This window comes from Salvelinus fontinalis, chromosome 18, assembly GCF_029448725.1.
Source record: "Salvelinus fontinalis isolate EN_2023a chromosome 18, ASM2944872v1, whole genome shotgun sequence".
Lineage (NCBI taxonomy): Eukaryota > Metazoa > Chordata > Actinopteri > Salmoniformes > Salmonidae > Salvelinus > Salvelinus fontinalis.
Genome location: NC_074682.1, coordinates 51,533,027 through 51,585,825, shown reverse-complemented (window position 1 = coordinate 51,585,825; position 52,799 = coordinate 51,533,027). Strand labels below are relative to the sequence as shown.

General features: G+C 42.2%; 1 protein-coding gene and 1 pseudogene across 1 annotated transcript; both read left to right on the top strand.

Annotated features, from left to right (window-relative positions):
* The first annotated feature begins 6,726 nt into the window (after positions 1-6,726).
* On the top strand, positions 6,727-19,759 carry LOC129815731 (protein-glutamine gamma-glutamyltransferase 2-like). The gene is made up of 13 exons (XM_055869798.1): positions 6,727-6,736; positions 8,120-8,290; positions 9,516-9,767; positions 11,348-11,466; positions 11,924-12,052; positions 14,408-14,585; positions 14,833-14,968; positions 15,055-15,164; positions 15,344-15,586; positions 15,871-16,137; positions 16,937-17,100; positions 17,517-17,650; positions 18,567-19,759. The coding sequence occupies exons 1-13, from the start codon at positions 6,727-6,729 to the stop codon at positions 18,739-18,741; spliced, it is 2,088 nt and encodes a 695-aa protein (XP_055725773.1). The 3' UTR covers positions 18,742-19,759.
* A 19,170-nt stretch (positions 19,760-38,929) lies between these two features.
* LOC129816052 (serine/threonine-protein phosphatase 4 regulatory subunit 1-like) lies at positions 38,930-45,629 on the top strand (annotated as a pseudogene).
* The last annotated feature ends 7,170 nt before the right edge of the window (positions 45,630-52,799 follow it).

Sequence of the window (52,799 nt, the reverse complement as noted above, 5' to 3'; positions counted from 1 at the left end):
GTCCACGGTCAAACGACCACCCCTCATCACTGTCAAACGCTCCCTGAAACACTTATGCGAGCAGGCCTTTCTAATCGACCTGGCCCGGGTACCCTGGAAGGATATTGACCTCATCCCGTCAGTTGAGGATGCCTGGTCATTCTTTAAAAGTTACTTCCTCACCATATTAGACAAGCATGCTCCGTTCAAAAAATGCAGAACCAAGAACAGATATAGCCCTTGGTTCACTCCAGACCTGACTGCCCTCGACCAGCACAAAAACATCCTGTGGCGAACTGCAATAGCATCGAAGAGCCCCCGTGATATGCAACTGTTCAGGGAAGTCAGGAACCAATACACGCAGTCAGTCAGGAAAGCAAAGGCCAGCTTTTTCAAGCAGAAATTTGCATCCTGTAGCTCTAACTCCAAAATGTTCTGGGATACTGTAAAGTCCATGGAAAACAAGAGCACCTCCTCCCAGCTGCCCACTGCACTGAGGCTAGATATCAGTGGTGACCGTGTTAAGTCCGTGATAATCGAAAACTTCAACAAACATTTCTCAATGGCTGGCCATGCCTTCCACCTGGCGACTCCAACCTTGGCCAACAGCCCCGCCCCCCCCGCTGCTACTCGCCCAAGCCTCCCCAGCTTCTCCTTTGCCCATATCCAGATAGCAGATGTTCTGAAAGAGCTGGAAAACCTGGACCCATACAAATCAGCTGGGCTTGACAATCTGGGCCCCCTATTTCTGAAACTGTCCGCTGCCATTGTCGCACCCCCTATTACCAGCCTGTTCAACCTCTCCTTCGTATCATCTGAGATCCCCAAGGATTGGAAAGCTGCCGCTGTCATCCCCCTCTTCAAAGGGGGAGACACCCTGGACCCAAACTGTTACAGACCTATATCCATCCTGCCCTGCCTAGCTAAGGTCTTCGAAAGCCAAGTCAAAAAACAGACCACTGACCATCTCGAATCCCACCGTACCTTCTCCGCTGTGCAATCCGGTTTCCGAGCCGGTCACGGGTGCACCTCAGCCACGCTCAAGGTACTAAACGATATCATAACCGCCATCGATAAAAGACATTACTGTGCAGCCGTCTTCATCGACCTGGCCAAGGCTTTCGACTCTGTCAATCACCATATTCTTATCGGCAGACTCAATAGCCTCGGTTTTTCTAATGACTGCCTTGCCTGGTTCACCAACTACTTTGCAGACAGAGTTCAGTGTGTCAAATCGGAGGGCATGTTGTCCGGTCCTCTGGCAGTCTCTATGGGGGTACCACAGGGTTCAATTCTCGGGCCGACTCTTTTCTCTGTATACATCAATGATGTTGCTCTTGCTGCGGGCGATTCCCTGATCCACCTCTACGCAGACGACACCATTCTGTATACTTCCGGCCCTTCCCTGGACACTGTGCTATCTAACCTCCAAACGAGCTTCAATGCCATACAACACTCCTTCCGTGGCCTCCAACTGCTCTTAAACGCTAGTAAAACCAAATGCATGCTTTTCAACCGTTCGCTGCCTGCACCCGCACGCCCGACTAGCATCACCACCCTGGACGGTTCCGACCTAGAATATATGGACATCTATAAGTACCTAGGTGTCTGGCTAGACTGCAAACTCTCCTTCCAGACTCATATCAAACATCTCCAATCCAAAATCAAATCTAGAGTCGGCTTTCTATTCCGGAACAAAGCCTCCTTCACTCACGCCGCCAAACTTTCCCTAGTAAAACTGACTATCCTACCGATCCTCGACTTCGGCGATGTTATCTACAAAATAGCTTCCAATACTCTACTCAGCAAACTGGATGCAGTTTATCACAGTGCCATCCGTTTTGTTACTAAAGCACCTTATACGACCCACCACTGCGACCTGTATGCCCTAGTCGGCTGGCCCTCGCTACATGTTCGTCGTCAGACCCACTGGCTCCAGGTCATCTACAAGGCTATGCTAGGCAAAGTGCCGCATTATCTCAGTTCACTGGTCACGATGGCTACACCCACCCGTAGCACGCGCTCCAGCAGGTGTATCTCACTGATCATCCCTAAAGCCAAAACCTCATTTGGACGCCTTTCCTTCCAGTTCTCTGCTGCCTGCGACTGGAACGAATTGCAAAAATCTCTGAAGTTGGAGACTTTTATCTCCCTCAACAACTTTAAAAATCTGCTATCCGAGCAGCTAACCGATCGCTGCAGCTGTACATAGTCCATCTGTAAACTACCCACCCAATTTACCTACCTCACCCCCATACTGCTTTTATTTATTTACTTTTCTGCTCTTTTGCACACCAGTATCTCTTCTTGCACATGATCATCTGATGATTTATCACTCCAGTGTTAATCTGCTAAATTGTAATTATTCGATTTATTGCCTACCTCATGCCTTTTGCACACATTGTATATAGATTCTCTTTTTTCTACCATGTTATTGACTTGTCTATTGTTTACTCCATGTGTAACTCTGTGTTGTTGTCTGTTCACACTGCTATGCTTTATCTTGGCCAGGTCGCAGTTGCAAATGAGAACTTGTTCTCAACTAGCCTACCTGGTTAAATAAAGGTGAAATAAAAAAATAAAATAAAAATCTACAGTACATAGTTATTCAGACCCTTTGCTATGAGCTCAGGTGCATCCTGTTTCCATTGATCACCCTCAAATCTTTTTACAACTTGATTTGAGTCCACCTGTGGTAAATTCAATTGATTGGACATGATTGGGAAAGGCAGACACCTGTTTATATAAGGTCCCACAGTTGACAGTGCATGTCAGAGCAAAAACCAACCTATGAGGTAGAAGGAATTGTCCGTAGAACTCTGAGACAGGATTGTGTCGAGGCACAGATCTGGGAAAGGGTACCAAAACATTTCTGCATCATTGAATGTCCCCAAGAACACAGTGGCCTGCATCATTCTTAAATGGAAGATGTTTGGAACCATCAAGACTCTTCCTAGAGCTGGCCACCCGGCCAAATTGTGCAATCGGGGGAGAAGGGCCTTGGTCAGGCAGGTGACCAAGAAGCCGATGGTCACTCTGACAGAGCTCCAGAGTTCCTTTGTGGAGATGGGAGAACCTTCCAGAAGGACAACCATCTCTGCAGCCCTCCACCAATTAGGCCTTTATGGTAGAGTGGCCAGACGGAAGCCACTCCTCAGTAAAAGGCACATGACAGCCCGCTTGGAGTTTGCCAAAAGGCACCTAAAGGACTCTGACCATGACAAACAAGATTCTCTGGTCTATTGAAACCAAGATTGAACTCTTTGGCCTGAATGCCATGTGTCACATCTGGACGAAACCTGGCATCATCGCTACGGTGAAGCATGGTGGTGGCAGCATCATGCTGTGGGGATGTTTTTCAGCAGTAGGGACTGGGAGACTAGTCAGGATCGAGGCAAAGATGAACAGATTAAAGTACAGAGAACCTTGATGAAAACCTGCTTCAGAGCGCTCAGGACCTCAGACTGTTCACCTTCCAACAGGACAACATCCCTAAGCACACAGCCAAGACAACGCAGGAGTGGCTTCGAGTCTCTGAATGTCCTTGAGTGGCCCAGCCAGAGCCCGGACTTGAACCTGATCTAACATCTCTGGAGAGACCTGAAAATAGCTGTGGAGCGACGCTCCCCATCCAACTTGACAGAGCTTGAGAGGATCTGCAGAGAACAATGGGAGAAACTCCCCAAATACAGGTGTGCCAAGCTTGTAGCGTCATACCCAAGACTCAAGGCTGTAATCACTGCGAAAGGTGCTTCAACAAAGTACTGAGTAAATTGCTAAATACTTCTGTAAATGTGATATTTCAGTTTTTATTTATTTATACATTTGCCCCAAAAAATTATAACCTGTTTTTGCTTTGTCACTATGGCATTGCTTGTAGATTGATGAGGGGAAAAACGATTTAATCCATTTTAGAATAAGGCTGTAAACTAACAAAATGTGGAAAAAGTCAAGAGGTCTAAATGCTTTCCGAATGCATTGTATACAGTGGACTGAGACTAGTATTCATCTTTGATGTGTCATTTGCCCTGCGTAGAAATCAAGATGTATATAGATTTCAATGGTGTCTATTTTTGATAGTCACAATACTCTTGTATAAATATCAATATATTCTCCATGTCAATATATTCTCCATCTCAATATATTCTACATGTCAATACATTGTACTTTAAAAAATGTCTTGTGTGTTTTTATTTTATATGATGTAGTATTACTGCAACGTTGAGGAAGAGCAAGCAAGCATTTCACTGTACTGTTTACACCTGCTGTATTCTGGGCATCTGACAGATACTCTGATTGGATCTGAAATAGATGCCAATTTGGCAAATAGAAGGTCTAAATGTCCATTTGAACCAGAATAATGGAAGGGGAATGACATTAAGGTCTGAAAGGCATGAAGATTATGATCACTTGCTCAATAATGTAAAATAGCTATTTTCACCTACACACAGGGGAGGAACCAGAATGACCACACTAATGCAATTATTTGTGTTTTGGTTATCAGTAAATACAAATCCCCTCCTGTCACGTCCTGACCATAGTTCTTATGTGTTTTGCTTGTTTAGTGTTGGTCAGGATGTGAGCTGGGTGGGAATTCTATGTTGTGTGTCTAGTTTGTCTGTTTCTGTGTCCAGCCTTCGGCAGCCTTCCCTCTTGTGAAACAGGGATCGGACCAACACGCAGCGTAGCCAGTGCTCAACATGTTTAATTAAACAAAAACCAGTGAACACTTACAACGAACAAAAAATAACAAAGTGTGGCAAACCGAAACAGTCCTATCTGGTGCAGAACACAAACACAGAGACAGGAAACAACCACCCACAATCCCCAACACAAAACAAGCCACCTATATATGTTTCTCAATCAGGGACAACGATTGACAGCTGTCTCTGATTGAGAAACATATATAGGTGGCTTGTTTTGTGTTGGGGATTGTGGGTGGTTGTTTCCTGTCTCTGTGTTTGTGTTCTGCACCAGATAGGACTGTTTCGGTTTGCCACACTTTGTTATTTTTTGTTCGTTGTAAGTGTTCACTGGTTTTTGTTTAATTAAACATGTTGAGCACTGGCTACGCTGCGTGTTGGTCCGATCCCTGTTTCACAAGAGGGAAGGCTGCCGTGACACCTCCCCAATGGGGAAACCTCAAAGCAGGCTCAAATTGTGTGACTGCTCAAGTCTCTTACCCTGGGCAATAGCGTAACCCTTAATGTCAATCCCTGATGTACGATGACTGTATTAATATATGTTATGTTTTCTATCAGTGTACTGTGGGATAACCACCTTTGAACCTCAAGATGACGCTCATGATAGTAGTAGTCACTGTGCTGATTCACTGCCATGCTGATTGTCTGTGGTTAAAGTCACCACATGACAGAAAAACACATTGAACAATGTAATACAACTCAAACCATCAAGAGAGTGCTAACTACAGCAGTTCAATCTCAACGCAGCACATAAACTCACATTTCTAGTTAAATGTAGATGCTGCTGTGGTGATGACTATGTAATGACACATTTTCCTGAAAGTAAGAAAAGGGGTGTACATTTGTAACTGTGAAATTTGAGACATTCTTTTGACCTGGGTAGGGCTCCCTTTAAAAGTCCTGGCATCCTTTCATTACTTACAGTACTGCATTACTACAACAAGCAACTCAATCCGCTTACCAACACAACCACGTGAGAGACAGCTTCAATGGGTTTTGGTAAGTCAACTAACACTGCTCGTTGCAAGATTTTTCAGATGCTGAAAAATTTGGATATTGCATTGTCAAGGTAGCTTATGTCATGTTTAGTGACAGAGGGTAATATAGTACAGTGAATGGGTAATTGGGTGACTTGACTTGTATGGAACATTTTCTTGCAAAGAAAGATCATCCTTGTTGTAGTTTGTTCATCTGTTAAATTATGATTTCTGACAGCTTTTATTATTTATGAGCCATTAAAGAAAATATGCAAAGTTGGCCTGTAATGTATTGCATAGATCAGGTATTCCCAAATTGGGGTACGCCAAATAAAAATGTGATTCACATACAAAAGAAAAAAATACAAAAAATAACATTTTCAAACAGTAAATTTATGTTTTCCAAAGGTGCTATACATTTGGGTGAGATTTTTTTCTCTTGCCTGAGTACCTCGTTTCACTGCCAGAAATAACATTTCTAGTGTTCAGCGAAATAACACAATGTCAAATACAGGTAGCCTAGTCAAATAATTAACATCCAATCACATTAACTGTTACTTGCTCGCGGGAAACTTTCACTCTTGTGCAGACATTTAGAAACCAAACATGACATGCCACAGGAGTTTTTTGAGTAGTAAGACATGTATAAAAGCAACAGATATGATTAATAAGAAGAGGCTAGAAGCATCTTATATGGTGAGCTACCGAGTGGCTAGGACAGGCAAGCCCCATACTATTGTGTAGGACTTAATTCTTCCTGCTACCGCAGATATGGCTGGGACAATGCTGGGTAAAAAGCCCAAAAACTATACAGACAATCACTTTATCAAACAATACTGTTTCACAACGCATCAGTGTCATGGCTGGAGATGTTTAAAAACAATTACTGTTTCGCATACAAGCCAGTGAATTCTATGCGTTACAGCTGGATGAGTCAACAGACTGGCATATGTTCGTTACGTTTATGGGGAGGTCAATTAAGGAAGACATCCTCTTCAGCAAACCACTGGAAACCAGGACAACAGGAGAGGATATTTTTAAAGTACTGGACAGCTTTGTGACATCAAATGGACTTTGGTGGTCAAGATGTGTTGGTATCTGTACTGATGGCGTAAAAACCATGACAGGGAGACATGGTGGAGTGATAACGCACGTGCAGTCAGTTTCTCCCTACGCTACTTGCGTACACTGCAGCATCCACCGAGAGGCTCTTGCTTCCAAGGGAATGCCTGACAGCTTGAAAGACGTTTTGGACACTACAGTGAAAATGGTGAACTTTGTTAAAGCAAGGCCTCTGAACTCTTGTGTATTTTTTGCATTATGCAATGATATGGGCAGCGACCATGTAACGCTTTTACAACATACAGAAGTGCACTGGTTATCAATGGAAAAGTATTGACACATTTTTTTTAAATTGAGAGACGAGCACTGCAAGATTTCTGGATAGGGCTGCGCTCAGAGTTTCTTGCCTTGGCAAATGGTGCTGTTAAGACACTGATGCCCTTTGCAACCACGTACCTATGTGAGAGTGGATTCTCGGCCCTCACTAGCATGAAAACTAAATACAGGCACAAACCGTGTGTGGAAAATGATTTAAGACTGAGACTCTCTCCAATACAACCCAACATTGCAGAGTTATGTGCATCCTTTCAAGCACACCCTTCTCATTAACCTGTGGTGAGTTATTCACAATTTTCGATGAACAAATAAGGTTTTATATGTACGATGGCTAAATAACGAGCACAATTATTGATAATTATTATATTATTATTTGTGCACTAGTCCTATGAGAACTCTTTGTCACTTCCCATGAGCCAGTTTGTGACAAAAACTCACTCATTCTTATGTTTAATAAATGTATCATATAGTGTGTATATGGCAGGCTTACAATGATGGCAAAAAACAACATTTGAGAGTACGCTGCCCTTGGTGCTAGAGGGGGTAACAGATGGAGGTTGAATGTTTGAAATGGTACAGGACTATAAAAAAATTGGGAACCACTGGCAAAGATAACACTTAAGCAAACTAGAAAAATAGATGTTTCACTTTAATTATTGTCATAGGTTCCTCATACCATTTCATACTGGCCCAAGGCTGTCTTTTACATAGAGATCATATTTAAATTCTCATTCCTAAGTCTATGGTCTTTTGCCTATTTCTTTCTGCATATTTATTATGCATTATGCATGGTGATAGGCTACAAGTGTTTTCTCTATCCAGTGATCTAAACTAGCCTAACTGACCGTCTGTTTCTGCTATGTTGTTGTCAGGCAAAAATGTGACAAACAAACATTGGGCAAGACAACGGCAGCAAACGCAGAAACAGACACCCACACTAGAACAAAAAAAAAGTTATATTATCAGGAAAAATAGAAAATCTGGATTTTGACTAAGGGATAATTCAGTTTCAAATGATTTAAAAAAAATCTATATATGTATTAATTTCTTTTTTTCTTGAAGACGTTGGTAAAGTAGAGCTCCACTGTGAGAAGAACAACACAGCCAACAAAACCAATGACATCTCAGTGAACAGACTGATAGTCAGGAGAGGCCAGTCCTTCCTGGTCACTTTTGAACTCCATGACCCCTCCAGGCCCACAACAGACTTTCTGGAGCTGAAGGTGGAGACAGGTGAGCTATCTAGAATAGAAAATAGAATAACTTTATTTATCTCTGCTATTTATTAGGGCTGTTTGTATTTAAAGTTTCCCGGACTCAGATTATGCTAGTCCTGGACTAAAACACACTAGGATGAATCTAGGCTAGGGCAGGGAAACCGGCCCTATGTTAGTCCCCTTTGACAAGACAGACACGCGCAGTAATAAAGATATTAAAACAAATCCTTGTAAACGCTGTACATACCTGAGTTGGGGTCAATTCAATCTAATCTTAAGACTGAATTGCACCACTGACAGGATTTGAGATACCACCACTTGTAATGTATATGTACTCCTGACATCAAAGTTATGTTGTCAGAAAATATTGAATCTTATTGGACAAATACAGTTTACAAAACATTAGGAACACCTGCTCTTTCCATGACATAGACGGACCAGGTGAATCCAGGTGAAAGCTATGATCCCTTATTGATGTCTCTTGTTAAATCCACTTCAATCAGTGTAGATGAAGAGGAGGAGACAGGTTAAATAAGGATTTTTAAGCCTTGAGACAACTGAGACATGGATTGTGTATGTGTGTCATTCAGAGGGTGAATAGGCAAGACAATAGATTTAAGTGCCTTTGAACAGGGTATGGTAGTAGGTGCCAAGCGCACCGGTTTGAGTGTGTCAAGAACTGCAATGCTGCTGGGTTTTTCACACTCAACAGTTTTCCATGTGTTTCAAGAATTTTTATTTTTATTTTATTTCACCTTTATTTAACCAGGTAGGCTAGTTGAGAACAAGTTCTCATTTGCAACTGCGACCTGGCCAAGATAAAGCATAGCAGTGTGAACAGACAACACAGAGTTACACATGGAGTAAACAATAAACAAGTCAATAACATGGTAGAAAAAAGAGAATCTATATACAATGTGTGCAAAAGGCATGAGGTAGGCAATAAATCGAATAATTACAATGGTTCACCACCCAAAGGACATCCAGCTAACTTGACACAACTGTGAGAAGCATTGGCGTTAACATGGACCAGAATCCCTGAGGAACGCTTTCGACACCATGTAGTGTTCATGCCCCGACGAATTGAGTCTGTTCTGAGGGCAAGTGGGGATAACTCAATATTAGGAAGGTGTTCCTAATTTTTTGTACTCCCAGTGCATAGTACGTCACTGTTTCTGAAAGTTTTCATCAATTTCTTTTCTACTGAACACAACCCAAAACATCCTCCCTTCTCCATCCAGGGCCCCAGCCTTCGGAGGCATTGGGGACCAGGTCAGTGTTCGGGCTACCTGAGGGCTGTGGGAAGGGTTCCTCCTGGAAGGTCAAGGTTCACCAGGGCTCAGTGCTCCCGGCGGGTTCAATCACCCTGGACATCACCAGCCCAGCAGACGCCCCAGTGGGAGAGTACAGCCTGTCTGTAAAGACCAGCACCGCCACCTCAGTGCGCAGCAGCCTGGGCAAGCTCCTTCTGCTGTTTAACCCCTGGTGCCAAGGTAAACACAATTCAATTCAAAACAACTTCATTATCCCACATGGGGATTTCTGGGACAATTTATTCATATCCTGTGAATGAGATTTGAGACTATGGTAAAGCATATGTAATACATTAGATTGGAGTATTAAGCATTCATATAAATGTTCACAAGAACTGTGATAAATTAACCTTTTTAATCACACAAAGGACAACAAATGCTGCGAATGCATCAATACAGCCATTGTAACACATAGTCAATACATAATACAATACAAAGTCAATACAGTATCCAGAGGGTGTCAAATACTGCATTCCTGAATGTTCATATCAGTTTAAAAGCTGTAAATGGCTAACTTTACAGAGATTGTTGTGACCCATGTCTCTGTATGGGTAGGAAAGATGCCTCATAACTGTTTTGGGAGATAATAGACACCCAGATACAATCAATGGGCCACAACATACAGAGCCACATTATATGAATGACAGCTTGTGGTTATGAATGCTGTTCTCTAATATCAAAGTGGTGGCATTGCTGTTGAAACCATGTGATGAGTTCATTGGTAGAACAGCCTATTAGCACAGCTTGGTAGCACAGCATGGTAGCACACCCAGGTAGAACAGCTTGGCAGCACAGCCTATTAGCACGGCTTGGAAGTGCAGCCTGGTAGCACAGCTTGGTAGCACAGCCTGGTAGCACAGCTTGGTAGCACAGCCTATTAGCACGGCTTGGAAGTGCAGCGTGGTAGCACAGCATGGTAGCACAGCAAGGTAGCACAGCTTGGTAGCACAGCCTATTAGCACGGCTTGGAAGTGCAGCCTGGTAGCACAGCTTGGTAACACATCCTGATAACAGCTTGGTAGCACAGTCTGGTAGCACAGCCTGGTAGCACAGCTTGATAGCACGGCTTGGTAGCACAGCCTATTAGCACCGCTTGGTAGCACAGCCTATTAGCAAGGCTTGGCAGCCCAGCCTATTAGCAAGGCTTGGCAGCACAGCCTGGTAGCACAGCTTGATAGCACAGCCTGGTAGCACAGCTTGGTAGCATGGCCTGGTAGCACAGCCTGGTAGCAAGGCTTGGCAGCACAGCCTTGCAGCACAGCTTGGTAGCACAGCCTGGTAGCACGGCTTGGTAGCACAGCCTATTAGCAAGACTTGGTAGCACAGCCTATTAGCAAGGCTTGGCAGCACAGCCTGGTAGCACAGCTTGGTAGCACAGCCTATTAGCAAGGCTTGGTAGCACAGCCTATTAGCAAGGCTTGGCAGCACAGCCTGGTAGCACAGCTTGGTAACACATCCTGGTAACAGCTTGGTAACATTCTGGTAACACAGGCTGCTAACATCCTGGTAACATCCTGGTAACATCCTGGTAACACAGCTTGGTAACACTACATTCTAGCATGGGAGACAGTGGTCATAACACAGTAACAGCATGGCAACGTGTTAAAGTAACTCGCAATTAAAACATTGTCCAGATACCCTTTCATTTCAGTTTGTATAATAATGTATTTTTATTTATCCTTTATTTAACCAGTCAAGTCAGTGGAACAAATTCTTATAATTCATGTTTTAAAATGGCTGTATTTTGTTGTGGGCTGTAGAGGACTGGGTGCATCTACCTGAAGAGGAGGAGAGGCAGGAGTATGTGATGAGAGAACAAGGCCTGGTGTACAGAGGTTCTGAGAAATACATCAGCTCTATGGCGTGGAACTTCGGACAGGTACACAGAACAAAGCATACAGTATTGTACAGTTGAAAAGTACTAGCTAGCTGCTCATAACAAATAGGGCTTGTTTCCCGGACACAGATTAAATACATTCCTCAACTAAAAAGCAAACTCAATGGAGAATCTCCATCCAAAAGTATTTTTACTCTGGAGAAGTCCAGGACTAATCTGTTGTCCAGGAAACCGACCCCAAGTGTCACACGATATCTTAGTCTACATGATTGGCTAGAGTCCTTATTGGCTCCATTGGTAAAGCATGGCTCTTGCAACGCCAGGGTTGTGGGTTTCGATTACCGGGAGACCAATACGAACATTTATCCACTCAATACTGTAAGTCGCTCTGGATAAGAGCGTCTGTTAAGTGACTAAATTGTAAGTTAGTATAGACAAGACATTTTAGAAATTGTTGTAGGCTTGCTAGCTAACCTGCCCAAATGTATTGTTTCTCCAGTTTGAAGACGATATAGTGGACATTTGCCTGAAGCTGCTTGACGTGAATCCCAAGTGTCTGAGTGACCCCGCCAAGGACTTCTCTGCTCGTTGCAACCCCATCTATGTCAGTAGGGTGGTCAGTGCCATGGTAAGATTGGAGATGTGACTCCCACTAGTAACAGTGACAACATTATTGAACCCCACTAGTAACATTAAACAGGTTTCCATCCAACCTTTTTATGCGAGTCAAGTACATGTCAGATAAAACATTTCATGACATTTCATGAAAGTGCTGATGGAAAATGTGACGGTCAACTTTACAAATGTTGACAAAACAAAATTCGCTAGACAAGGTGGGATTTATTTGAGTCGGTAAAATTAATTATGAGAGAAATGTTGGTGGAAATGCTTTTATGCGCAAATATTGATTTAATAACCATCATATCGAAGTAAACTTGGAATCACTTAATGACATCTTGTGTGGTCGTCCCACTACGACTCATCGGGAAAGCCGTTTAACAGGCTACAGATAAATGATGAAGTTCACAGGGTGGTCAATGATCTTGATATTTATTTCTATTAAATATTGAGGGCCTTATTCTGGTAACATGATTCTCGATGCTTGGCTGCCGTTTGACAAATAAAACATCATCTCATCATGTAGGCTATAGTGCGTTCGGAAAGTATTCAGACCCCTTGACAATTTCTACATCTTGTTACATTACAGCTTTATTCTAAAATGTGACCGACAGCCTCGATCTTATGTAGCAAAATGTGATTATTATTATTTATTTTTTTACATTGGATAAAGGTAGAGACTCAGAGATGAAGGTAGAGACTCAAAATGGTATATCATACACTGCAGTTGAGGAACAATGGAGAAATAATCCCCTTTGAAAACCAACTTTTGAGAAAATAGCCTTGAATGTTTTGGTACACCTACTGGAGAGCTCTTCTTTGTCTACATCCATTCAGCATCGTTCACACGCTCATAAGCCTTAGCCCCATTCATCTCTTTAAGGATTCATATGTGAGGCCATGTGGGAAACACACGCTATATCAAATCAAATCTAAGTTAATTTGTCACATGCACCTGTGTAGGGTGCTGTCTTTCGGATGGGACGTTAAACGGGTGTCCTGACTCTCTGAGGTCATTAAAGATCCCATGGCACTTATCGTAAGAGTAGGGGTGTTAACCCCGGTGTCCTGGCTAAATTCCCAATCTGGCCCTCAAACCATCATGGTCACCTAATAATCCCCAGTTTACGATTGGCTCATTCACCCTCCTCTCCCTCTGTATTATTCCCCAGGTCGTTGCTGTAAATGAGAACGTGTTCTCAGTCAACTTACCTGGTAAAATAACGGATAAATAAAAAATAAAATCTGTTGATAGCGCCTGATAAATTCAGGACATCAATGTTGTTGAGAAAAGTAGCAAAACCGTTGTAGTTCTCAATGGATAACATTATATCTATCAAAAACGGTGCAGTAGAAATGACTGTCAACACATTCTGAACTCATGTTATAGACAGAAGCAAGCTACATGGCAGACTAATCCAAACTCAGGTCCAGCCCATACATTATCTCAACTTTTTCCATGGCTAAACCAACTAGGCTCGTAAATTAACAATTTTATTCGTATTTATGGTTGGAATACAAATTTGTAATTAAGGCACATGAAAGTTCACATGTTCTAGAAGTCATTTCTGCCAAAAAACGTATTTTTAATTTTAAAATTATGTTTACGTTGAAATGTGAAGTAGTGACGTGCGACATGCACCAAGGTTCCTGAAACGAGTCACAACGAATTTAACAGAAAAAGTTTTTTTTTTTTTTATCTCATCACACACAGCCTTTTATCTGAAAAAAAGTACATTTAATGGAAACACATCACTGGTGGGAAAAGGAGCGCATATTGTTTATATGCTTTTATGATTTTAGAATATTCGCATGAATATCTGTTGCCACTTGGATGGCGATCCTAGCCGGTGACAACATTATTGTTTTAACATTGACAACATTATTGACCCCCACTAGTAATAGTGAGATCATTATTGGCCCCCACTAGTAACAGTGACATTAATGAACCCCACTAGTAACCGTGACAACATTATTGAACCAAAGTAGTCAGTGACATCATTATTGACCCCCACTAGTAACAGTGACATTCTTTAAATCATCATCATCAGCTCATAGTTCTGTATGAACAGCACAAGAAAATACATTGGTTCATTTCTGGAACATCATCTAGCCCTGTTCACTATAAATGGGTCCAGTGACACTAATTAAGGTGTTGTTACACATATAGGACTGGTTTCCCGGACCCAGATTAAATCTAGTCCTGGACTAAAAATAACTTTCCACACTGAACATGCTTTTTAGTCCAAGGCTATGTTCAATCTAGATCCAGGAAAGCAACTACATGTTAGATAGTAGAAAAACACATTCACTCAGCCAAATGACAGTTCTGAAATCTAATTTTAACATTATTTTTCTTGCCCAGATCAACGCTAACGATGAAGGAGGTGTCCTGATGGGGCGGTGGGATGGTAAATACGATGGTGGCATGTCCCCCACTCACTGGAATGGCAGTGTGGAGGTACTAAGGAGGTGGCTCAAAAATGGTGGCAATCCAGTCAAGTATGGCCAGTGTTGGGTGTTTGCCGCTGTAATGTGCACAGGTAGGCTATCACTGTCCAATCTCTTCAATTATTATTTTATTCAATCAATCAATACAATGTTATTTAAATAGCACGGACTATTGCATGTGCTGAGACTCAGGGCTGTGATTGGTTGTTGAGAGGGATGGCAAGATTACCCACCATTTGTGTCCGATTCACCTATGACCAGATGAGAGAGGCTGGTGTCAATGCCTTTGAATGTGTTGTTTTAGTTAACCAGTATGCCTGAAATGTATTTCCATGTCAGTACTGAGGTGTTTGGGAATCCCATGTCGAGTGGTTACCAACTTCCAGTCAGCCCACGACACCGACAAAAACCTGACAATTGACGACTTCTTCTCCGACTATGGAGTCAGACCCAAACAGAGCCCTGACAGTGTATGGTAAGTGTAACATGAGGTCATTGTGGATACAGTATGAACAGTGATGCCAATAGCATGAAGTTTTGAAGACTGGTGTTTCTGCTCAGGAACTACCATGTGTGGGTGGAGGCCTGGATGAGACGGCCCGATCTCTCAGCAGACTCCTTATACGACGGCTGGCAGGTTGTGGACCCCACCCCCCAGGAGAAAAGCACTGGTACGGTCCAACTTCCATCTCATCTCACAGCATCTTACATAATAACACACTTCTGGAGGTTGTATGTACTGTATGTTGTGTTATTGTGCAGATGGTTCTGAGGTCGTGTCCTGGGTCTGGGAGACATGAAGGGAACTCCCTGTTATACGCTCAAGCTGTTTTCTCTTCCCCTCCCCCAGGTGTTTACTGCTGCGGCCCTGCTCCAGTCAAGGCCATACTGCAGGGTCACGTTGACCTCAAACACGATGTGCCCTTTGTCTTCGCCGAAGTCAACGCCGACCGTGTAACCTGGATGGTGTTCGCTGACGGCTCCAAGAAAAAGATCTCCACGGACAGTGTGTCCGTAGGCCAGAACATCAGCACCAAGGCAGTGGGCAGCGACAAGAGAGTGGACATCACGGCCAACTATAAACATGCAGAGGGTTGGTATTGAATGAACCGAGAGTCTGACTATATCAAAATTGAAATGTTATCAATTGATTTGGGAAATAATGCAGCGTTACAAGGGTTATGCCTACCATAAGGGTATAAGTGTATTTTATATATTTGAGAACTACAGTTGGTCTGGGAAATAGTTCTGTACTTTTTTAAGAGATGAGTCAGAAAGATGCTGTGGCGACCTGTCACAAGATAATTCTCCCAGGTGAGTGAGAGCAACTGCTTGAGTCACCAGATACTCATCCAAAATGTCACACATTTCAAACAGGCACGGAAAAGGAGAGGGATGTGTACAATCTAGCTGTGAAAAGAGTCAACATACCCGAAGAGGATTCAAACGTTTCCATGAAGATCGTGGAGCTGACCAAGCCGGTCAGCGGCAAAGACATCGACCTCAAGCTTGTACTGAACAGCAACGACAGTGAAACTCGGACTCTAGTGATCAATGTCAACGTTCAGGCCATGAGATACAACGGGATCCCATCCTCCCAGATACAGACCGAATTGAAAGAACAGAAGCTCCTTCCCAACCAAGGTAGAGTGAAAATGTTTCAAGCTCTTTCCATGAGTAGGCCTACAAGGTTTAACAAACACAGTGGTGCACACAGGGAGGCATTTACATCACAGAACAAAGAGAACTGAAATGCTTAACAAAACCAAGAGCATATTGCAGCTATTCACCTTTACAATTCTTTGTCAACATCCTTGGTATGACACATATATCAATCTCAATGATGGTGGTGTGTTTCAGGAGTGCATATAGTTAGAGTCTAGCTGGTCAATTTAACAAAGCTGTAAAGTCTCATGTATAGCCGCCATAGCGTTGTAGCAAATCGACTGACTAACTCTTACGGCTGTCAGGTTGCTAACGTTGTACTGAGGACGCTACAGAATGTTAGGGTTGCTAACTTGGTACTGAGGATGATACAGAATGTTAGGGTTGCTAACTTGGTACTGAGGACGCTACAGAATGTTAGGGTTGCTAACTTGGTACCGAGGATGATACAGAATGTTAGGGTTGCTAACGTTGTACTGAGGACACCACAGAATGTTAGGGTTGCTAACGTTGTACTGAGGACACAACAGAATGTTAGGGTTGCTAACGTTGTACTGAGGACACAACAGAATGTTAGGGTTGCTAACGTTGTACTGAGGACACAACAGAATGTTAGGGTTGCTAACGTTGTACTGAGGACGCTACAGAATGTTAGGGTTGCTAACGTTGTACTGAGGACACAACAGAATGTTAGGGTTGCTAACGTTGTACTGAGGACACCACAGAATGTTAGTGTTTGTGAAACCTTGATAATCAAATGCATTGTCTCTGTTGGCAGATCTGACTATACCCATCCACATCCCCTTCTCTGTGTACGGTGAGAAAATGCGGGAGAGCAACAGCATCAAGGTTTCAGCTGTGGCCACAGACAAGAACAAGAGTGGGGCAGTGTACATCACAGAGAAAGACCTTGTGCCAGAGAGCCCTTTGCTCACCATCAAAGTGAGTACTGCATTTCCCAACATTGTCATTTCACAGTCTGTCAGATCCTTAAGCCACTCCAATAACCCACTTAGAACAGCTCAACTTTCTCTGAGTGACATTCATTGGGGTCATTAGTGAACAAGCCCCGAGGGTCTTTACATACTCTTGGGTTACCATTTTAATTTATAGGTGGCAAACACACTAGTAGCGAAAATAGCAATAGGTAAGGAAAATAACTGTTGGCCTGTGAATAAACGTGTTGTGAAGATGAAAATCTAAATTGTTAGACTGTCATCTGAACAGTTGATCTATTAAATACAACGCCAATATCAGTAACAGCCATTAAACTGGAGATGGGGTTTATTCAGTGTGGTAGTTAAAATATAATATACTATTTAGCAAATGCTTTTCTTCGAATGTGTGTTCTCTTTTAGGCCATTGGATCTGAATTGCAGTATAGTGACATGACGGCAGAGGTGGTGTTTGAGAACCCTCTATCCGAAGGTCTAAGAGACTGCTTCATAACAGTGACCGGCAGTGGCTTGCTGACTGAAACAATGGAAGCCAGGTAGGCCTTTGTGACATTTCTCTGATGTCTTTACAAGCAAGGTTTCAGTTTGTCATAAAACCTGAATACATTCCACTGTGCAAAAACTGCTTGAATCAACATTGTTTCCATTTCATTTCAACCCAAAAAATCAGTGTGATGATGTTGAATCAACATGGAAAACTGATTGGATTTGCAAAAAGTAAACTTTTAACCTTTTTTGTTGAGTTCTAATTCACATTAGGTGATAACTCAACCAAATGTAAATCAGAACTAGACGTTGAACTGACGTCTGTGTCCAGTGAAATGTGTCCAGATTTGAATCCTGGATGTGGACCCAGTTTTTGCCAAGTGGGATGGATTCGGGTTTTATGACAAACCGAAACTTTGCTCGTCAAGTTGACAATTTAGCTCTTAATCTCAGAAACCCAGACCTAAAATCTCAGGTAATTGTGTAAGATGTTTGATTAGGTTCTGAGGGAAAATGTTTGACAAAAGATACCAATGAGACTAGCGAAATCACCAGCCCCCTAAACAGAAACTCTCAGCCAAGCCCCCCTTCTGAAAACTTTCACCTTGAAATCATTGTCTGAAATTATTGCTTGAATTCCCCTCCCATACTTTTAGCACCACCTCCACCCAATCCTGATATGTCCAGATATCTAGTGAGGACACCAAAGCACCGGAACTACGGTTCCTTGTTAGCTGTGGCATCAGTCTTTTGACAGATGATTCAATACAATTTCTGTTACGTAGTCTGTCCACAAGAGATTATTTAGCTCTTGGCTAAACTAGAAAGTACCTGCATTCATGGGCTGTTCATGTGGTTAAAGTTTAGAGTTTTTCCATCTGAAATATTTTACACTTCCTAGTGTGTTGAAGTTTAGAGATCTAAAGCTGCCTTGAGGTATAATTTGTTTCACATGTGTCTCCTCAGAATGCCTTTGCTAAAACAAGGGCAACGACTACGTGTGAAGATGCCCTTTACTCCATACAGACCCGGTCCTAAGAAGCTAGTGGCCGGCTTCAACTGTGATCAATTCAGGGACATTAAGGCAAGCTGCAATGTGTACATCAAACCCGTCACCGGTGTTGTCCCCCGACTGCCGTAGATAGTAAATCCCTTGTGAGAATAACTCAAATAAGTTCTCCAATTTATACCTTAAATTCCTGTTAAGTCAAATTAGAATATAACGTTAGTGTCCAAGTTCTATAAATCTCTGGTAGAATGTCCTGCTTCTATTTCATTCAACACAACCATTAGCTATTTTCAAGTTATGCTATTTTTGACCCCCAGGCTATGGATGTCATGCAGCCTGTAGTTTTTGTGTTTATAGTTTTTCATAGAGCCAATAACAAATTTGATATCGGACAACAATATGTTCATGTTTATGATGTCACCGCAACAACTGTCGATACACGTAGTTTAAACCAGCCTTTAGTCTTGAAATCTTTGCTTGTTTAGTACATAGCCTCACATGTGAATCCTTAAAGAGATAGGTGGGGCTAAGGCTTAAGAGGGTGTGAACGATGCTGAATGGGTGCAGACAAAGAAGAGCTCTCCAGTAGGTGTACCAAATATACAAGGGTCATTTTCTCAAAAGTGAGTTAACAAGTTTATCAACTTTCAAAGCAGAATTACTTAAGCATTGTTCTTCAACTGTGGTGTATGATATAACATTTTCTAATTCTGAGTCTCTAGTTTTATCCAATGTAAAAAAAACTATTTCAAATTTTGCTACAGAAGACTGAATCGAGCTGGTCTGTCACACATGAAGATGAAACATGTTCAGGCCTACTGTACATCTTACTGTATACATTATTGTTGAAAACAAGTCTAACAAGGCTTGACTTTGTCCATGTAATCCTCTGTAATTGTGGTACATGTATTGTTGACTGGTGTGGCTTCTTAATTCATTTTAAATTGTCAAATAAAATCACTATATATAGCATGGTCTTTATTACTGTTGATAGTCAAATTGTTGAACAATAATCTGCAAAAAGTCAAATGATTCAAGTGTGGGCAACAGAAGTACACAGAAATCTCTTTCCTTCATAATGGACCACAATGGGAACAAGGCTTGACTTTGTCTATGTAATCCTCTGTAATTGCTGTACGTGTATTGGTGACTGGTGTGTCTTCCTAATTCATTTTAAATTGTCAAATAAAATCAAATGCATAAGTTGCATGAATATCCTGATTAACTTATTGTTAACTTATTGTTCTTTCAGAATTCACATCTGTCACTCAAAGAAGGATATCCAAACAGGCTTATACCACTGTTAGAATCTGGCTGTATGTCCAACTAAAATACAAAGCGTCTGGCTGTATGTCCCACTAAAATACAAAGCATCTGGCTGTATGTACAACTAAAATACAAAGCATCTGGCTGTATGTCCCACTAAAATACAAAGCATCTGGCTGTATGTCCAACTAAAATACAAAGCATCTGGCTGTATGTCCCTCTAAAATACAAAGCATCTGGCTGTATGTCCAACTAAAATACAAAGCATCTGGCTGTATGTCCAACTAAAATACAAAGCATCTGGCTGTATGTCCAACTAAAATACAAAGCATCTGGCTGTATGTCCAACTAAAATACAAAGCATCTGGCTGTATGTCCAACTAAAATACAAAGCATCTGGCTGTATGTCCCACTAAAATACAAAGCATCTGGCTGTATGTCCAACTAAAATACAAAGCGTCTGGCTGTATGTCCAACTAAAATACAAAGCATCTGGCTGTATGTCCCACTAAAATACAAAGCATCTGGCTGTATGTCCCTCTAAAATACAAAGCATCTGGCTGTATGTCCAACTAAAATACAAAGCATCTGGCTGTATGTCCAACTAAAATACAAAGCATCTGGCTGTATGTCCAACTAAAATACAAAGCATCTGGCTGTATGTCCAACTAAAATACAAAGCATCTGGCTGTATGTCCAACTAAAATACAAAGCATCTGGCTGTATGTCCCACTAAAATACAAAGCGTCTGGCTGTATGTCCAACTAAAATACAAAGCGTCTGGCTGTATGTCCAACTAAAATACAAAGCGTCTGGCTGTATGTCCCACTAAAATACAAAGCGTCTGGCTGTATGTCCCTCTAAAATACAAAGCATCTGGCTGTATGTCCCACTAAAATACAAAGCATCTGGCTGTATGTCCCTCTAAAATACAAAGCATCTGGCTGTATGTCCCACTAAAATACAAAGCATCTGGCTGTATGTCCCACTAAAATACAAAGCATCTGGCTGTATGTCCCACTAAAATACAAAGCATCTGGCTGTATGTCCAACTAAAATACAAAGCATCTGGCTGCATGTCCCACTAAAATACAAAGCATCTGGCTGTATGTCCCTCTAAAATACAAAGCATCTGGCTGTATGTCCCACTAAAATACAAAGCATCTGGCTGTATGTCCCTCTAAAATACAAAGCATCTGGCTGTATGTCCCACTAAAATACAAAGCATCTGGCTGTATGTCCCACTAAAATACAAATCATCTGGCTGTATGTCCAACTAAAATACAAAGCATCTGGCTGTATGTCCAACTAAAATACAAAGCATCTGGCTGTATGTCCCACTATAATACAAAGCATCTGGCTGTATGTCCAACTAAAATACAAAGCATCTGGCTGTATGTCCCACTAAAATACAAAGCATCTGGCTGTATGTCCCACTATAATACAAAGCATCTGGCTGTATGTCCAACTAAAATACAAAGCATCTGGCTGTATGTCCCACTAAAATACAAAGCATCTGGCTGTATGTCCCACTAAAATACAAACCATCTGGCTGTATGTCCCACTAAAATACAAAGCATCTGGCTGTATGTCCCTCTAAAATACAAAGCATCTGGCTGTATGTCCCACTAAAATACAAAGCATCTGGCTGTATGTCCCTCTAAAATACAAAGCATCTGGCTGTATGTCCCACTAAAATACAAAGCATCTGGCTGTATGTCCCACTAAAATACAAAGCATCTGGCTGTATGTCCCACTAAAATACAAAGCATCTGGCTGTATGTCCCACTAAAATACAAAGCATCTGGCTGTATGTCCCACTAAAATACAAAGCATCTGGCTGTATGATGTCCCACTAAAATACAAAGCATCTGGCTGTATGTCCCTCTAAAATACAAAGCATCTGGCTGTATGTCCCACTAAAATACAAAGCATCTGGCTGTATGTCCCACTAAAATACAAAGCATCTGGCTGTATGTCCCACTAAAATACAAAGCATCTGGCTGTATGTCCCACTAAAATACAAAGCATCTGGCTGTATGTCCCACTAAAATACAAAGCATCTGGCTGTATGATGTCCCACTAAAATACAAAGCATCTGGCTGTATGATGTCCCACTAAAATACAAAGCATCTGGCTGTATGATGTCCCACTAAAATACAAAGCATCTGGCTGTATGTCCCTCTAAAATACAAAGCATCTGGCTGTATGTCCCACTAAAATACAAAGCATCTGGCTGTATGTCCCACTAAAATACAAAGCATCTGGCTGTATGTCCCACTAAAATACAAAGCATCTGGCTGTATGTCCCACTAAAATACAAAGCATCTGGCTGTATGTCCCACTAAAATACAAAGCATCTGGCTGTATGATGTCCCACTAAAATACAAAGCATCTGGCTGTATGATGTCCCACTAAAATACAAAGCATCTGGCTGTATGATGTCCCACTAAAATACAAAGCATCTGGCTGTATGATGTCCCACTAAAATACAAAGCATCTGGCTGTATGATATTCCACTAAAATACAAAGCATCTGGCTGTATGTCCAACTAAAACACAAAGCATCTGGCTGTATGTCCAACTAAAATACAAAGCATCTGCCTGTATGTCCAACTAAAACACAAAGCATCTGACTGTATGTCCAACTAAAATACAAAGCATCTGGCTGTATGTCCCACTAAAATACAAAGCATCTGGCTGTATGTCCCACTAAAATACAAAGCATCTGGCTGTATGTCCCACTAAAATACAAAGCATCTGGCTGTATGTCACACTAAAATACAAAGCATCTGGCTGTATGTCCCACTAAAATACAAAGCATCTGGCTGTATGTCCCACTAAAATACAAAGCATCTGGCTGTATGTCCAACTAAAATACAAAGCATCTGGCTGTATGTCCAACTAAAACACAAAGCATCTGACTGTATGTCCAACTAAAATACAAAGCATCTGGCTGTATGTCCCACTAAAATACAAAGCATCTGCCTGTATGTCCAACTAAAACACAAAGCATCTGACTGTATGTCCAACTAAAATACAAAGCATATGGCTGTATGTCCCACTAAAATACAAAGCATCTGGCTGTATGTCCCACTAAAATACAAAGCATCTGGCTGTATGTCCCACTAAAATACAAAGCATCTGGCTGTATGTCACACTAAAATACAAAGCATCTGGCTGTATGTCCCACTAAAATACAAAGCATCTGGCTGTATGTCCCACTAAAATACAAAGCATCTGGCTGTATGTCCAACTAAAATACAAAGCATCAGGCTGTATGTCCAACTAAAACACAAAGCATCTGACTGTATGTCCAACTAAAATACAAAGCATCTGGCTGTATGTCCCACTAAAATAGAAAGCATCTGGCTGTATGTCCCACTAAAATACAAAGCATCTGGCTGTATGTCCCACTAAAATACAAAGCATATGGCTGTATGTCCCACTAAAATACAAAGCATCTGGCTGTATATCCCACTAAAATACAAAGCATCTGGCTGTATGTCCCACTAAAATACAAAGCATCTGGCTGTATGTCCCACTAAAATACAAAGCATCTGGCTGTATGTCCCACTAAAATACAAAGCATCTGGCTGTAATGTCCCACTAAAATACAAAGCATCTGGCTGTATGTCCCACTAAAATACAAAGCATCTGGCTGTATGTCCCACAAAAATACAAAGCATCTGGCTGTATGTCCCACTAAAATACAAAGCATCTGGCTGTATGTCCCACTATAATACAAAGCATCTGGCTGTATGTCCCTCTAAAATACAAAGCATCTGGCTGTATGTCCCACTAAAATACAAAGCATCTGGCTGTATGTCCCACTAAAATACAAATCATCTGGCTGTATGTCCAACTAAAATACAAAGCATCTGGCTGTATGTCCAACTAAAATACAAAGCATCTGGCTGTATGTCCCACTATAATACAAAGCATCTGGCTGTATGTCCAACTAAAATACAAAGCATCTGGCTGTATGTCCCACTAAAATACAAAGCATCTGGCTGTATGTCCCACTATAATACAAAGCATCTGGCTGTATGTCCAACTAAAATACAAAGCATCTGGCTGTATGTCCCACTAAAATACAAAGCATCTGGCTGTATGTCCCACTAAAATACAAACCATCTGGCTGTATGTCCCACTAAAATACAAAGCATCTGGCTGTATGTCCCTCTAAAATACAAAGCATCTGGCTGTATGTCCCACTAAAATACAAAGCATCTGGCTGTATGTCCCTCTAAAATACAAAGCATCTGGCTGTATGTCCCACTAAAATACAAAGCATCTGGCTGTATGTCCCACTAAAATACAAAGCATCTGGCTGTATGTCCCACTAAAATACAAAGCATCTGGCTGTATGTCCCACTAAAATACAAAGCATCTGGCTGTATGTCCCACTAAAATACAAAGCATCTGGCTGTATGTCCCACTAAAATACAAAGCATCTGGCTGTATGATGTCCCACTAAAATACAAAGCATCTGGCTGTATGATGTCCCACTAAAATACAAAGCATCTGGCTGTATGATGTCCCACTAAAATACAAAGCATCTGGCTGTATGATGTCCCACTAAAATACAAAGCATCTGGCTGTATGATATTCCACTAAAATACAAAGCATCTGGCTGTATGTCCAACTAAAACACAAAGCATCTGGCTGTATGTCCAACTAAAATACAAAGCATCTGCCTGTATGTCCAACTAAAACACAAAGCATCTGACTGTATGTCCAACTAAAATACAAAGCATCTGGCTGTATGTCCCACTAAAATACAAAGCATCTGGCTGTATGTCCCACTAAAATACAAAGCATCTGGCTGTATGTCCCACTAAAATACAAAGCATCTGGCTGTATGTCACACTAAAATACAAAGCATCTGGCTGTATGTCCCACTAAAATACAAAGCATCTGGCTGTATGTCCCACTAAAATACAAAGCATCTGGCTGTATGTCCAACTAAAATACAAAGCATCTGGCTGTATGTCCAACTAAAACACAAAGCATCTGACTGTATGTCCAACTAAAATACAAAGCATCTGGCTGTATGTCCCACTAAAATACAAAGCATCTGCCTGTATGTCCAACTAAAACACAAAGCATCTGACTGTATGTCCAACTAAAATACAAAGCATATGGCTGTATGTCCCACTAAAATACAAAGCATCTGGCTGTATGTCCCACTAAAATACAAAGCATCTGGCTGTATGTCCCACTAAAATACAAAGCATCTGGCTGTATGTCACACTAAAATACAAAGCATCTGGCTGTATGTCCCACTAAAATACAAAGCATCTGGCTGTATGTCCCACTAAAATACAAAGCATCTGGCTGTATGTCCAACTAAAATACAAAGCATCAGGCTGTATGTCCAACTAAAACACAAAGCATCTGACTGTATGTCCAACTAAAATACAAAGCATCTGGCTGTATGTCCCACTAAAATAGAAAGCATCTGGCTGTATGTCCCACTAAAATACAAAGCATCTGGCTGTATGTCCCACTAAAATACAAAGCATATGGCTGTATGTCCCACTAAAATACAAAGCATCTGGCTGTATATCCCACTAAAATACAAAGCATCTGGCTGTATGTCCCACTAAAATACAAAGCATCTGGCTGTATGTCCCACTAAAATACAAAGCATCTGGCTGTATGTCCCACTAAAATACAAAGCATCTGGCTGTAATGTCCCACTAAAATACAAAGCATCTGGCTGTATGTCCCACTAAAATACAAAGCATCTGGCTGTATGTCCCACAAAAATACAAAGCATCTGGCTGTATGTCCCACTAAAATACAAAGCATCTGGCTGTATGTCCCACTATAATACAAAGCATCTGGCTGTATGTCCCACTAAAATACAAAGCATCTGGCTGTATGTCCCACTAAAATACAAAGCATCTGGCTGTATGTCCAACTAAAATACAAAGCATCTGGCTGTATGTCCCACTAAAATACAAAGCATCTGGCTGTATGATGTCCCACTAAAATACAAAGCATCTGGCTGTATGATGTCCCACTAAAATACAAAGCATCTGGCTGTATGATGTCCCACTAAAAATACAAAGCATCTGGCTGTATGATGTCCCACTAAAATACAAAGCATCTGGCTGTATGATGTCCCACTAAAATACAAAGCATCTGGCTGTATGTCCCACTAAAATACAAAGCATCTGACTGTATGTCCAACTAAAATACAAAGCATCTGCCTGTATGTCCAACTAAAACACAAAGCATCTGACTGTATGTCCAACTAAAATACAAAGCATCTGGCTGTATGATGTCCCACTAAAATACAAAGCATCTGGCTTTGTGATGTCCCACTAAAAATACAAAGCATCTGGCTGTATGATGTCCCACTAAAATACAAAGCATCTGGCTGTATGATGTCCCACAAAAATACAAAGCATCTGGCTGTATGATGTTCCACTAAAATACAAAGCATCTGGCTGTATGTCCCACTAAAATACAAAGCATCTGGCTGTATGTCCCACTAAAATACAAAGCATCTGGCTGTACGATGTTCCACTAAAATACAAAGCATCTGACTGTATGTCCCACTAAAATACAAAGCATCTGGCCGTATGTCCCACTAAAATACAAAGCATCTGGCTGTATGTCCCACTAAAATACAAAGCATCTGGCTGTATGTCCCACTAAAATACAAAGGATCTGGCTGTATGTCCAACTAAAACACAAAGCATCTGGCTGTATGTCCAACTAAAACACAAAGCATCTGGCTGTATGTCCAACTAAAACACAAAGCATCTGGCTGTATGTCCAACTAAAACACAAAGCATCTGGCTGTATGTCCAACTAAAATACAAAGCATCTGGCTGTATGTCCAACTAAAATAGAAAGCATCTGGCTGTATGTCCAACTAAAATACAAAGCATCTGCCTGTATGTCCAACTAAAACACAAAGCATCTGACTGTATGTCCAACTAAAATACAAAGCATCTGGCTGTATGATGTCCCACTAAAATACAAAGCATCTGGCTTTATGATGTCCCACTAAAAATACAAAGCATCTGGCTGTATGATGTCCCACTAAAATACAAAGCATCTGGCTGTATGATGTCCCACTAAAATACAAAGCATCTGGCTGTATGATGTTCCACTAAAATACAAAGCATCTGGCTGTATGTCCCACTAAAATACAAAGCATCTGGCTGTATGTCCCACTAAAATACAAAGCATCTGGCTGTACGATGTTCCACTAAAATACAAAGCATCTGAATGTATGTCCCACTAAAATACAAAGCATCTGGCCGTATGTCCCACTAAAATACAAAGCATCTGGCTGTATGTCCCACTAAAATACAAAGCATCTGGCTGTATGTCCCACTAAAATAAAAAGCATCTGGCTGTATGTCCCACTAAAATACAAAGCATCTGGCTGTATGTCCAACTAAAACACAAAGCATCTGGCTGTATGATGTTCCACTAAAATACAAAGCATCTGGCTGTATGATGTCCCACTAAAATACAAAGCATCTGGCTGTATGATGTTCCACTAAAATACAAAGCATCTGGCTGTATGATGTCCCACTAAAATACAAAGCATCTGGCTGTATGTCCAACTAAAACACAAAGCATCTGGCTGTATGATGTTCCACTAAAATACAAAGCATCTGGCTGTATGTCCAACTAAAATACAAAGCATCTGGCTGTACGATGTTCCACTAAAATACAAAGCATCTGGCTGTACGATGTTCCACTAAAATACAAAGCATCTGGCTGTACGATGTTCCACTAAAATACAAAGCATCTGACTGTATGTCCCACTAAAATACAAAGCATCTGGCCGTATGTCCCACTAAAATGCAAAGCATCTGGCTGTATGTCCCACTAAAATACAAAGCATCTGGCTGTATGTCCCACTAAAATACAAAGCATCTGGCTGTATGTCCCACTAAAATACAAAGCATCTGGCTGTATGTACCACTAAAATACAAACCATCTGGCTGTATGTCCCACTAAAACACAAAGCATCTGGCTGTATGTCCCACTAAAACACAAAGCATCTGGCTGTATGTCCAACTAAAATACAAAGCATCTGGCTGTATGTCCAACTAAAACACAAAGCATCTGGCTGTATGTCCAACTAAAACACAAAGCATCTGGCTGTATGTCCAACTAAAATACAAAGCATCTGGCTGTATGTCCAACTAAAATACAAAGCATCTGGCTGTATGTCCAACTAAAACACAAAGCATCTGGCTGTATGTCCAACTAAAACACAAAGCATCTGGCTGTATGTCCAACTAAAATACAAAGCATCTGGCTGTATGTCCAACTAAAACACAAAGCATCTGGCTGTATGTCCAACTAAAATACAAAGCATCTGGCTGTATGTCCAAATAAAACACAAAGCATCTGGCTGTATGTCCAACTAAAATACAAAGCATCTGCCTGTATGTCCAACTAAAACACAAAGCATCTGACTGTATGTCCAACTAAAATACAAAGCATCTGGCTGTATGTCCCACTAAAATACAAAGCATCTGGCTGTATGTCACACTAAAATACAAAGCATCTGGCTGTATGTCACACTAAAATACAAAGCATCTGGCTGTATGTCCCACTAAAATACAAAGCATCTGGCTGTATGATGTTCCACTAAAATACAAAGCATCTGGCTGTATGATGTTCCACTAAAATACAAAGCATCTGGCTGTATGATGTCCCACTAAAATACAAAGCATCTGGCTGTATGATGTCCCACTAAAAATACAAAGCATCTGGCTGTATGATGTCCCACTAAAATACAAAGCATCTGGCTGTATGTCCCACTAAAATACAAAGCATCTGGCTGTATGATGTCCCACTAAAATACAAAGCATCTGGCTGTATGATGTCCCACTAAAATACAAAGCATCTGGCTGTATGATGTCCCACTAAAATACAAAGCATCTGGCTGTATGATGTCCCACTAAAATACAAAGCATCTGGCTGTATGATGTCCCACTAAAATACAAAGCATCTGGCTGTATGATGTTCCACTAAAATACAAAGCATCTGGCTGTATGTCCAACTAAAATACAAAGCATCTGGCTGTACGATGTTCCACTAAAATACAAAGCATCTGGCTGTACGATGTTCCACTAAAATACAAAGCATCTGGCTGTACGATGTTCCACTAAAATACAAAGCATCTGACTGTATGTCCCACTAAAATACAAAGCATCTGGCCGTATGTCCCACTAAAATACAAAGCATCTGGCTGTATGTCCCACTAAAATACAAAGCATCTGGCTGTATGTCCCACTAAAATACAAAGCATCTGGCTGTATGTCCCACTAAAATACAAACCATCTGGCTGTATGTACCACTAAAATACAAACCATCTGGCTGTATGTCCAACTAAAACACAAAGCATCTGGCTGTATGTCCCACTAAAACACAAAGCATCTGGCTGTATGTCCAACTAAAATACAAAGCATCTGGCTGTATGTCCAACTAAAACACAAAGCATCTGGCTGTATGTCCAACTAAAACACAAAGCATCTGGCTGTATGTCCAACTAAAATACAAAGCATCTGGCTGTATGTCCAACTACAATACAAAGCATCTGGCTGTATGTCCAACTAAAACACAAAGCATCTGGCTGTATGTCCAACTAAAACACAAAGCATCTGGCTGTATGTCCAACTAAAATACAAAGCATCTGGCTGTATGTCCAACTAAAACACAAAGCATCTGGCTGTATGTCCAACTAAAATACAAAGCATCTGGCTGTATGTCCAACTAAAACACAAAGCATCTGGCTGTATGTCCAACTAAAATACAAAGCATCTGCCTGTATGTCCAACTAAAACACAAAGCATCTGACTGTATGTCCAACTAAAATACAAAGCATCTGGCTGTATGTCCCACTAAAATACAAAGCATCTGGCTGTATGTCACACTAAAATACAAAGCATCTGGCTGTATGTCACACTAAAATACAAAGCATCTGGCTGTATGTCCAACTAAAATACAAAGCATCTGGCTGTATGTCCCACTAAAATACAAAGCATCTGGCTGTATGTCCAACTAAAATACAAAGCATCTGGCTGTATGTCCCACTAAAATACAAAGCATCTGGCTGTATGTCCCACTAAAATACAAAGCATCTGGCTGTATGTCCCACTAAAATACAAAGCATCTGGCTGTATGATGTTCCACTAAAATACAAAGCATCTGGCTGTATGATGTCCCACTAAAATACAAAGCATCTGGCTGTATGTCCCACTAAAATACAAAGCATCTGGCTGTATGATGTCCCACTAAAAATACAAAGCATCTGACTGTATGATGTCCCACTAAAATACAAAGCATCTGGCTGTATGATGTCCCACTAAAATACAAAGCATCTGGCTGTATGATGTTCCACTAAAATACAAAGCATCTGGCTGTATGATGTCCCACTAAAATACAAAGCATCTGGCTGTATGTCCCACTAAAATACAAAGCATCTGGCTGTATGATGTCCCACTAAAAATACAAAGCATCTGACTGTATGATGTCCCACTAAAATACAAAGCATCTGGCTGTATGATGTTCCACTAAAATACAAAGCATCTGGCTGTATGATGTCCCACTAAAATACAAAGCATCTGGCTGTATGTCCCACTAAAATACAAAGCATCTGGCTGTATGATGTCCCACTAAAATACAAAGCATCTGGCTGTATGTCCCACTAAAATACAAAGCATCTGGCTGTATGATGTCCCACTAAAATACAAAGCATCTGACTGTATGTCCCACTAAAATACAAAGCATCTGGCTGTATGATGTCCCACTAAAAATACAAAGCATCTGGCTGTATGATGTCCCACTAAAATACAAAGCATCTGGCTGTATGATGTCCCACTAAAATACAAAGCATCTGGCTGTATGATGTTCCACTAAAATACAAAGCATCTGGCTGTATGTCCAACTAAAATACAAAGCATCTGGCTGTACGATGTTCCACTAAAATACAAAGCATCTGGCTGTACGATGTTCCACTAAAATACAAAGCATCTGGCTGTACGATGTTCCACTAAAATACAAAGCATCTGACTGTATGTCCCACTAAAATACAAAGCATCTGGCCGTATGTCCCACTAAAATACAAAGCATCTGGCTGTATGTCCCACTAAAATACAAAGCATCTGGCTGTATGTCCCACTAAAATACAAAGCATCTGGCTGTATGTCCCACTAAAATACAAAGCATCTGGCTGTATGTACCACTAAAATACAAACCATCTGGCTGTATGTCCAACTAAAACACAAAGCATCTGGCTGTATGTCCCACTAAAACACAAAGCATCTGGCTGTATGTCCAACTAAAATACAAAGCATCTGGCTGTATGTCCAACTAAAACACAAAGCATCTGGCTGTATGTCCAACTAAAACACAAAGCATCTGGCTGTATGTCCAACTAAAATACAAAGCATCTGGCTGTATGTCCAACTAAAATACAAAGCATCTGGCTGTATGTCCAACTAAAACACAAAGCATCTGGCTGTATGTCCAACTAAAACACAAAGCATCTGGCTGTATGTCCAACTAAAATACAAAGCATCTGGCTGTATGTCCAACTAAAACACAAAGCATCTGGCTGTATGTCCAACTAAAATACAAAGCATCTGGCTGTATGTCCAACTAAAACACAAAGCATCTGGCTGTATGTCCAACTAAAATACAAAGCATCTGCCTGTATGTCCAACTAAAACACAAAGCATCTGACTGTATGTCCAACTAAAATACAAAGCATCTGGCTGTATGTCCCACTAAAATACAAAGCATCTGGCTGTATGTCACACTAAAATACAAAGCATCTGGCTGTATGTCACACTAAAATACAAAGCATCTGGCTGTATGTCCAACTAAAATACAAAGCATCTGGCTGTATGTCCCACTAAAATACAAAGCATCTGGCTGTATGTCCAACTAAAATACAAAGCATCTGGCTGTATGTCCCACTAAAATACAAAGCATCTGGCTGTATGTCCAACTAAAATACAAAGCATCTGGCTGTATGTCCAACTAAAATATAAAGCATCTGGCTGTATGTCCCACTAAAATACAAAGCATCTGGCTGTATGTCCAACTAAAATACAAAGCATCTGGCTGTATGTCCCACTAAAATACAAAGCATCTGGCTGTATGTCCCACTAAAATACAAAGCATCTGGCTGTATGTCCAACTAAAATACAAAGCATCTGGCTGTATGTCCCACTAAAATACAAAGCATCTGGCTGTATGTCCCACTAAAATACAAAGCATCTGGCTGTATGTCCCACTATAATACAAAGCATCTGGCTGTATGTCCCACTAAAATACAAAGCATCTGGCTGTATGTCCCACTAAAATACAAAGCATCTGGCTGTATGTCCCACTAAAATACAAAGCATCTGGCTGTATGTCATCTGAGATTCCTAAAGATTGGAAAGTGGCCACAGTCATCCCCCTCTTCAAAGGGGAGACACTGACCCAAACGGTTACAGACATAAATCCATCCTGCCTTGCCTTTCTAAAGTCTCCGAAAGCCAAGTGAACAAACAGATCACCAACCATTTTGAATCCCACCGTACCTTCGCCGCTGTCATGACGTTGGCCCGGTGGTAGGTTTATGACAGTCATAAATACCTCTCCCCCCTTTTTTCCTCTCTCGACCCTACTGATGTGACATTTTATAATCCTTTGGTTAACATAGAGATTCTGGGAACATCAGAAGGTGGGGGGAAATGAACTATATTCTGGTAATCCGAACAATTGAACATATGCGGTGGTACTTAACTTCTCTAGGGTAGGGGGCAGCATTCGGAATTTTGGATGAAATGCATGCCCAAATTAAACTGCCTGCATCTCGGGCCCGGAATATATGATATGCATATAACTGGTAGATTTGGATAGAAAACACACTAAAGTTTCCAAAACTGTTAAAAAAATGTCTGTGAGTACAACAGAACTGATTTCGCAGGCGAAAACCTGAGAAAATCCATTCAGGAAGTAGTTTTTTTTTGGTTTTGTAGTTTTCTATTCAATGCCAATACAATATCCATTGACTTAGGACTCAAATTGCAGTTGCTATGCCTTCCACTAGATGTCAACAGTCTTCAGAAATTGTTTCAGGCTTGTATTCTGAAAAGTGAAGAAGTAAGAGCAGTCTGAATGAGTGGACCCTGCCGTGTCACAGAGCTTTTTCCTGCGCCAGACCGAGAGAGTGCGTTTCTTGTTTACCTTTTAAATTGACGACGTTATTGTCCGGTTGAAATATTATCGATTATTTAGGCTAAAATCAACCTGAGGTTTGAATATAAACATCGTTTGACATGTTTCTATGAACTTTACAGATACAAATTGGATTTTTTTGTCTGCCTGTTTTGACTGCGTTTGAGCCTGTGGATTACTGAAGAAAACGCGCGAACAAAACAGAGGTTTTTTGGTATAAAGAGACTTAATCGAACAAAAGGAACATTTATTGAGTAAATGAATGTCTGCTGAGTGCAACCATATGAAGATCATCAAAGGTAAGGGATTAATTTTATCTCTATTTCTAAATTGTGTGACTGTTCTACCTGGCTGGCTACTGTTTGTAATGATTTGTCTAGTGGGCTATGTTCTCAAATAATCGTATGGTATGCTTTCGCCGTAAAGCATTTTTAAAATCTGGCACCGTGGTTGGATTCACAAGCAGTTAATCTTTAAACCTATGTAAAATATGTTTTGTTTTCTGAATTTTTAAAATGAGTATTTCTGTATTTGAATTTGGCGCCCAGCAGTTTCACTGGCTGTTGAAGAGGTGGGACACTACCATCTCACGTGCCCAAGAAAGGTTAATGAATATGATGTCAGTTCGGTTGTCATCTGAGACATTCTCATCAATGATAGGATGACATAAACTCTACAGTGGAAAGTCTGCACATTGTAGTTATCGGAGTCACATGGAATTGTTGTTCAATTTAAATGTTTGAATATAAAATTATAAAATTAAAGTTATAAAACTTTTCAAACACGCCCTCCTCTCCCTTCCTATATAAAGCCTTGACGACAATATAACCTCCTGTTCCAAGTACGTAAGGTCTGCAGCCTCTGCGTTAAAAGGACTAACATGTCAACTACAGAACTAAGCCAACCTCAGCGTGAGCTTTGGTTGCGAATGGTATGAACTTTGAACTCTTATTCACTACAGAAGTGATACCTCCTAGCCGTTGAGTTAGCAACAGCAGCTGCAAACGTGGGCTAGGAAAGAACAGACAGAGTATTCCGTCTACCACACAACGACGTTACTACAACATATCCAATTTACCAGCAGAGACATTCTTCAAAGGACAAAGGACTCTGTTGGGCAACACGGCCTTCCATCTACCACCAACCTACCAAAGTGCAGCTCAGAGTAAATATTTATTGCATTTTCCTTTTCCAAATGGGCGGTAATTTAGAATGCATAAGATACTGTATTTACAATAGCATGGCTTCTCCCTTTGTTCCTCAAGTCTTCCCGCTCTTTCACTCAAACCCAGCCCCCTTTTCTTTTGTGTAACCAGCTGTCATATCTGTTCCGTCCGCCAGGGACGTTTTCCTTTATGACGTAATATGTAATCAAGGTATGATTCATTCTGTGTATATGTAATTCTGTGTGATTAGTTACGTATTTAGTAAATAAATAATTAAACCCAATTTTGTATTGCTGATTCAAAATACGAAGCATCTGGCTGTATGATGTCCCACTAAAATACAAAATAAAAGTGGTAAAGCCTAAATTAATCTGTAAATATTCATTTACTCATGAAGCAAAATGTATGTTTGTCAAATATTTGTCTTTCAGTATTGTAATATATCTGCTGTTAAAATGGTGTAGAGCATATGTACACACAAGAGGGAAGTACACACACTTCAGTAACTTTCAACAAAGTCCCAGTCTATTGAGCTCAGGGTCAGAGAAAAGACCCCCAGTCCTCTTCACACACCTCTTTGTTTTCATTCACCTCATACATACGTACCCAGAGTGCCACTCATCGTCTAGCTGGACGCTTGAATCAGAGCTTTGATCTTCTGTAGGTTGTGATCTACAGCGACGTCCAAAAACTGCACCCAGTTCAGGTCTGCTTCTAAACACACGTGACTGGCCCTGAGGAGGAAGGAGGAGGAGAAGAGAGAGGGAGAGGGCTGTGTACCAGTAGATGAAGGAGAAGAGACGGAGAGGGCTGTGTACCAGTAGAGGGATGAGAGGGAGAGGGCTGTGTACTAGTAGAGGAAGGCAAACCTGCCAAGAGAGGGCCACCCACCAAAAGTCACGGACCAGGCAAGGAGGGCATTAATCAGAGAGGCAACAAAGAGACCAAAGATAACCCTGAAGGAGCTGCAAATCTCCACAGCGGAGATTGGAGTATCTGTCCATAGGACCACTTTAAGCTGTACACACGACAGAGCTAGGCTTTACGGAAGAGTAGCCATAAAAAAAGCTATTTGCTTTAAGAAAAAAATAAGCAAACATGTTTGGTGTTCGCCAAAAGCAATGTGGGCAACTCCCCCAAACATATGGAAGAAGGTACTCTGGTCAGATGAGACTAAAATTGAGCTTTTTGGCTATCAAGGAAAACGCTATGTCTGGCGCAAACCCAACATCTCTCATCACATCGAGAACACCATCCCCACAGTGACTGGGAAACTGGTCAGAATTGAAAGAATGATGGATGGCGCTAAATACATAGAAATTCTTGAGGGAAACCTGTTTCAGTCTTCCAGAGATTTGAGACTGGGACGGAGGTTCACCTTCCAGCAGGACAATGACCCTATGTATACTGCTAAAGCAACACTCAAGTGGTTTAAGGGGAAACATTTAAATGTCTTGGAATGGCGTAGTCAAAATCCAGACCTCAATCCAATTGAGAATCTGTGGTATGACTTAAAGATTGCTGTACACAAGTGGAACCCATCCAACTGGAAGGAGCTGGAGCAGTTTTGCCTTGAAGAATGGGCAAAAATCCCAATGGCTAAACGTGCCAAGCTTAGAGACATACCCCAAGAGACTTGCAGTTGTAATTGCTGCAAAAGGTGGCTCTAACAAAGTATTGACTTTGGGAGGTGAACAGTTATGCACGCTCAAGTTTTTGTCTTATTTCTTGTTTGTTTCACAAGAAAAACTATTTTGCATCTTCATAGAGGTAGGCATGTTGTGTAAATCAAATGGTACAAACCACCCAAAATCCCATTTCAATTCCAAGTTGTAAGGCAACAAAATAGGAAAAATGCCAAGGTGGGTGCAAGCCACTGCATTTGGGCAACAGGATTAACACAGAGAGAACCTGGCAAAATACAATGTATGTAACAATTTTGTACAAGCCACCAAAATAGTTGAGCTAGTGAATAAGCGAGCGAAGAAGGTGTTCAGCCTGTCCGGAAGCCAGACGTTGGTGTCCGCGACGTGGCTGGTTTTCCTTTTATAATAAGTGATTGTCTGGAGACCCTGCCACATACGTCTCGCGTCTGAGCCGTTGAATTGGATCTCAACTTTGTTCCTATACCAACGTTTAGCCTGCTTGATTGCTTTGAGGGAATAACTACACTGTTTGTATTCTTCCATATCCCCAGTCTTCTTGCCCTGGTTAAATGCGATGGTTCGCGCTTTCAGTTTTCGCGGGAATGCTCCCATCTATCCACGGTTTTTGGTTGGGGTAGGTTCTAATAGTCACAGTGGGTACAGCATCTCCTATGCGGTTCCTGATAAATTCATTCACCGTATCGGTATATGTGTCTATTATATTCTGAAGCTACTCTGAACATATCCCAGTGATCAAAACAATCTTGAAGCGTGAATTCCGATTGGTCAGACCAGCGTTGAATAGTCGTCACCACAGGTGCTTCCTGTTTGAGTTTCTGCCAATAGGAGGGGAGGAGCAAGATGGAATCGTGGTCTGATTTGCCGAATGGAGGGCGGGGGAGGGCCTTATATGCATTCCGGAAGGTAGTATAACAATGGTCGAGAGTTTTAGCAGCTGTTATTCCTTGTCCTAACAGTTGACACAATTTTGGTAACTTTCACTTGCTTGACACTTTGGCATAGCTTTTTTTGGTTGTAGTTCATAATAGTCTACGGTTCTCTTTATGTTCTCTTTATCTTCTTGACATTCTTCAGCACTGTTGTACTCCACCATGGCTGTGTAGGTGCTGAATTTTGCGCAGAGGGAGAGAGCTCCTGTTTCACTTTGTTCATGGTGCGACCAGACTTGTTTTCTTTACATGCCAACTTATTTGCCAATTATCGTGAAGTGAAGAAATTGTCCATGGTGACATTTGTCCCCTTGCCAGCATAAGGTTCCATAAGGCTCATCACTACATTCTCCCACACTCTCTCACCTGCTGCCTCATGTGGTTAACACTTCTTAGGGCTAGGCATCCCGCCAGCGGGACACCTGTCGACAACTTCCGGTGAAATTGGAGGGCACGCAATTCAAATAAATAATCATAAAAATTACGGATATTAAACATTTAGGTACATACAAGTGTCTTATATCGGTTAAAAGCTTAAATTCTTGTTCATCTCACTGATTTTCAATAGGTTTTACAGCGAAAGCATGCCATGCGATTGTTTGAGGACGGCGCCCCACATCAACATATTTTTCCACCGGCACAGGCTTCATAAAATCACAAATAGCGATTAAATATTCACTTACTTTTTGAAAATCTCCTTCTGATTTGCAATCCAAAGGGTCCCAACTACAACATGTAGTGTCGTTTTGTTAGATAAAATCCTTCTTTATGTCCCAAAAAGTCATATTAGTTGGTGCCATCGATTTGAGAAATCTGCTCGTTCAACACGCAGAGAAAGGAATCCAAAAAGCTACCGCTAAACTATGTTAAAACAAGTCAAAATAGATTTCTATTTAATCTTCAGGTACCCTAAAATGTAATTAAACTATAATATTTAATACGGAAAGAAGTATGTTCAATAGGTAAATGATATTAGCAGGCGCGCGCACAGACTGCACAAACTTCCTTGTTTGGTAAGAAACAAGCCTGAAACCTTGAACAAAGACTGTGACAAGTGGGGACTCATCCGGGATTGTAGTTAACTTGGGTTAGTTTAGTTTAGTTTGCCAAATGTTTTTTTGTTTGAGTGGATGTTTTGGTTGGGCCAATTTTTGTTTAAGAGAGAGTTGAGAGCCATGTGTTCTTTTGGTTCAGTTAGTTTGGTAGCTAAGCAATTCACTCTGTGTTTTTCTGGGTTTTGTTCAGGTGGGAGTCCTCTCCTGTTCAGGCATATCAGCGAGTGTCAATAGGAGGCTTGTGGTGTTTTTGTTTTAGGTGGCAGTGAACGTGGGTGGAGCATCCCTTTCCCTTTTCCCCTAAAACCGGCTCGGGAGCACCTCCGTGGTATGGGAGGGCTGCCAGTTTCTTGGTTGTCTTTTCCACTCTACTGGTTTTGTGTGCATAAAACTGCTGCCCCAGTCCCTGCATCTTGTGGCTTTAATTTGGTGGAGGGGGGAGAAGAGGAAGTTAAAGTTTCAGATGAGGTCTTACAAGGACGGTTGAAAAACTCCCAGACTTTGCAAAACCTTGGGGTTTTGGTAGATCATTTAGACTCTGAGAAACGTGATGAATTGGTAGCTCTTATTAGAAACTACCCTGTTTTGTTTTCTGACACTCCATCGCAAACCCACTTAATTGAACATGATATAGACATCGGAGATGCTAAGCCTATCAAACAGAGATTTTATCGTGTGTCTGAGGAGAAGAGATTGAAACTGGAAACAGAGGTGCAGTATATGTTGGACAATGGTATTGCGGAGCCATGTTGTTCAAATTGGGCTTCACCCTGTCTATTGGTCAAAAAGTCTGATTCTACTTTCAGACCTTGCACTGATTATAGAAAAGTTAACAATGTTACTAAAGCAGACCTTTACCCTCTTCCTAGGATGGAGGACTGTATTGATCAAGTTGGGTCAGCAAAGTATGTTAGCAAATTTGATCTTTTAAAGGGATATTGGCAAGTACCCCTTACCAAAAGAGCTTGTGAGATTGCTGCCTTTATAACTCCATCTGGTTTGTTCTCTTATAAAGTGATGCCTTTCGGCTTGCGGAATGCTCCAGCCACCTTCCAGAGGCTAATGAATCGGGTGGTCTCAGGTCTGGAAGGGTGTGCCGTGTATTTGGACGACGTGGTCGTCTACTCAGACTCCTGGGAGGAGCATGTTCGGAGAGTGCAAGGCCTGTTTGAAAGACTGGTGTGGGCCAGGTTGACTATTAATTTGGCAAAAGGTGAGTTTGCCAAAGCTACAGTCACATACCTAGGCAAGGTTGTTGGTCAGGGATTTGTCTGTCCCGTGGAAGCCAAGGTTCAGGCTGTGAAGCAGTTCCCACAGCCCTCTACAAAGAAAGAACTGATGCGCTTCCTGGGAATGGCGGGGTACTACCGTGCTTTTTGTAAAAACTTTTCGGTAGTAGTGTCCCCACTGACCAATCTGTTGAAGGCCAAGGCTGAATTTATCTGGTCCACCCAGTGTCAAGAGGCATTTGATGCAGTTAAGACTTTTTTGTGTTTGGCACCTGTGTTGGCAGCACCAAATTTTGGGAAACCTTTCAAATTGCAGGTAGACGCCAGTCAAATCGGTGCTGGGGCTGTGCTTCTCCAGGAGAATGACGACAAGGTTGAGTGTCCAGTCAGTTTCTTCTCCCGAAAATTTAATAAGTATCAGAAAAACTATTCAGTAATTGAAAAGGTGGCTTTAGGTCTCATTTGGGCTTTACAGCACTTCGAGGTCTATGTTGGTTCTGGTTTGACCCCTTTAACTGTGTTCACTGACCACAACCCACTTGTTTTTCTGAGGTCCCTGCAAAACCCCAACCAGCGCCTGATGCGTTGGGCTTTGTTCTTGCAACCATTCAACCTTGATATTAGGCACATTAGTGGTAAGGATAATATCATTGCTGATGCTCTGTCCCGTGCTCCTTTAACCTAGCTTGTATCTTTTCTCTGCTGACCCCTACGGGCTGTCTGCGCCTCTTTTCTCTTAAATTGCTCCCCAGGTACCAGGGCTGCTGAGTTTGAGGGGCGGACAGTCAACTGGGGGACACGGAGATACTGCTAGGAGCCGGGATTGGTATTTTTGTTGTTTATTTGTTTTTTGGGAAATTTGAATTATTTTGAATATGTTGGAGGAAGTTGGGTTGAGGGTGGGACCCTCATTTTAAGGAGGGGGGTGTCACGGCTCCTCCTCTGCAGTGCAGGGGGCGGTTCCTCCTGCAGGCAGAGGAGGGTCGTTAAGTGATTGGAGCCACCTGGGCTCAGGGTATAAAACTGCTTACTAATCACCTCTCTCTCTCTTGCTCTTGCTCTCTCTCTCTCTCTGCTCCACCAGGTATGCTCATGATTTGTTTGTTCCTTTTTAGTTTTGCATAGGTTCCACTCAGTCATGTTCACACACACATATTCATGCACCCATGCACTTTACATACACCTTACATTATGATACATCCACACCTCATTCCTTTTTCTTAGTTTAAGTTCATAGTTTGTTTAATAATAAAGAACACTTTTAAATTGGCCTATACCTGTTGTTCGTGTCCCCTCATTTTTGTCACAGGCTATGAGCCGGCTTGTGACAACATCTAGTGGAAGCCATAGGAATTGCAATCTGGGAGCTGGATTTGAATATGCCCCTATACCTTCCATTGTAAGAGCATGTGCTCTCAAAAAAAACAATTTCCAGTTGGTTTTTCTTTGGATTTTCTCCTACCATATCTATTGTGTCATACATTAATTTAACATTTCTACAAACTTCAAAGTGTTTTCTATCCAATGGTACCAATTATATGCATATCCTGGCTTCTGGGCCTGAGTAACAGGCAGTTTACTTTGGGCACGTCAGCCAGGTGGAAATTCAGAAAAAAGGACCCTAACCTGAAAACTGGTTGTAACTCCAGTTCTGATTTTAAGATTCTAACAACGTCAATGTGTTATATAGACTTATTTAGGAGAAGTCGAGGACAGAGGACGGCATGACAAAAAAATATTGAGTAATAAATTAATACAATTTATGAGCAGTCAAAATGACTGATTTTAGCGGTTCTGGTGTAAAATGGGTTTGAGTTAAAGTTGTGTTGTGATTTAAAAAAAATGCATTTGGAATAAATTATGTTGATATAGTTGGAGGGAGATAAAGGGGCTCTCTGATATTTGTTGGCTCTCTGTTGCAGCAATTCCCCCCTCTGCAAAGAGTCCTCCAACGGCCCCACAGTGAGACCTTCACACACACCCATTAACCAAGATGGCCGCTCCAACCCATCCCTAGAATCCATGTCCAGGGGGGACAGCGAAAGCGACTCCACACACACTCCTCCCCAAAACCAAAACGAAGGCCAGGCACGCAACAACAGCAACCTTCCTCCCACAAATAATAAAAACAAGGTGACGGAACAAACAGACCAGAATTTTAACTCTTTCCTCTACTGGAGGCCTCCGTTAGCGGATATCAGCCAGGAGCTGGAGATGCTGAAGGGCCAGGGTCCTCGGACTCGGACAGAGGGAGAAAAGAAGGAGGTGGTGGTAGAGGACAGGAAGATGTCCAGTCTGGAGCCAGCCACCTGCTCTCAGATCCAGAAGGTATTGGACTGCCTCCAGCCCCACATGGACGAACCTGATGTACAGAGGAGGGGGGGTCAGTCAGAGAGCCAGACACCAGAGGAAGGAGAACCAGATGAGGAGTCCTCCCAGAACAGAGTGACCACAGAGGAGACACAGACACCTGAGCCACCAACCCAGCAGGCCAAGGACCCAGCACCCACAGAGGAACAGAAAGAGAAAGAGGCAGAAGGTGAGACTGAGATGAGCCTCATGAATCACCCCCAAATCTGCCTGTCCTAGTACGGGATGACCCGGAAGGAGTGGAGTCAAAATGACTTTGATGAATTGCTTTTTGACACTGAGAGACTATATGGAACTTTGACACTGTTAAAGGGACTATATTTGCCTCTGGAGATGCTCTTGAGCCAAAAGGGTTCCACTAAATGGAGAGAAATACGGTCCAGAAGTTCCATCATGTGTGTCTGTGCTAGCTGACTGGTATGTTTGTCTGTGCTAGCTGACTGGTATGTTTGTCTGTGCTAGCTGACTGGTATGTTTGTCTGTGCTAGCTGACTGGTATGTGTGTCTATGCTAGCTGACTGGTATGTGTGTCTGTGCTTGCTGACTGGTATGTTTGTCTGTGCTAGTTGACTGGTATGTTTGTCTGTGCTAGTTGACTGGTATGTTTGTCTGTGCTAGCTGACTGGTATGTTTGTCTGTGCTAGCTGACTGGTATGTTTGTTTGTGCTAGCTGACTGGTATGTGTGTCTGTGCTAGCTGACTGGTATGTTTGTCTGTGCTAGCTGACTGGTATGTTTGTCTGTGCTAGCTGACTGGTATGTTTGTCTGTGCTAGCTGACTGGTATGTTTGTCTGTGCTAGCTCTGTGCTAGCTGACTGGTATGTTTGTCTGTGCTAGCTGACTGGTATGTTTGTCTGTGCTAGTTGACTGGTATGTTTGTCTGTGCTAGCTGACTGGTATGTTTGTCTGTGCTAGTTGACTGGTATGTTTGTCTGTGCTAGCTGACTGGTATGTTTGTCTGTGCTAGCTGACTGGTATGTGTGTCTGTGCTAGCTGACTGGTATGTTTGTCTGTGCTTGCTGACTGGTATGTTTGTCTGTGCTTGCTGACTGGTATGTTTGTCTATGCTAGCTGACTGGTATGTTTGTCTATGCTAGCTGACTGGTATGTTTGTCTGTGCTAGCTGACTGGTATGTTTGTCTGTGCTAGCTGACTGGTATGTTTGTCTGTGCTAGCTGACTGGTATGTTTGTCTGTGCTAGCTGACTGGTATGTTTGTCTGTGCTAGCTGACTGGTATGTGTGTCTGTGCTAGCTGACTGGTATGTTTGTCTGTGCTAGCTGACTGGTATGTTTGTCTGTGCTAGCTGACTGGTATGTGTGTCTGTGCTAGTTGACTGGTATGTTTGTCTGTGCTAGCTGACTGGTATGTTTGTCTGTGCTAGCTGACTGGTATGTTTGTCTGTGCTAGCTGACTGGTATGTGTGTCTGTGCTAGCTGACTGGTATGTGTGTCTGTGCTAGCTGACTGGTATGTGTGTCTGTGCTAGCTGACTGGTATGTTTGTCTGTGCTAGCTGACTGGTATGTGTGTCTGTGCTAGTTGACTGGTATGTGTGTCTGTGCTAGTTGACTGGTATGTTTGTCTGTGCTAACTGACTGGTATGTGTGTCTGTGCTAGTTGACTGGTATGTGTGTCTGTGCTAGCTGACTGGTATGTTTGTCTGTGCTAGCTGACTGGTATGTTTGTTTGTGCTAGCTGACTGGTATATTTGTCTTTGTATCTACTCCTGTTGTTGGTCAGGAGTCGGAGCTGATGGAGAGCCTGGAGGGGAAAGAGGACTCTGCTTTCAACCAGGTGTGTGAGGAGAAGTCCAAGGTCCAGGTCAGTTAGTCAGTTCTGTCAAACACTGAATTTCTAATAAGCCTTGTTACTATACACATAGAGGGACATTTATGATCCAGTCAAGTTGGAAACTCCAGCATCCGACATGATACGTTCTAAAACTACACCATTCAGATCACGAACACTTAAAGCAGTCCATTCTCGTCTCAGCTGTTGAATGTGAATCAGGAAACCAGACCCTTTTGTCCTTTCTACTGAGCGCTGCTGCCATTTCTATGATAGTAACACGTTTGAACCACTCTTGTTTCCCCACCTCCAGAATGTGATTCAAATCAAATCAAATCAAATCCAGCAGCTGCTGGACCAGTATCTTTCCATGACGGACCCGGCGCAGGCCCAGACGGTGGACACTGAGCTCGCCAAGCACTGTGCGTTCAGCCTTCCTGGCGTGGCCCTCACCCTGGGCCAACAGAACTGGCACTGCCTAAAGGACACGTACGAGACCCTCGCCACCGATGTACAGGTGGGTGCTTTTGGATTCAAAAGTTTTCCTTTGCGTGTCCAAGAACACGACAGAGGAAACTCAGGGTCTTGATAAGAGCTTGGTTTGGAACGAAACGTGAACAACACACTATTGTATTGACATCAGCTCATCACTGGAGATTGATACGTCAGAAAACAACAGTTACATTTGTGTTTTAAATCCTATGCACGTTGCTATGCTAATGGACAGTCCAGTGACTGCTTGGTCACAGGTCTCATGATTTAATATTGACCTGTTAGTTTGCAACCAAAAGCAATACAGCTTGTCATTTTGACATAAAGGCTGTACGGAACTTCAGTTACCTCAAATGTTTGCTTATTTCTGGGCAAATTAGATGGGACAGCGGTCGAGAGGAGAGAGTGTGCTGAAATAGCAGTGGCTATACTCTCAATTACCACCTCTGACCTGACAGGTCATGTTGACTATACTCCTCCTAATTCTCTCTAACATGGAAACGTCTTGTTTTGTGACGAGCCAAGCTAACCCCCTGGCTGTACTCATTACCCCTACAGTGGAAAGTGCGCCGGACGCTGGCGTTCTCCATCCACGATCTGGCCCTGATCCTGGGGGACCAGCTGACGGCGGCCGACCTGGTGCCCATCTTCAACGGCTTCCTTAAGGACCTGGACGAGGTGCGCATCGGCGTGCTCAAACACCTCTATGACTTCCTCAAGGTGAGACCACCATACGTGTAACGAGCAACTGTGTAGCGATTCTAAATCAGCTGTCTACATAGGCTACACATTCAAGTGAAAACGTTTGGTCCACGTGCTGTGCTGTTTTACTAGCCTGGTCCCAGATCTGTTTGTGCTATTCTTACCAACTCCATTGCTCGTTGTCGAGCCAAACATTGACAAGGAGTTGGCATGAGAGCACAAACAGACTGGAACTCAGGCTACCATATTACGTGTCACATGGTAAATCTAGAGTGGATTTTAAATGTGGATGTCTGCCTGACTTGACCTGTGTACCGGGTTCATATGGTTGTCATAGAACCAATTTCTCTTCACAATAACATGTTTAGTTTACAGGTAGACTCGTTTTACTCGTATATTGTTTGTCTCCACTTCTTTTGATACTTGTGCCTTGCGTCACTAATAAATGATAATTTGTTGTCCAGGAGTTTTGTAATGATGAATAATGGTAGCTTTGGGGAGATATGATGAGGGTGTTTCCACCAATTCGGTGCCATTTGAGATGTGTAACTTGATTTTTTTTTTATTGGTTCTACCCAATTTTATCATTCTGTCATAAACTAATTCTCTCATCTCAAGTAAGTGTCAAATAAAGTAACTGAGTTGTACATAACAGGGTTGACGTTTTCATCTTAGTAATCTTCACAAATGACTTTGTCAAAGCAACAAAATAACTAGGGCTTTACAATGATGGTGGAAACTTGGGGTTATGTGGATTCAAATCTTCCTAGAAGTCACAGAGGGTGCACAGAGCGACATGTAAAAATGCATAATTTTAGCACTTTAGCCAGTCTTTATTCATATAAAAAATTTGACTTCTTGAATTCTCTATTTGGTCTATATTAAGGGGCACTTCATTTAATTGAACAGGCTTTTAAAATGCAATATCGGTGCACAATTTCTACTGAAAATATCAAAGCAAAACAAAAGGCACTCTTTTCGTGGAACGACCCATTACTTGGATCTGTTTCTGTGGTGTTAAAGCCTTCTGTCTTGTCTTGTGGCAGCTGCTCCATGCGGAGAACAGGAGAGAGTACCTGTACCAGCTTCAGGAGTTCATGGTGACGGACAACAGAATGAGTCTCCCATTCATTTAGATACCAGCTGGCCGGGTGAGTCTCCCATTCATTTAGATACCAGATGGCCGGGTGAGTTTCTCATTCATTTAGATACCAGATGGCCGGGTGAGTTTTCCATTCATTTAGATACCAGCTGGCCGGGTGAGTTTCCCATTCATAGATCAGGGCCAATCAAGAGCACTGGGGTCATCTTACAAAAAGTACATTTTCTTTCTCTGCTATCTTCACTCCATAAGGGAGTCCAACAACACTTCTATATCAATCAAGTTTATTTTATATAGCCCTTCGTACATCAGCTAATGTCTCGAAGTGCTGTACAGAGACCCAGCCTAAAACCCCAAACAGCAAGCAATGCAGGTGTCGAAGCACAGTGGCTAGGAAAAACTCCCTAGAAAGGCCAAAACCTAGGAAGAAACCTAGAGAGGAACCAGGCTATGAGGGGTGGCCAGTCCTCTTCTGGCTGTGCCGGGTGGAGATTATAACAGAACTATGCCAAGATGTTCAAAAATGTTCATAAGTGACAAGCATGGTCAAATAATAATCATGAATAATATTCAGTTGGCTTTTCATAGCCGATCATTAAGAGTTGAAAAACAACAGGTCTGGGACAGGTGGCGGTTCCATAACCGCAGGCAGAACAGCAGCAAGGCCAGGCGGACTGGGGACAGCAAGGAGCCACCACGCCCGGCAGTCCCGACGTATGGTCCCAGGGCTCAGGTCCTCCGAGAGAAAGAAAGAGAGAAGGAGAAAATTAGAGAGAGCCAAGATTTTCAAAATGTTCATAAATGACAAGCATGGTCAAATAATAATCAGGAATAAATCTGTTGGCTTTTCATAGCCGATCATTAAGAGTTGAAAACAGCAGGTCTTGGACAGGTAGGGGTTCCGTAACCGCAGGCAGAACCGTTGAAACTGGAATAGCAGCAAGGCCAGGCGGACTGGGGGCAGCAGGGAGTCGTCATGCCCGGTAGTCCTGACGTATGGTCCTAGGGCTCAGGTTCTCAGAGAGAGAAAGAAAGAGAGAACGAGAGAATTAGAGAAAGCATACTTAAATTCACACAGGACACTGGATAAGACAGGAGAAGTACTCCAGGTATAACCAACTGACCCTAGCCCCCCGACACAAACTACTGCAGCATAAATACTGGAGGCTGAGACAGGAGCGGTCAGGAGACACTGTGGCCCCATCCGAAGATACCCCCGGACAGGGCCAAATAGGAAGGATATAACCCCACCCACTTTGCCAAAGCACAGCCCCCGCACCACTGGAGGGATATCTTCAACCACCAACTTATAATCCTGAGACAAGGCCGAGTATGGCCAACAAAGATCTCCACCACAGCACAAACCAAGGGGGGGCGCCAACCCAGACAGGAAGATCACGTCAGTAACTCAACCCACTCAAGTGACGCACCCCTCCCAGGGACGGCATGAAAGAGCACCAGTAAGCCAGTGACTCAGCCCCTGAACAGGGTTAGAGGCAGAGAATCCCAGTGGAGAGAGGGGAACCGGCCAGGCAGAGACAGCAAGGGCGGTTCGTTGCTCCAGAGCCTTTCCGTTCACCTTCACACTCCTGGGCCAGACTACACTCAATCATATGACCTACTGAAGAGATAAGTCTTCAGTAAAGACTTAAAGGTTGAGACCGAGTCTGCGTCTCTCACATGGGTAGGCAGACTGTTCCATAAAAATGGAGATCTATAGGAGAAAGCCCTGCCTCCCGCTGTTTGCTTAGAAATTCTAGGGATAATTAGGAGGCCTGCGTCTTGTGACCGTAGCGTACGTATTGGTATGTACGGCAGGACCAACTATATGCATTGGGAGCTCAGAGTAAATAAAACCAAGAGGGCGACTGCTTTTGTGACAGCATGGAGCGTCATGTTAACCTGAGTGACAGTCTGTTTGTGCTATCATGCCAAGTCCCTGTCACTCATTGTCGTGTTTGGCTTGATGGTATAGACAAAAGCACAAACAGATACGGGGCCAGGACCTGTATCCACAAACTGTCTCAGAGTAGGAGTGCTGATCTAGGATCTGTCCATATAATCTTATTACGATCTAAAAGGCAAAACTGATTCTAGATCAGTACTCCTACTCCGAGACACTGAGGATACGGGCCCAACGTTAGTGATTTACTGTCATATGCCGTCCTGCTCAGGAGCATAATTCATTGGCTGATCCATCCTGCTGACCTGGATGAAACCCTGTGATCCATTGGAAGGCCCATCCAAGTGGAATACTAAAAGTGTGCATGCCATCACAGTCTGGTGGCAAGTGCGCCCTCTATTGGGAGAAATCTGGAGGCCTCGATCCCAGATGAATGAGAAAGATTGGCCCTGATCTAAATGGCTGAAAATATTCCATTGTCTGTGTCAGGTCCACATTAGGTAGACACCAATAGAAAAATAGGAAATGACTATGAAATAACAAAATATTTATTCGTTTTTATTTGATCATCTCCTCTCTGCTCAGGTCAACCATCTAACGGTATCTCAGTGCTTCCCATACTCTACTGTCTTTTAGTCATCCTATTTAGCTAGGCTAGTGGCTAACTGGCAGCTGCCTAAGTATGCTGCAGAGCTGTCTGACAAAATCATTTGACTAGTTCTTTAAAGAAGATGTGGCATACTATGAAGACTGCTTATTACCAGCTCCTACAACTATCAATTGGGTAGAGCTACCTCACGAACTGTCTCTAGCCCTCTCGCCATGTACATTCCTCTCATGCAGTCTGTTGTGCGGGCTCTGTTCGAGCAAGGAAGAACAGGCGCAATGGATTATGGTCATTGTATTTAATTACCACGTTTATGCGCTGAACTATGTTGAATATTTGCTTCATGAAAACTACAACTCCCTTCATCCCAACATCCCACATACACTATATAGATAAAGGTATGTGGACACCCCTTCAAATGAGTGGATTCGGCTATTTCAGCCACACCTATTGCTGAAAGGTGTAAAAAATAAGGCACACAGCCATGCAATCTTCATAGACAAACATTGACAGTAGAATGGAATACTGAAGAGCTCAGTGACTTTCAACGTGGCACCGTCATAGGATGCCACATTTCCTACAAGTCAGTTTGTCCCGATCAACTATAAGTGCAACAGCGGCTCAGCCGCGAAGTGGTAGGCCACACAAGCTCACAGAACGGGACCGCTGAGTGTTGTAGCGTGTAAAAATCTGTCCTCGGTCGCAACATTCACTAATGAGTTCCAAACTGCCTCTGGAAGCAACGTCCACACAAGAAATGTTCATCGGGAGCATTATGAAATGGGTTTCCATGGCCGCACACAAGCCTAAGATCACCATGCGTAATGCCAAGCGTTGGATGAAATGGTGTAAAGCTCGCCGCCATTGGACTCTGGAACAGTGGAAACGCATTCTCTGGAGGGATGAATCACGCTTCCCCATCTGGCAGTCCGACGGACAAATCTGGGTTTGACGGATGCCAGAAGAACGCTACCTGCTCGAATGCATAGTGCCAACTGTAAAAAATGGTCTGGGGCTGTGTTTCATGGTTTGGGCTTGGCCCCTTAGTTCCAGTGAAGGGAAATCTTAACGCTACAGCATACAATGCATTTCTATACGATTTTGTGCTTCCAACCTTGTGACAACTGTTTGGGGAAGGCCTTTTCCATGACAATGAAGTCCCTGCAACAATATTCCAACATCTAGTGAAAAGCCTTCCCAGAAGAGTGGAGGCTGTTATAACAGCAAAGGGGGACCAACTCCATATTAATGCTGATGATTTTGGAATGAGATGTTCGAAGAGCAGGTGTCCACATACTTTTGGTCATGTATTGTATTTACATACACAGCCCTGATAGGATGGTCTACAGCCCACCCATTACCCAGATGAACAGTCATTGGTTTATTATAATCAGATCACATTGTGACGTCATGATGTGGGCCAAAACATCCTTCCTTCCTGAACAGGCTGAAATTCCAGGCATTTTCTTCAAACGGCTCATACACAATTTTATACTGTTATTCCGACCTCATATTGTGGAAATGTCATCAAATATCATCTTGTCTGTCCCAGGTGGTGGAGCTCTTACAGAAGATGTACACGTGTGGAGCCCACGAACTGGGCCTGAACTTCATCAACGAGCTCATCGTCCGCTTCTGCCACTGTCCAAAATGGGTGGGCCGCTAGGCCTTAGCCTTCATTTGCCAGGTCAGGACACACATAGTATTTATGAAAATAAATCCTTACAAACACAAATCCCAATAACTGCTGCCTTCAAAAAATGTTTTAGTGTGAGATTGCATCAGCCATGCTTGCCATAGCACTATTCTGAAAGAAGGCGGAAGTGAGAATTGTATGCCTGACTGCTTGGTCATGTTCATTAGGCACCAAACAGAAGGGAAACTGATTTATGATATTTGCATCGCAATTTTTTTTAAACACACACTCATACACACACACACACACATATACACACACACACACTCATATACACACACACACACTCATACACACACACTCATACACACACACACACTCATACACACACCCACTCATATACACACACACACACATAATACACACACACACTCATACTCATACACACACACACATCATACACACACCCACTCATATACACACACACACATAATACACACACACACTCATACTCATATACACATCATACACACACACTCATACACACACACACACACACACACACACACACTTGATCTGAAAACCGCACCTAGCTAAGCTAAACCAGCCACCGCAAAATGGCGTCGGATCCCTGGTGGAAATCAACCCACCATGCGGCTCGGCTCGGCTCGCATCCCGTCGTCGAGTCACCTCAACCCATCCGTATCCAGGCGGTTCTCCAGGTCCTCTGGTTTCATCACGGTTTCTCTCTCTCTCTTTTCATCTCGTCTTCACTGACCTCCGTAACCACTACTGCTTAGGAGAAGGAACAACCGCACCACTTGGCACTAAACAAAATATGTTAATGACCTCATGGCATCTTCCCTCTGTGTGTTTACTATGTCAATAATGTGATCCAAGTCTCCCAGAGACCAATGAAATACCTTTGGACATTACTCAGTTCAGTTTTGCCATAGGGGCGTTTAGCTTATAGAAGGAGGTGCAGCTCTTTAGAACGTCACAGATAGAACTGTAATGTATAGATAGACGCACTAGAATTGTGATTATTCTATATTCAATGCATCTGTACATTCTGTAACGCTGCTCTCCCCTGAATAAACCTCTGGTGTCAGTGGGACCTCTGGTGTCAGCGGGACCTCTGGTGTCAGCGGGACCTCTGGTGTCAGCGGGAGCTCTGGTGTCAGCGGGAGCTCTGGTGACAGTCAATTTTGCATCCAAATGGCACCCTATTCCCTTTATAGTGCACTACTTTTGACCAGGGCCCATAATCTGGTCAAAAAAGTGCACTTTATAGGGAATAGGGTGCCATATTGGATGCAGCCCTTCAATTGTGTTTTGGGGTTATTTTGGGTGATCACGACTCAAGGACTTATGATAAAGTGACAGAGTTTGTTGTAAACCTGTAGAAAGAAGAAGCAGAAAAAGAGATTGATGGTTTGGTAAAGACCTGTGAAGCACTCCCCCTTATCCACAGTGTAGTCCGTCATTGTAAATAAAAATTTGTTCTTAACTGACTTGCCTAGTTAAATAAAGGTTAAATAAATTTAAAAAAATGTAAATCCACTTCAACATTTTGGCTTTTCGGTCAGTCAGACCACTGCACTGACCACAATCAATTGTACAGTATAGGAATGGTTGTGTTCCAAGACGCTCTGACTATTAAATCTCATTAGTAGTGAAATAAGTATGTTGGAGAATAAATAACTTCCAAACATTGGCAAGAGTTGTATAGCTTAACCTATATAGCCAGGGGATCCAAGGCCAGATTTAGGGTTTTCTGTAGAGACATGAGTGTGGATATAACGGGAGCTGTCACCAAGTCACTTTTGTAGTCTTTGTAATCTTTTTTTCTCACCTGTTCACATGGCAACCCATTTTTGACCATAGACACGACTTGAAATCCTAAACTGATTGCGGTGTGGCGTGCATCTCAAGTCTGTCTTCCATCTTATGGAAATGTTCACTGCTGTAGACTACCTAATGCATCTCATCTGTCAGCAATTTTCCCCATCTTGTTTTTTTATGGTAGAACTGTTAATATATATGCATTTTATGAAATTAACTTGGCAATTCACAACCTTTGTAATATTCGATGGTTTCTTTTAAAATATGTTTTATGTATTGTTATTTTTAGTACTCTGTAATTAAATGTATAATTTAAATCAGAAAAATGAAGACATTTGTAATGTGTAGCCTATCTAACAAACTACCTTGTATAACCAACAAATGAATTGTGCAAATGAGATTCATTTCATTGTCACAAAGGTTCAGAACACCTGCAACACAAATTTTTGATTAATATAAAACTCAGCTAGGTGATTTTCCATGAAGAAGAATTGTTACTTACATTTTTTAAAAGTATTTGTGTGATACTTGAAGTTTAAAACGTAAAGTGAAGCGGTGAAATTTAGTCAGTAAAATCTATGTTCTGAATACTATCGACAGACTACTACACTGAACAAAAATATAAACACATGTGAAGTGCTGGTCTCATGTTTTATGAGCTGAGATAAAAGATTCCAGAAATGTTTCATACGCACAAAAAGCTTATTTCTCTCAAATATTGTGCACATTTTTAGTTACATCCCTGTTAGTGAGCATTTTATCCTTTCTCAAGATAATTAATTCAGTTTTGTCACACAACAGAATGCCACAGATGTCTCAAGTTTTGAGGGAGCGTGCAATTGCCATGCAGCAATGTGCACCAGAGCTGTTAATTAAATGTTAATTTCTCTACCATATGTTGTCTGCGGCCTCACATCCGCAGACAACGTGTCACCACGCCAACCCAGGACCTCCACATCCGGCTTCTTTACCTGCGTGATCGTCAGAGGGGGTGAAGAGTATTTATCTTAGTAATAAAGCCTTTTTGTGGGGAAAAACTAATTCTGATTGGCTGGGTCTGGGTCTGGCTCCCTAGTGGGTCGGCCTGGCTCCCAAGTGGGTGGGCCTATGCCCTTCCAGACCCACCCATGGCTGCGCCCCTGCCCAGTCATGTGAAATCCATAGATTAGGGTCTAATTAATTGACTGATTCCCTTATATGAACTGTAACTCAG

Bases quoted from the DNA above. Each gene is read 5' to 3' on its own strand.
- LOC129815731 (XM_055869798.1), top strand. The intron at 14,969-15,054 runs GTAAGTGTAACA...GTTTCTGCTCAG, and splicing joins CAGAGCCCTGACAGTGTATG to GAACTACCATGTGTGGGTGG. The intron at 15,587-15,870 runs GTTGGTATTGAA...CATTTCAAACAG, and splicing joins CAACTATAAACATGCAGAGG to GCACGGAAAAGGAGAGGGAT.